At 36.6% G+C, this 72,089-nt stretch overlaps 1 protein-coding gene across 1 annotated transcript; it reads left to right on the top strand.

Annotated features, from left to right (window-relative positions):
* Nucleotides 1–39,230: 39,230 nt before the first annotated feature.
* On the top strand, nucleotides 39,231–52,139 carry LOC142343138 (GMP synthase [glutamine-hydrolyzing]-like). Its single transcript, XM_075394830.1, has 4 exons — nucleotides 39,231–39,942; nucleotides 44,751–45,023; nucleotides 45,415–45,655; nucleotides 50,065–52,139. Exons 1-4 carry the CDS (start codon nucleotides 39,313–39,315, stop codon nucleotides 51,060–51,062), a joined length of 2,142 nt encoding a protein of 713 aa, XP_075250945.1. The 5' UTR covers nucleotides 39,231–39,312; the 3' UTR covers nucleotides 51,063–52,139.
* Nucleotides 52,140–72,089: the final 19,950 nt, after the last annotated feature.

The following is a 72,089-nucleotide window of genomic DNA, read 5'->3' as shown; positions in this document are numbered from 1 at the left end:
TTGTGAAAAAACTATTCAACTGAATGTTGTCATCTTTGCTGAAGCACTATCTCATTCTTACATTTTTGTACTTTTGAAGAACTTGACTTCATTATCTCAGCGGTTAGAAATTCTCATTGGCGATATGGTTCGTTTAAAGAAATCAAACTGTCAGCCACTAATATAGCAGTGCGACGTTCCAAGTCTTTCAGCCCTTCAACTGCGCCTTGAGTTTTCGTTGCCGCCTCTGATTTCTGGTTCCTCACAATTATGTCTATCCAGGAGATGTAATTCGTCGGTTTGATGCTTGCATTCAGTACAATATTGTATGAACTATTGTTCTCTAAATGTTGGATAATAAATGGAATACTTATTTTTTCTCGACCGCAAAGCAAAATCTTTTTATTCAAATTCGGTATGCAATGTTGATCAGTAATGATGTCTAAACTCGTTAAAAGTCAAAAATAGTTTTCTGGACTAAAAACTCGTGGATGGGGTAATTTGGTTTCTTTTGAACTAAAAGCTTAATTTTACCTAAGATTTTATCTGTTGTATTATTAGCACCTAGAACTCTGTTTTTGTACGGACTATTCGTTTTGCATCTCCTAGTTTTCTAGAATTTTTTAACTGATAAGAAATACACTACTGCAAATATTGACTAGGCCCCCTTTCATTTCACCTTGTAGGACTATTTGTATTTCAAAGCATTTTGTTGTTCTGGATGAACAGACTGTGATAATATTTGCTATTTCGGTTGTCTGTTTGGGTTTTCTGTTAGAGCATTACCGCTTTACGTGCTGAGAACTTCCGCATGGAAAACAGATGCAACACTGTCTAATCATGTGCCTTTTTTCTCCGCATCCACTACATGTATCCTTGTTGTTTTGATTATTTTTTGTATTTTCTTGTGACATTTTCTATTTTTTGTGACATTTTTGTATGAAACAGGTCTGCCTTGACAATCGTTGAAGTTATTTTGTCCCTGATATCCGCATTGTGTGTAAACTTGGTAAACTTGGTTGAATGCCGCTTGGGTGTAGACTTGGTTGATGCCGCAACTTTCCCTGGAATTGCTATAGGAAGTTCCCGAAAATTTCTGAACCAAACCATTGATCGCCTCAACAAGGGACTTGTTTAAGTCATCACTTCTAATGAAAGCAATTTGAGGCAATGGTAACTCTTGTTTTTCTTGTGACGGCCTCCAGATGTAACGCTCTTTTTAGTGCTTTGTCCATAGTCATAACATTATATTTTAATAATTTTGTTAGATCTAACTTATCCTGACTTTGATTCATTTATCCAGAAAACGCGGATTAGTATTAAGTGGTCACAGATATCTTGTGACTCCTCTAGGGTTTCTTTGTTTACTAAATGTTTCAAATCCCTCCCAAACCCCTCCCAAACTATTTTGAAAATTGATCTCCTAGGAGTGAAATATGTTTGAAACAATCGCTTTCGAGTAAGGATTCCACGATATCCAACGCCACCTGTCGAAACGTATTACGCGGTTTCCTTACTTTTAGTGGTTGCCTAAGAGTTTGTTGAGATTTTTCTTCATCGAGCGCTTAACGGAGCTCTTTATCAAATTGTATTTATCACCTTTCATTCCAACCCAAGAAAAACGTTCTGTATTCTCGTGTCAGTATCAATTGGAAAATCTAAATTGGTTGCTTCCTGCAGTTTTAATTGGAGTTGTTCAACAGTTTTGCCACATTCTCTAGTTCAAACAATTTTTTCTGATATGTTCAACAAATGGTACAGTGGCTCTGCAATTTTACTAAAATCTGCTAATAATTGCCAATGAACCGGACTAGTCCACGAATTGCAAGAACTTCTGTAAAATTAGCGGAAGGCTTCTTTTTAATTACTCCGGATCAACTTCCACGCCATCCTTTGATATAATGTGGCTCAGAAAAAAGAATCCATTTTACAAAAAAACGGCATTTTGAGGCTTTGATTTCTAGACCGGCTTCTTTTGTACGACAACATACAAGCTCAAGTTGTATTAAATGTTCCTCGAAAAATTTGCCAGAATTGACAACCACGGCAAGATATATCAAAATTACCTTGTATGAATGACCCGTCAGTATTAGTTCAATCAAATTTTGGACCACTCCTGGCGCTGAGTCTAGACCCAATGGTAACGTCTTCCGTTTAAACAAAACCATAGGAGTGTTGAACGCTTTCAAGTTCTGTGATTCCTCCCTGAAGGCCATTTGAAAGAACCTGACGTTAAGCCGACATTTGGAAAGTAAACATTTCCCAACCACAATTCTACTACATCATCAATTCTTGGCAATGGCCATTTTGCGTTTTTCAGTTTGCTTATTTAATCCCATGTTTTTTTCTACTAGTTGAAACTCTTCAATCGTCTTTTCGGCTAAATGGAACGATACAAGCTAATTTCAATGAGTTGATTCAACCAGGTTGGCTTTCTCCAAGGGTTCCAAATTTTCTTTAATGTACACAACTTTTTTCTACCGTGTGACCAGCACTATAATGTGCTATCGTTATCAAATTAAGATATTTACTCCATGTTTCATGGTGTTCTCCTACTTACTTTGCTAAACTCTCCTCATTCCTTCAATTTGTTCGTTCAATCAATGCACTTCCTCTGGATTAGTTACTCTGGATCAACTTCCACGCCATCCATTGATATTATGTGGCTAAGAAAAAGAATCCATTTTTAGAAAAAAGCAGCATTTTGAGGCTTTTATTTTCAGACCGGATTCATTTGTACGACAAAACACAAGCTCAAGTCGTAATTTTCTTCAGAATCTCTCCCAAAAATGACTGCGTCGTCAGGATATATCAAAGCTAACGCGTATTAATGACTCGTCAATATTAGTTCCACCAAATTTTGGATAATTTCTGACACTGTGGCTAAACTCATTGGAAACCTCTTCCGTTTAAACAACCCATAAGATTCTTGAACGCTTTCAAGTTCTCTGATTCCACCTTCAAGGTCATTTGGAAAAACCTGACGTTAAGCCAATATTTGAAAAGTATATATTTCCCTCCCACGAGTCGATTACATCATCAATTCTAGGCAACAACCAACTTGTTTTTCAATTTGCTGAATTAATCACACGTATTCTACAACTAGTCAAAATTCCTCATCCTTATTTTTGTCTGAATTGAACACTGCAGCCTAATACCAATGAGTTGATTCAACCATGTCGGCCTTCTCCACGGGCTCCACAATTTTCTTTACTGCTTTCCGTTTTTCAGAGATCATACTGCCATCGGACTGTCGAATGGTTTCGCAATTTGTTCTAGCGTTTTTTGTGCTTTATTTTGTCACGGAACCTCACACACTTTAAGCTTCTGAAAACATGAGAATAGCAACCAATTGATCCGGTCGATTTCTTGTCAAATTTGTCTCCTCCAGTGTTGCTTCAGACCTCATCTAGAAGGGTTCCGGATGTTTTGGTTTGTGCTTAATTGTGAAAAAACTAATCGACTGAATGCTGTCATCTTTGCTGAAGCACTATCCCATTCTTACATTTTTGTATTTTTGAAGAACTTGACTTCATTATCTCAACGGTTAGCAATTCCCAATTAGCTATATGGGTCGTTTAAAGAAATCAAACTGTCAGCCACTAATATAGCAGTGCGACGTTCCAAGTCTTTCAGCCCTTCAACTGCGCCTTGAGTTTTCGTTGCCGCTTGTGATTTCTGGTTCCTCACAATTATGTCTATCCAGGAGATGTAATTCGCTGGTTTGATGCTTGTATTCAGTACAATATAGTATGAACTATTGTTCTCTAAATGTTGGGTAATAAATGGAATACTTATTTTTTCTCGACCGCAAAGCAACATCTTTTATTCAAATTCGGTATGAACTTTTGATCAGTAATGATGTCTAAACTCATTAAAAGTCAAAAACAGTTTTCTTGACTAAAAACTTGCGGATGGGGTAATTTGGTTTCTTTTGAACTGAAAGTTTAATTTTACCTAAGATTTTATCTGATGTATTATTAGCACCTAGAACTGTTTTTGTACGGACTATTCGTTTTGCATCTCCTAGTTTTCTAGAATTTTTTAACTGATAAGAAATAAACTACTGCAAATATTGACTAGGCCCCCTTTCATTTCACCTTGTAGGATTATTTGTATTTCAACGCATATTGCTGTTCTGGATGAACAGACTGTGATAACATTTGCTATTGCGGTTGTCTATTTGTGTTTTCTGTTAGAGCATTACCGCTTTAAGTGATGAGATATTCCGCATGGAAAACAGTTGCAACACTGTCTAATCATGTGCCTTTTTTCTCCGCATCCACTACATGTATCGTTGTTGTTTTGCTTATTTTTTGTATTTTCTTGTGACATTTTCTATTTTTTGTGACATTTTCTATAAAACAGGTCTGCCTTGATAATCGTTGAAGTTATTTTGTCCCTGATATCCGCATCGTGTGTAAACTTGGTAAACTGGGTTGAATGCCGCTTGGGTGTGGACTTGGTTGATGCCGCAACTTTCCCTGGAATTGCTATAGGAAGTTCCCGATAATTTCTGAACCAAACCATTGATCGCCTCAACAAGGGACTTGTTTAAGTCATCACGGCTAATGAAAGCAATTTGAGGCGATGGTAACTCTTGTTTTTCTTGTGAGGGCCTCCAGATGTAACGCACTTTTTAGTGCTTTGTCCATAGTCATAACATTATATTTTAATAATTTTGTTAGATCTAACTTATCCTGACTTTGATTTATTTATCCAGAAAACGCGGATTAGTATTAAGTGGTCACAGATATCTTGTGACTCCTCTAGGGTTTCTTTGCTTACTAAATGCTTCAAATCCCCCAGAAAACCCATTAAGTTTTGACCTGGTCAAAGAACAAAAATGATTTTTTGCTGCAATGGTTTTGAAAAACTTTAACCGTATCATCGTAGCTATCTCTCACGTTCCGGGGGAATGTTCAATAAAACTCAAATCCTGACTTCTGTAAATGGAGTGCAAATTATTGCAACTGTTCATCTGTTTCCCGAATCGCTCTTCCAGAGATTAAAGGATCGTTTCGTATCCATTTTTAAATTATCCGCCATCAGCTCAAAATGTGTCAAGTATCTCTCAAAATTATTGGAAGCGGTGAAAACCTCCCGCAATTTATATTTGGAATCCGCTGCCATTTTGACTCAAATTACTTGTACAACTTCTCTACTTTAAATTCAAAATATTTTGAGTTTGATATTTTTTTTAGTATTTTTTCGATGCAGTTTCAAAAGTCAGAGAATTAATGCATCTATTGTCTTTATTGGAAAAAACTTTCAGTTTATGATTGAGGTAACAGAGCAAAACATTCTAGGAAAACATTCAAGTATATTGAATCATAAAACAGAGAACCTAATGGGCTCCTAAGTTAAATAAAACGGAAATTGTATTAGAGCTAGATACTTACCTTGTTTTGTTGAAAATTGAAGATGTTTACGCCCGTTTCCCGTTGTTACATAAAGTATACAGAAATAACACAAATAGCACCTTTGTTTTGAACTAACTACATACTTGTGATACTTCATTGCGTCGTAGCTCTCCTCACTTGAACTCTTCCCAAACAACTACCCTTAGAAAGATATTGCAAACCACAGAAGCAGCACACAATCTCAGATTGCTGAAACCAATCTTTGCACTGAACTCCGATTCCCGGCAACCTCCTATAATTCTTCTCTGTTGAATAAATTTTCACTCCCTGCAAAAATCTTTAACCCTCTCTGCTGAATTATACTTTGCTCCCAGCAACTCGCTATGGTTCTGCTCTCTGTTGGTTGAAATTAAGGCTTATTGTCTATAATTTGCAAAGGAAAGAGGAGCGTTGTGCGGGATTGAATGAGCTGCCTTCGAAAAGTTACGTTTTTGATTTAACCATGCGAGCGTGGTGTTCGGTTACGGCTAGGAACCTGCAAAAACACTATCAGTCTGTGCATGTGGAAAGAAAATTATGTAGCTTTTGCATTGTCCATTGATGCCAACTACCACGTCAGACATAAAGATATACACTGTAATTTGCCATTTTGCAGATGATGCAATGATTTTGAAGTTAAGGTGCGTCTTCAGAGTTTGCAAGGAGAATGCTGTACAAATAAAAGTACCAAATCTGTTGAAATCTCTCGACTAGATATCAAAGAAAATGGGCAGTTTAATTTTTGCTTCAGAAAATTGTTTTTATGAAGCTGTTTAAACCATTTGCAAAAATTTGCCCTACCGAATTCATTAAAGGATCACAAAACCATCGAAAAATTGAAGTACGAACATAGATTAATCCAAGTCTATAAGGCCACCTTCTGTCCCTTGATCCTCGGTACTGGGGGAGCTTGCCAGTCAGCGTTGACAGCCATACAGACGTTGGCATCAAGAATCAGCAACCTAAAAATGATTCTTTCAGACTTGATTATACATCAGAACAAAACTTATCTTCGCGCTCTTACTTAGCTCCAAACTCTGCCGCCATGGCGACCGATCAATGCACCGGTATTGAAGCTTCCATTAGAGCCGTAGTAGAACAGGCGCGGCTGTTGTCTGAAAACACCTTAAAAAATTTTTAAATCTAATTTAAAATTTGACCAATCATGTGAGAAGATGGGCTTTCTCTTGATTGGCGGTTTATTACCATGGCCAGCAATCAAATTTTATTTCTAAAGCGCTAGATTTACTGTTAATATAGTTGGTGTATATTTTGATTGCATTTGAGGTTGAAATTTTGTCTCCTATCGTACCATCTTGGTTTCTGATTTTTTGTTGGAGATAATGAATTTAAAACGTAGAATATATTTTCATCGAGATCAAATAGGTACGCACTCTAAAGAATAGATTTGTTCTGTATTTGGATGATATTCGATGTTAATTCTCTATTTGGTAATATCAATGCTTTATGGCTGCTTGGTGTTGCTGTATAGTTTAGTGGGACTTTGGGTGTAGAAGTTGATGTTAAATTTGTAGACGAAATAAGCAATTTGGAATCAGATTAATCGCGGTTCATAATTTTTATGCATTTGTTTGAGCCTACTATGTTGCTTAAACTATTGGGTTTTTTTAGGATGTTTGCAAGGTGTTGTAATTTCCAATTTGGATACCAGAGTTGACTTAACTCATTGCTAAGGTTTTGTGTTTTGTTTGTGTATTTCTGTCCCAACTCTGTTCGAATTTCGTCAATATGTCCTTTTTTATCTAGCCAGAAGTAATATGTTGTTTCTGATTCAGTTTTCATCAATTGCTTCTTTAAGTTGTTTTTAGTTCTTTATTCTGTTAATCCTGTGAGCCAATTTTCATAATTGGTGTTGTCTTTCTGCAGTTTATCGTTAACTGAATGTATTTGTTTTTGTTTATTTTCCAATAGAATCTTTGCGGTTTCTTGATATGTTGCGAGATGATGCAGGTATTGCGGGTAATTTAGTTTTGTTCTGACGCTTCCTGTTTGGTCAGTGAAATGTTTAGTAAAATTTCTAATTTTGTTTCCTTTTGAAATCTTTAGTACGTTTTACTAAATTCATTCACGTCGTTAAGGTTAATATATAATGTTTAATTTTGGTCTCTTTCTCACTGAAAATATCGCTGGTTTATAATTTGTAAGATGTTTTCGTTGAACAGAAATTGGTTGTTTTGTTCCTTTAAATAGATTTAGTATTAGATTAAATTTTATTTTATTTATTAATTCACTGTTCTCGTAGTGGCAATCAGATGCGATTCAAAATCGAACAAAAGATATATCGTTATTCGTGGTATATTGGTTTAGGTGGTATTTTTTGTATATTTGGTTAGGACAAGAGAACAACATAATTTATATTTTGGATTTATTCCGTTTGCAACCAACACTGGTCACATCAGATAGGACGTGCTCTGGAGGTTACCTCTTATCGTATACTCAAGAAAATCTTACAGGCGTCTCAAGAATTGTTAGTATCTTAGGGCTTACCTGAATAATTAAAATTCTATGCCTCTAGTCTGCTACTCCTCTATTGTGAGTGTTAGTAGACAGAGCATAGGCGACAAGGCTAAAGTCTGAGCCATACGTTACCCTGGCAAAATGCCCTGGTATATGCGAAGTATGGAGAAGAGTGATACAAAAAAGTTTTTAAATCGTGTAAAACAACATTTTTAGAAAACCCTATTGAAAAACAACATTATATTATGCTAGAGTGCTAGAGTCTGAGCTTTCTCTCAGTTTTATATAGTGAATGGAGTAGAGACAGAAAAACACATTTTATTTTTATATCAAGTCTGTTTCAAATAGATATTAACCTGTTTCAAAATATTTTACAGCGTGTAAAACAAAATTTTTAGAAAATTGAAGAAGATTACAGCTACATCTAGGACAAAAGCGTTGGGCTGAACTTGCAGTTCACGCACATTGTTAACGATTTTACGATGAAAGCACACAAACAATTTTAACTATCGATGCTCAGAACCTTTTATATTCGACAACGCTAAGATAGCTTTGCATTGAAGAACCTTGCAAATCCTTGTTCATCACTCTATTCAGCAGTTAAAAAAAGATAAATGGTTGACTCGATGGAAGGATAGACACGATGGAAACGGCAGTCTATGCGGTGGCGCTTATTCTACGCATAAAATTACTAGAAGATCACAATATCACACACAAACACATAAGAGTACACGATTTGACGTCTATGCTGCTGGTCGCTCACTCTTTTAGATTTGTACTGGAACGGCTCAATGAACATGGGAATGCCTTTTGAATAAAGCACATCGAAGTGGTGTCTAATTACAAAACTGATATACTTAGAGGATTCTTGTTAAAAAAATGTGTGGGTGCAGATGGTGATGCGATTGAAGGTCACAGTGCTTTAGGTTCCGTATTAGGCTGAAATGAATGCTGAAAACAGGTCACGAAATGACATTTAGAAACCTATTCGGTCCTTCTACAAAAAACCTGCTCAACACAGTAAGAGTGTCTATATGTCAAACAAAAGGATTGCCACAAAAACTAAATTTCCTTGCAAGAATGACACCACAATCCTCCAAACTACTTCAAAATGCAGAAAATATAGTGAAAAAAACTTGATCTTTTCAAACCGAAAACTCCCTCTTTAAACGATAAATAGAAGAATTTCTTCTTATCTACAGAAATTATAAAATTAGAGACATTCTAAAAACCTAATTACCTGACGATATAGCAATGATCATTTCGATTTTTTGATTACCTCAATGAATATAGTGCTGCGAATCCTATTTTTGTGCAGGAATAGATCCTGAGAAAATCTTAAAGGAAAAATAGCCAAAACATCGCAAGAAAAATTCATAAAGTAGAGATGTTCTTGATGAAATTGAGGCTTATTCTATAGAATTTGCCATGGAAAAAGGGGCGTCGTGGGGGTTGAATGAGGTGCTTTTGAAAAGTAAAATTTTTGAATTAACCAAGCTAGTGTGGCCTTCAGATACCGGTTGGGAACCTGCAAAAAACCATCAATCTGTGCATTTGAAAAAGAAATTAATGTGGCTTTGTCCAAACAATGATAACTGGCACGTCAGACGGAGAGATATACCCTGTCATTTGCCAATTTGCAGATGACACGATGAATTCGAAGTTGAGGTGTGTCTTCAAAGTTTGTAAGGAGAATGCTGTTCAAATAAAAGTACCACATATGTTGACGTCCTTCAATTAGATATCAAGGCAAATGGGCAGTTTCATTTGCACTTCAGGGAAACTTTTTTAAAAAACGGTTTGACAACATTTGCAAAGATTTGCCCTAAAAGCATACCGGATTCAAATAGTGATCACGAAACCATTATAAAATTGAAGTATGAACAAAGAGTAATGGAAGTATATAATGCCAATTTCTGTCCATTGGTCTTCGGTATTCGGGGAGCTTGCCAGTCAGCGTCGAAAGTTATACAAAGTTTGGCATCAAGAATCATTGACCTTAAGAAAGATTCATTCAGAAGTGATTTTACATCAGAAAAAAACTTGAGTTGGCGTTCTTGCTCAACTCAAACCTCTGTCTCTTTGATGCGCGATCAATGCTCCGGCGTCCTGTTATCGAAACTGCTTTTGAAGCCATAGTAAAAGAGGGGCCGTTGTTGTCTAAAAGCACCATAAAAATTTTTCAAGTCCAATTTAAAAGTTGAAACTTAGCCGCCTGTGAGAGGAGGGTTTTTTTAATTGGCGGTTTATTATCCTGGCCAGCAATCAAAGTTTTTAGTCTATAAATCTAGATTCCCTTTTACACTAGTTTGTTCTATTTTTCCGGTGTTTAATCAACCTGGTGTTTCACTTGGAGGTATCTTCACGTATTTATAGCCACAATTAGGGGCTATAATTTCATGGGAAAGGAGGAGGGATCTATAGCGAGGGAGATTCACAAGGTAAAGTACCTGAAAAAAATCCAATTTTTTTTGTTGAACATCATAGTTGCTATTATCACTGCATATAACCGTTTAATGATTAACCATTTATCGTTAATAGGTAAAAATTTTAGTCTGTTTCGCTTATGTCTGGGAAGGAAAATGTATAAGAAACTTTCTAAATTTGTTTTGTTTTAGAATTATAGAACATTTTACTATTTCCATTCACTGCGGTTAAGGTGAATATATAATGTTTGATATTTTGGTTTCTCCTCCTAAAAGTGTCGCTGCTTTATAATGTGCAAGATGGTTTGTTGAAAAAAAATTGGTTGTAATTATTCGTTTTTTAAATAGGTTTAGTTTCAGATTAATTATGATTTCATATATTAATCCACTTTTCTCGAAGTGGCAATCAGGTGCAATTTGAAATGGTACTAGAGATATATTTTTATTCATGATATATTGTTTATGTGGTTTGTTCAGTCTATTTGGTTGGGATAAGAGAATTACATTAAATTTCCGTTGCAACCAACACTGGTCGCATCAGATAGGACGTGCTCTTGAGGTGACCTCTCATAGTATACTCAGGAAAGTCTTAAAGGCGTCTCACGAATAGTTAGTATCTGAGGGCTTACCTGACTAATTAAAGTTTCATGCCTCTCGTGTGCTACTCTTCTCTTATGAGTATTAGTAGACAGTGCATGGGCCCGAGCGCTAGAGTCTGAGTTTTATCTCAGTTTTATATCAGGAACGGAGTAGAGACAGAAAGATACATTTTACTTTTATATCGAGTCTGACTCAAATAGATTTTAACTGGCTAAAAGATTGATAGGGATAAAGACATTTATTGAAAAGCAAAGCGTTTGATCTATTTCAACCAATCGGATTTGAGTATTTTAGACATTCAATAAATTAAATAAATTGTCTTAAAATTTTGGATTTCAAACAATGTTGTCTCCAGTTGCATCTATTTGTGTGCCCAAAATTAAAGATAAAGTCAATATTGGATGGTTTTTGACAAACAAGAATTTTACTTACCCTGGCAAAATGCCCTGGTATATGCGACGTATTGAGAAGAGTGATACGCAAAATATATTAAATCGTGTAAAACAACATTTTTAGAAAATTGAAGAAGATTACAGCTACGTCTAGGACAAAACCGTTGGGCTGAACTTGCAGTTCACGAACACTGTCAACAATTTTACGAAGAAAGCACACAAATAATTTTATTTATCGATGCCAGTAGCCTATTATATTTGACAACGTTAAGATAGCTTTGCATTGAAGAACCTTGCAAATCTTTGTTCATCACTCTATTTAGCAGTTAAAATTGTCAATGGTTGACTCGATGAAAAGATATATTGGATGGAAACGGCAGTCTATGCAGTGCCCTTCGCGTTTGTTAAGTGCGCAAGCAACTCAAAAACGGCGGTTATTAATCTCCAGACTTTCGATTTTGGCAGAGATCAGTAAGGATGACTCCGCTAGGGGGAGTTTTAGGAACCGCAATATGGTAGCCCTCCATACGGGTTGCAGGAACTTTGGTCCAAAGGGCCTCTAGTCCCTGTTTCACCAATAGGACAATTCTTGGTGTACGAATTTCTGTGTTTGGTCCAACAGTGGTTCTGAAAACTTTTTATGAGTTTTTATGTCCTAGGACATAGCGGGCAAAGAAATTGTTTACTACTGAGGGTGTGCCTTTTTCATGTGGTCAAACCACCATCTGATCTTTTTTATGTCATTTTACAGCCTGTAGCTGGACATACCATTGGCACACTTGTGGGTTTACTTGCTTGGAAAGGAGTCATATACAATCCTTTGTCACTTTGATAGTGATCATTTCTCAGATGCCTGAGCGTCTTTTTTCTTGTTGCAAACTGCCTCGCACAATTTTTTTTCTCGCATGCAACAGTTTGGTCTCTAGTGCCCAATGATTTCACTTAAGTATTTACTTTCAATGAATACTCTATTTTTGATGAATTTATTATCCATTCTTCAATGTCACTTACACACAGTCGCTCTAAGTCCAGTTTGAGTGCACGCATCCAGTCTTTGGATGCGTGCACTCCTTCGCGTTATGAAGTCTTCAACATGCAGTTTCCTCAGACTCAGCCAAATTTCGCTCTTCTTACTGCGAGTCCTATCTTGATATCTCCTAGTGGGAGTTTCAGTGCAAGGGTTTCAGATTTGTAAGTTTTATTGCTGCATGTCTTAAGAACCATGCGACTTGCTTTGTTAAGAACAGCGCACATGTTCTCGATGTCCTTCTCTCGCGTTATGATTTCCAGCCGACACAGCAGTACTGGCAGGACACGTTTCGGTTAGCCCACATTTGATTCTCATTGTGTGAGTAGAGCACTTAAAGTTAGTGACTTCTATCAGTCTTTTGCCCTGGAGTGTGACATTACATGCATTTTACATGTTCAATGTCATTATTTCTGTCTTGACAAAATGAAATTTCTATACCGGCATTCTTTATCTTCCGGCTGAGTTTATTCAGTTTGCTCTGCGATTGCTGTTCACTTTTTCCAGTATTACAAAGTCATCTGCATAGGTAGGATGATCATGTGGGGCTAGACTCTTTTTCCATACATTATTTCATATTAAGCTAAATTACTGCAGACCGATGATGCATCCTTGTCTGACCCCTCTTTCTAGAGTGAACTTGTTATTTGGGTGTAGTTACCCGTGAACATTCTCATGTTTTTGCCATATCAGGCTTCTGAGGTGATTTTTATTTGCAAAAATTTTTAGAGATCCTATCGTGCTTTCTCCATCAACCCAGTTAAAAGATTTGACAAGATCAACGAAAACCATCATTAGCTCTTCTCTAGAACCTCTAGAGTCCTGAATGATCTCTTGCAGACTCCAGATTGCTTGCAGAGTGCTGCGTTTTTTTCTGATGCCAAACTGGAAGTTTTGTCCAATTTGGGATCTGTTCTTGATTCAACGCTCTATATAATTTAGCATAAGAGATTTCTTTCGGCTTCAAGTTCAAGCATGAATAAGGACCGACAGTTGTTCGGGTCTGTCTTCAGTCCTTTCTTGAACAACGACTTGGGCGTCCGCATACTCAGGAGGCACTTTCGTTCTTTCTGTTCAGATGCTTTGCTGCACTTTTGTGAGAAGAGGATTTAACTCCTTCTCAAGTGATTTCAGAGTTTCTGGAACAATGCCACTCTTTCCTGGTGCTTTTGGGAGATTTCAGGGTTTTTAACGTTGTTCTAACCTCGACCTCATCATGCTCTACACAGAAGTCCTCAGAACTATTCGGTTCCTTTGAGAGGGCTTCTAACGTTGTTGCATTTTGAGTCAGTCATTGCTTGAACAACTTTTGATAAGTTTCTTGCAACTGACTTTTGCTGGGGCCGCTCATTTTGTTGTTACGCTCGAACCAAGTTACCCCGTAAGTTCGTAACGTTTCTTTCAAGACTTTGTCTTGCCATTCTAGTTTCATCATCATCAAGCTGTTTTTTAAACTGTCTTAGGCTTGTCTCGACTGCTCTTGCTTTACATTCAGAAGTGACTCTTTTCACATCCCTGCTCAATTTGTCTTGTTCGTCCTTTCTGCTCTCAGATCTGGAAGGGTACAGCTTACGCGCTACCTTTTTTTCGAAGTGTTTCCATTTCGCTCGGCGTTAGCTCAGGAGCCCGGCAGTCAGTTTTTTCATCAACATAGTCTCTTCTGCGAGCTCATGATTGTTGATTACATCAGCTGGCACATCAGTCACGTTGTTAACTCTTCTAAGATTAAAAATCTTAGCTCTGAGAGCTTTTTTCAGCTTTTCAGGTTCTGGAGTTGATCGAAAAGTAGAGTAGCATATGCTACGCACATCTTTTGCAGCTTTTGCGCATGCGCAGGCTACCTTGGATTCTTTTTCAGCCATTTCTCAATGCATAATATCAGCATTGCATGATCAGAGACCAGACTTTTTTGGACAAGATATTCTCATGTCTCTTACTTTGAGATGTCTTGCTGCCTTCAATTTTGTCACAGCATAATTTTTCAAAGACAGCGCCTTGGTTCTCGGATGTCGCCATGTAAGCTTCCGCACATCAGTTTTCAAGAGAAAAGTATTATCGACTGCAAACTTGTGATCAGTGACAAATTCAGCAAGGAGCAAACCGTTCCAGCTTTTCTCATCATTTGCTGCTGCCTTCCGAAACTGAAATGAACTCAATCATCTTCAACAGTTTTGTGTCGTAGATCACTCCGAAACCAGCTGACGTTTTCTTTGCATCATAAAGAACCCCACTGTTGTTCAATATGTAATCGCCCGCCACATGTGCTTTCATCCCAACCCCAAAGGTGTGTTTCATTTAGCGCAAATAGTCTTATTCGTCGCTTTTGCATGGTTTCAGTAAGCACGGATACGACTCGCTCATTGCAAAGTGACTTGCAATTTCACAGACCTACTTTCATAATGTCAAGTGGTGAAGGCCCTGCTATCCTCTTCCGATAGTCTCCGTGGCCTTGAGAACTGGTTAAGGTTCTCGAGTCGCTCCCTTTCGCAGTCTGATTTACTTCTAGCTTACTTTTAATGTCTCACCGAGGTCGCTTGCTAGACCAATCCAGGGCAGTCCTCCTCATTTATCCGGGTTTGGGACCAGCTATTGGCTTTTAGAGAAGTGACCTCTTGCATTGTTACCCCCTCGGATTGAAGGTGCCCTAAGCACGGTTACCCTTCATCACCAATAGGCGAGGTTTCGTAGACAAAAAACTATCAATGGTTAACTCGATTGAACGATCGATCCAATGGAAACGGCAGTCTATTTGGTAGTGCTTCCTCCACCCATATATTTAGTCAAAGAACACAATATCACAAGCAAACATAAAAGTACGCCGATATGACGGTGATGCTGCTGATATTGCTCTCTCTTTTCAAATTGTACTGGAACGACTCAATTTAAAAGGGAATGCCTTTGAATACAACATATCGAAGTGGTGTCTAATTACAAAACTGATATACAAAAAGTCTCCTCGTTAAGAAAATGTGTGGGTGTAGATGTTTGTGCGGTCGAGGTTCACAGTGCTTCAGGTTCCGTAGTAGGCTGAAATAAATGCTGCGAACAGGTCCTGCAATGGTTTTTGGAAACCTATTTGGCCATTCTCCAAAAAACCTGGTCAGCACAATTAGGGGTCTCCTCAAAGTGTCTATATGTCACACAAAAGGATTTCAACAAAAACTAAATTCCACTGCAAAAACGACAACACACTCCGCCAATGCCATTTCAAGACGAATAAAATATAGTGAAAAAGCCTTGATCCATGCAATACCGAGACGTCTCCTTCAACCATTACTACAGAATATTCTCAGCTAGAGAATATGTCCTGAACTTCTTATTACCTGAAGGTAGGGCAAATGAGTATTAAAGATCTCTTTGATTTTGAATGTTCACCTCTATTGATATAGTGCTGCGAATCACAATTTCGTGCGAGAATAGATCCTGAGAAAATCCGAAATGAGGAATAGTTAAAAGCTCACGAGAAAATTTCATAGATTAGAGATATCATTGATAAAATTGAGGCTTTTAACTTAACGTTTTTGATTTAATCAAGCGAATGTGGCCTTCAGAAACGGCTGGGAATCTGCAAAAATACCATGAACCTGTGCATATGGGACAAAATTAATGTAGCTCATGCTTTGCTATGTCCAAACAACGCCAATGCCCACGTCAAACTCAACTATATAGACAGTCATTTTCTAATTTGCAGATGATGCGATGATTTCGAAATTGAGGTGTGTCTTTGTTAGAGTTTGCAAGGAATATGCTGCTCAATTAAAAGTACCACATCCGATGACGCCCCTCGATTAGATATCAAAACAGTTCGATTTGCGCTTCAGTAAAATTTTTTAAATATAATGGTTGAAACTGTTTGCAAAGACTTGCCCTAAAAGCATACCGGATAACTTTAGAGATCACAAAACTATCAAAAAAATTCAAGTATGAACAAAGTCGAAGTTGTCCACTAGAAACCAAAGTTCAGCAGACACAATAAGTGCAAAAGCAGCACCGCTTTCGCCGAATGGCCTGATGAAACTCTGCCACCACTAGCCGACAACACGTCTCACAGCAGTTGCGCAATGACAGAAGCCATGGTCTTGCATTGACTCTGTAAATGAAACCGTTGTTCGAAGACTTCGGCAAAGGCAATGGACTTAGGGCAAACTAGACGAACTCCTTGCTGAAGCAAAAAGACTCCAAGTTCGGAAGAGCAGTGGATCAGAATGCCAGTTGCAAACCCTCAAGAGCTTACCGATTTCATGAAAGACGGAGAAATTGGCAATAACATCGAAACACTCGACAGTAATGCAAGGGGCAAACTTCTGTCACTAAAAGTCAAAATCGAGGACAAAATTGATGCAGAAATTCTAGCCGAGAAACAATTGGAAGGCCTGTCGATAAACCCTTCATGAATTGTCGTAACCCATTGCCCCTTTTCACAACTCAGTCCATGAAAAAAATGATGATAACGCAATTGAAAGAGCAGCTCAAGAGACAAAAAAAGGATCAGATTGACCCTCTGGTCTGGACGTTTGTCAATGGAGAAGACTTCCGACATCAATCGACAATCTCTCAATCAGCCTCCGCAAAACAGTGGCAAAACTAGCCTACAGAATAGCAATTGAAATATGCCCGGTGCTTTGGTACAACAACAGCAGACTGATCCCGCCTGACTAACGTTTAGGCGTACAACCGATTGGGATAGGAGAAGCTCTGCGCCGAATTTTTGGGCAATGCATCTCAAGCTGTTTAGGCTCAGAGGCCCAGAGAATTGGAGGCAACATTCAGCTCTGCCTGGGCAGACCAGAGAAATCAAACATGCAATCCACGCTCTGTGCAGAGAATTCGTCAAAGAGAACTGCGAAACTTTTTTTATCCATAGATGCCACTAATGTTTTCAGTTTGCTAAGCAGAACAACCGCCCCTGAAAATATTCACAGAAAGTGCCCTTCTCTCCACATACCTCTTAAAAACTCCTACCAAACAACAAGCCAACTTTTTGTTGACAAAAAACCATCTTTTCTTGCAAAAGTTGCACTCACGGAGACCCAATAATCGTGCCAAGGTAAGGGATTGCAAAAAATCTATAATCCTGAAATTTTAGACGCAAACAACCGTGCAAAGTTGGCACGCCGACGATGGCAATGCAGCCGGGTCACTCCAACAACTGCACGAACTCTTCGAAAATCTTTCCAATCAGGGGCCTAGCTTTGTAAATCAGGGGTTATCAGGTAGATGCGCCAAAATGCCAGCTAATTCTCAAACAATCGAACAAACAAAAGGCCAAAGATCTTTTTGCAAATACCAGTGTCCAAATTCTCAACGGTGCGAAAGTTTTCGGATCAGTTGTTGGCAGTGACGAGGAATTGCAGGAGTTTTTGAAACACAAAACCATCGACTGCACGAAAAAAACGAAAAAAATTTGAAAACTTTGTAATCTCGACAAGTCATCGCTTCATGCAGTCTACCACTGCTATATCAAAGGATTTCAGTATAAAATGACGTTTCTGTCCAGAAACACTCCTAAAATAACAGACTTTCTTCGCCAAGCCCGAAGAAATCATCAGCACCCAGCTCATCCCAGCCTTCACGAACAGAGATAGTCAGACAAGAAAACGAGACGGGTATTCCTCCTTCCCGTCAGAAACGGTGGGTTGGCAATCAACCAACCGAATGATTACAGCAGAAACTAATCAGATTCCAAGAATCGTTCAAAATTACTCGACGACCCATCGTCTGACCTCATAAATCTGGAACAAGACCGAATGAAGAAAGAGATACACAAAGACCGCCTGAAGACAGCAACACAGAAGCAAAACCAAATTATTGACACGACAAATTCCTACCTCTCATACGCCCTGAAACCTGCAATGGATAATGGAGCCTCCTCCTGGTTAAACACTTTGCCAATCAAAAAGCACAAACTCAGGCTGACAAAATTGGCATTCCGCGACGCCCTCTATCCGCTACGGATGGGATTTCAAAAATGTGCCATCAACATGTGCCTGTGGATCACCTTTCGTACTGTCCCACGCCCTGCACTGCCCCAAAGGAAGATACCCGATTATCAAGCAATATGAATTACGTAATCTCTTTGCTTATTAGATGAAGAAATTAGGCCACGACGTCGAAGTCGAACCACATATGCAGCTTTTCGACATCGCGACTTTTATAAACTCAACCTGCACCAAAGATGAAGCAAGGCTCGACATCTCCGCTAAAGGATGGATGGGGCAGTCGTTTTGAGCGCTTCTTTTATGATGTAAAAGTTTTCAACCCCTATGGCCCCACAAACGGTATTAAAGACACCAACGACGCATATTTATTACGGGAAAATTTAAAACGCCTGAAATATCAAGACAGAATTGTAGACATTGAAAATTGTTCATTTTCACCGCTGATTTTGCCACAACAAGTGGAGTCAACCCCATCACACACAAACTCATCAGACGAATTGCTTACCTCATAGCCTAAAAATCAATTGAACGATACGCAGAAGTCATTAATTTTATCCGTAACCGTTTCAGCTTTAGTCTTTGAAAGAGCACTATTTTATGCATTTGTGGATGTAGAAGCCAAAAGTCGAAAACGCCAGATGGCATGAGCATAGAACCTTTCCACATAGAAGTCAGATCATAACTATCTCAAACTTTCAATTAATTCCAACCATATCACCTCTAATGACAGACACAGTCTTCGCATGCAATGCAAGAAATTTGATAGCAATTACATTTATAATTCAAGTCTTTTCCCCAGTATGAACAACGAGTAATCAAAGTCTATAAAGTCACTTTCTGTTCATTGGTCTTCGGGACTGGAGGAGCTTGCCAGTCATCAACGGAAGCCATACATAGGTTGGCATCAAGAATCAGCGACATAAAAAAAGATTCATTCAGACGTGATTTTACATAAGAACGAAACTTATCTTCGCGCTCCTGCTTATCTCCAACCTTTGCCGCCATTGCGACCAATCAATGCGCCGTTGCCCGTTACCGAAGCGTCCATTGTAGCCATAGCAGAAGAGGGGCGGTTGTTGTCTCAAAGCACCTTAGAAAATTTTCAAATCCAATTTAAAATTTGACCATTGGCCTGTGAGAGGAGGGGCTTTTTCTTAATTGGCGGTTTTTTTACCCCGGCCACGTATTGAATTTTATGTCTAACACTCTAGATTTCCATTTACACTAGTTTGTTCAATTTTTGCCGTGTTTAATCTAACCGGTATTTCACTTGGAGGCATCTTTCCCCGTATTTGATCTGCCTGAAAAGATGAGCTCCTCTTCATTATTGAGCCCAGCTTAGTTACCATCATGGTAAATAGTAGAGGTAGTATTAGTATTTTACCCATTTTGGATGCGGGAGGGGAGATGATAGTCATAACAAATTATCTTATATAGAAACTCATTTTTTTCGACGCATCTCCAAAAGAGTTATAAAGGCTTGTCTTTAAAATTATATACAATGCAGTGATGTTTATGTTTACATTTCTCATGACGCAGCACTCAAAATGCTAAAGTGCCTTGTCTTTAAGATTATATACGATGCAGTGATGTCTCATAGTGGGGGATCACTAGTCATCCATTGGATTGTCCTACACGGCTTAAGAGCAAACCCCATTATTTTTTCTCATTTTGGGGCTATAATTTCAGGGAAAAGGAGGACGGAGCTGTAACGAGAGAGACCCAATTGATCGAGTTCCTGAAACAAATTCAAACACTTTTGTTTAACACCATAATTTCAATTATCACTGCGAATAACCGCTTACCGATTAACCATTTACAGTTAAAAAGTAAAACTGAATGGCATATTTTCATGGGGGGCACAATTTTCAGGCATAATGAATTACGTGATCTCTTCGCGGATCTGATGAAGAAAGTAGGCCTCGACGTCGATATCGAACCACATATGCAGCCTCTCGACAACGCGACTATTATAAACTCAACCTGCACCGAAGATGATGCAAGACTCGACATCTTCGCCAAAAAAATCTTGAGCAGTTGTTTTGAGCGCTTCTTTTATGATGTAAAGATTTTCGACCTCTAGTCCAACACAAAAATAATTAAAGACTCCAAATTTGCATTGTTTTTACATGAAAATTTAAAACGCCGAAATATCAAGGCAGAATTGTAGACATTGAACATGGTTCCCTTCACCATTGATTTTTCCACCACAAATGGAGTCAGCCCCATTACACACAAACTCATGACACGCATTGCTTCCATCATAGCCTAAAAGTCAAACGAACGACACGCAGAAGACAATAATTTTATCCGTACCCGTGTCAACTTTAGTCTTCTAAAGAGCACTATTTTATGCATTCGTGGATGTAGAGGTCAGAAGTCAAAAACGGCAGAAGGCATTTGCATAGAACCTTTCAAAAAGAAGTCAGATCCTAATTATCTTAAATTTTCAATTTATTGCAACCTTATGACCTCTAACGACAGATACAGTCTTCGCATTCAATGCGAGAAATTTGTTAGCAATTACGTTTATAATTCAAGTCTTTTCCCCAGTATGAAAAAAGAATAATCGAAGAGTATATGGTCACTTTCTGTCCATTGATCTTTGGGACTGGGGGAGCTTGCCAGTCAGCGACGGAAGCCATACAGAGGTTGGCATCAAGAATCCGCGACATAAAAAAGGATTTATTCAGACGTGATTAGATATCAGAATTAAAATTATCTTCGCACTCTTGCTTAACTTCAACCTCTGCCGCCAAGGCGACCGATCAACGCGCCAGCGCCCGTTAGCTAAGCTTCCGTTGGAACCACAGTAGAAGAGTGGCGGTTGTTGTCTGAAAACTAATATAAATTTTTCAAATCCAATTTAAAAAGTTGACCTTTGGTCTGTGACAGGGCTTTTTCTTAATTGGCGGTTTATTAAACTGGCCATGTATTTAATTTTATGCCTAAAACTCTATATACAATACAATTGCTGTACAACCAGAGGTGAAATAAGTTATATACACAGTAAGAAGAGTTTGAGTTTATAAATAATTGAGTTTGAGAAGTTCTTGTTAAAAACTGAATGCTCTATCTAACTGTAGTAAAAGACTTCCTCTGCCACCGATGCATTCAGTAATTTAAAGTACCGTGGAAGACTTTTGCTGGGTGAAATTGACGCTTAAAAATTAAAATGTATCGTTTCCTTGGCTAGCCTTGTGGGAATTGTGTTAAAGGCTTGTGACAATTTCTTCAGCTAAGTAGGATAAAATAAAAAAAAAACAAAATCGAATTGGAAAATATTTAAAGTTCAATGAGGGAATCGTGGGTGGGCATCGAACCCAATCGTGTTGAAGTCGTGTTTCCTCTTGGTGCTAGTTCACTGCACTAAGTTGATTTATATAGTTGTAAGTTTTTCGTTTTAAAGCTTTGTTCTTTCAATGTTCAAGTCGTCGCAAATATAAAATGGAGATAGTCAAATTGATTTGAACAGTTTCGAACCGAAACGCCCAGTTTTGATATTGTATTAGCGGACCGCACTAATTGGCATGTTCAAGGCTACAAAAATTCAGCGTTTCTTTCAAACTTATTAACTCTCCGCTTGATGCAATTATAGCTGGGGCATAGATCGCTGGCTATGTTTTCGGATGGTTCTGTTTAAAAGTTGTAAAAGATTAAGCAGATGACAGAAACGGTTTTGATTGATAAAGAGAGGGAGAAATACATAAGAAAAGCGTTGTTTTTGACTTGAAAAGCCATAAAATAGAACTGACAAAACCAAGAAATTGCTGTATAGAAGTGCTACGCTAACATAAACCATAAAACCACTGAAACCAAACCACGCACACCACAATACTGAGTGTTTTTGTTTGTTTTTGAACTGACAGATGTTTTCTTTTTTAATCAGCGGAGTGTTGAGGACAATAGTAAAATAATAAGAAAGTTGAATTGAAAGGCATCAAAAGAAGGCGCAACAGTTGGTCGTTAATTACGCATAAATACAATAATGACAGCTGTGACCTGTTCAGCCCCGAATTGACTAGGCAAGCAGCTGGCCGAACAGATAAAAAGAAAAAAAGGGATGGACAGAAATTGAAAAATATTGAGTTGTATTTGGCCCCGAATTGATTAGGCGAGCGGCTGGCCGAATACTCTTAACACGTCTCATTGTTCTGTTGCTTTTTATACTGTTAATATAACGGAAAACAAATAAATAAAATAAGGAAAGCTGGAGGCAACTGAGCTGGACTCGAACCCGGTCGGATAAAACAACTATTTGTTTTTTCGTTAAGAATTACGCTTTGTTGACCCCTGCGCCACTTTCCTCTTCTTTAATACGTTAGAAATTAGATGCAATTGTTTGGATGGGAGAAACACCTCAAGAAAAAAATAACATTTTGCTGGAGTTTGACTCAAACCGTAGTTGTGTGTACTTTATTAAACCGTTCTTGTGTTCTTCTCAAATGTGCCATTCGACAAACACTTTTGGTTATCCGACTGCCAGTGATTCATTTGCACTATGTCTCTTTGTTTTTCAGTTTGTAGTTGTTCTTGTTTTTTTCAGTTTCCTTAGTTTTCTTTTTTGTGCTCTCAGTCCCTGCTTTTTTTCAGACATTGAGCTCATTTCTGTTTTTTGAAAGACTATGATCTTTGATATTGAATTTCTGGGATTAAACCGGGATTGATCCTCCTCTTGTTTAATTGGTGAATATTTTGAGCAGTCATTTTAGCCACTAGTCTATGGTGTGTGCGGCTAGTGGATTAAGCATTAAATTTGGTCAAAAGTGCTCATGCAAGAGTTGAGCGGGCGCTTTCGTGTCTTATTTAACAGCTCTATTACATATAGTATGTTGTGTTCTATTGCCCTTTGAACATATCCGCTGGCCAGTTTAATTTGCATTTCCCTGAATGACTTCACGTTTGCCTCTTCGTCCAGTTTTTGAACCTGGTACCATCTTGGTTTTCGAAGACAAATTTGTAGAGCTTGGTTTCGCACATTTTGTATTTTATTGAGAAGGTTATGTGAATGATCCAGCCAGCAAGCATTTGAGTACACAAATACGTGTTGAATCCATATTTGTAAACCAAAATAAGACTTTCTTCGTTAATGTTTAGATTGTTAAGCTTCCAGAGTTGAAATAGCCTACTTTTCGATCTTCGTACTAAATCTTTGCAATGTTCTTTTGAGGTGTGAAGTAAAAAGGATGCCTAAAACCTTTATCGATTGTGTCTTCTGAATTGGTACTCTTTTATGTTGAGTTCAATCGAGGATTCTTTCTGTGAGGGATTTTTAAACAACCGGTAGTGATTTTTGTTTGGGATTATTTTAATGTTCAGTGAGATGCACCGATTAATTAGACTGTTCAGTGATGATTGGGGATGTTTTTGAATTAATTTGGTGGATTGTGACCTATAGCAAAGTGCAAAATCGTCAGCGAACTGTGAGATCTGTGCTTTTTTTTGTGACAAACGACTGATATATATGAGAAAAAGGATAGAAGCAATTACACTCCCTTGAGATATTCCAGCTCTCGAGCTGAAACTCTCACTGATATTGGAGTTTATCTTCACAAAAAACGTTCCCTTGCGACAAAAATGAATTTTTCCACCTTATGACTGAATCTTTTAACCCAATCGAATTTAATTTGTGAACAAGTCCTGGGCGCCATACAGCATTCAACGCTTTTGCGACATCCAGGCATACGAAAGGAACCATTTCAGACCACTGGAAGGCTTCACTGACGTGCTGAGTGAGTTTAATGAGGTTGTCTGTGGTGCAGCGGTGTTTCTTTTAAGCGCTTTGAATCTCGCCGATGTATTTGACTTTCACAATGTGCCATAACAATGTTTTTACAACAGTTTCACGTATTTTGGCTATACAATTTGTAAAATTATTGGATCTGTAGTTTTGCGGCTTTCGATCGGTCCTTGCCTTGCTTTGGTATCATTTTAATCTGGGATTCTTTCCAGTTAACTGGAACATACGAGTTATTAATGGAACTAGTTATGGATACCCTTGCCTGTATCCTCATAACAAGCTCCATTAATAACTCGTATGTTCCAGTTAACTGGAAAGAATCCCAGATTTAAATGATACCAAAGCAAGAAGAAGACGCTTTAGCATTCGTAGGCAACACTTTGAGGAGTCTGTAGCAAATTTTATCCGGCCCAGGGCATGTTTTTCTCGACTATTTTAAGATTTCATCAGATTCCTTTGTTGTAACCACAAAAACAAGTTGTTCGGAATCTACATTTGTATTGATTATTGCCTTTTTTTCATTTTCAACATTGTCGCAGAATTCAGAATTTATTGATGATTCTGTTTCGTGATTTTTCATTGTGTCTTTTACCAGTTGTTTGAAAATTTCACTTTTCTCTTTCTCTGTGACCGCCATGCCAATTTTGTAGAATAGGTTTGGGTGTTCTGCTGTTTTTTGTTTGGGCTCTTTTTTAATTGTTAGTTCTTTTATTGCTTTCCAGAAACCTTTGCTACCCTTATCACAAGCACTTTTCAAGACTTTTGCTCTTTTTTTCTTCTGACCGCTTCATGGAACGTTTAATTTTTTTCTGTAGGTAATTTATCTCCGTTCTCAAAAATAAATTTATCGCCAACTGCAGTTTTGTGCTCTCTTCGCTTTCTTCTCCTCAGTTTATCAGTTTTTTTTGTCTCAACACTGTAGGGGAACTCTTACTTGTTGATTCAAGAGTCTTCGAGAGATTTGTGTATTATTTCAACTAAAATGCTGCTGAAATGATTTAATTCATCTTTTTTTGGATACTTTACGGACCAGAGATTTGATGATCTGTATAAATTTCTTGCGTTTTCTCTAAACTTTCTGTAGTTGATTTTTGATATTCAGCTGAACAAGTTTGCCTTTTCTTAGATTAATTGTGGTGATTGTAATTTTGTGATCACTGCCTAGATCTTCTGATATTTGAAAATCGTTAAAATGCGTAAGCAGTGAATAATCCTAAAAGTGCAGGTCTAACATACTTTTGCATTTTACATTAAATGACTGATATGTGTGATAACCGTTCTTCAGCAACATTTAAAAGCTTTTCTCCGTTTTCAGAATCATAGGAGCACTTTAGATCGTGGTGGGGAGCATTGAAATCGCCGCATACGAAGACATTTTTCAATTTTCCTGAGAATATTTTCTCGGTCGACAGCGTCTTGCCAGGGGAATTGTAAACAGTTATTACCCAAAGTCATCAAAAAGGTGCAACTTAAGACAAAGCTTTAGTGTTTCAAGTGTTAGAACCTTGCTATCGGTTTTGTTTCTACTGGTTCTGTTCGCTTGATAACAATGCTTTTCTTCAATAAGATGGCACGGCCATGATGACAGTTTTTGCAGGTTTCCGTCGCAACGATAGTTGTTGAGAGGTGTTGATTTCTTCCGGTTTTTAACTTCATTCAAGCAAATTACATCTATGTTTTCTTCTGCTGAAAATATAATTAGATAGCTTATTTTGTTGTTTAGGCCGAGACAGTTCCATTGTAAAATTTCGAGCCTATCCATTTTGCGGAAATTTTTGGCTGTCTGATAGATTGTTTGACTGTATAGTAATAACTGGAGTTTTATTCGCGCCTTTAATGCTGTCATGTGTTCTTTGGCTATCTATTTTTTCATTGAAGAGCGTGAGGCGCTCTTAGAGAAAAAATTTTTTATATCACTGTAAGACATAGTGTTAAGATCTGTTTGTATTTTGCTCAATACTTCAGCTACTACAACAGAAATTTTTCCGTTGATGGCCTTAGCTCAGTGTTTGCTTGAGGTTTCAATTTGTTGGCCATGGGCTGAGAATTTATTCTCATTTACCTTTTACGAGGCCTCTGCTAACTTGTGCTGACATGCTGGGCACCCTCGATAAACTGTCGCATGAGCGCCACCACAATTTGAGCATTTGGCATTTTCTTTCGCAACAAGTCATTCTTTAACACTATGATCTTGCGAGCAGCGAAGACATCGAATTGCATTAGTGCATTCCTTTGCTGATTGGCCAAATTTTTGACATTTGAAACATTGCATTACATGTGGTGGTTCTCGGCTTGCTTCGCATTGGTGTAGCTGCCAGCCTATTTTGACGCCATGTTTTTGTTCTGCGTTGACTTGATTGTTTGATTCGGTTACCACACGTAATAATTTTGTTGGTTGGCCAGTTGCTCGACTAGTTATTCTTGACACTTTGGCGACATTCTTTCCGTTGTTGTTTAGGAGTTCTTCTTTTACCTCATCTTCAGTAATGCTGTGGTGAACTTTTACAATGACAAAGCTTGGTTTAGATTTGGGTTGAAGAAGTGTGTTCCTGGCATTCAGTTTGAAATTTAGAAAAGCTTGATTTAGGTTTAGTGAAAACATTGGGCATTCTCTTGAAGCAAGGTCCTCTGGTTGAATAAAGAAATCGGTATTGTTCTTCAGGTCTCTAACTTGCTTGATCTTAACGGATGGAAAAATTGACTTGGTTGCTTTTACACACTGAATTTGTGGTGGTTTTGGATCAATTGAAACAATCATAGGTCTTACGTTAATGGTTGGGGTGGGCACTTGTTTTCTGAATTGTTTTCTTTTATTCCGCACTTCAGTAAAATCGCTTTTATCTTGCGCTGATTCTTCTGCTGTCATTTTGGCCTCAGATAAAAGTCTTTGAATTTGGCTCATGTTGAGAATCACCCTCAATGCGGCTCTGAATTTTCAAATGGTTTCTATAGAAGCTAGATGGGGACAATTTCTTCCAATAGAAAATTTTTTGTAGCTAACCTTAATAAGAGCTCTAAGTGCTCTACAGTAAAGGAGAGAGCAACTTAAAAAGCTAAATAAAAATCTTAAGCTAAGAGAGAAGTGGATTTACGATGCAGTGATGTCTCATAATGGAGGATCACTAGTCATCTATTAGTAGTAGTAGTAGTAGTAGTAGTAGTAGTAGTAGTAGTAGTAGTAGTAGTAGTAGTAGTAGTAGTAGTAGTAGTAGTAGTAGTAGTAGTAGTAGTAGTAGTAGTAGTAGTAGTAGTAGTAGTAGTAGTAGTAGTAGTAGTAGTAGTAGTAGTAGTAGTAGTAGTAGTAGTAGTAGTAGTAGTAGTAGTAGTAGTAGTAGTAGTAGTAGTAGTAGTAGTAGTAGTAGTAGTAGTAGTAGTAGTAGTAGTAGTAGTAGTAGTAGTAGTAGTAGTAGTAGTAGTAGTAGTAGTAGTAGTAGTAGTAGTAGTAGTAGTAGTAGTAGTAGTAGTAGTAGTAGTAGTAGTAGTAGTAGTAGTAGTAGTAGTAGTAGTAGTAGTAGTAGTAGTAGTAGTAGTAGTAGTAGTAGTAGTAGTAGTAGTAGTAGTAGTAGTAGTAGTAGTAGTAGTAGTAGTAGTAGTAGTAGTAGTAGTAGTAGTAGTACCAACCATGGCCCCGAGTCCCGGGTAAGGGGTGCTAAGATTCTCCCGAGGAACCAACTCAGAATTGCAACTTTAAACGTCAGAACACTGACCCAAGCCGGATCTTTAGAGGCTTTGAAAATGGATCTGGCGCAATACAAGTTGGATATTCTGGGAGTGCAGGAAACATCATTAGAAACAGCTATGATGGATTCAAATGTCGAGTCAAAGCCGAAGGTGAGAAAGGACGCTTATTTGATGTCAGAACGGGCGTTAGGCAGGGTGATGTGTGGTCCCCAATCCTATTCGGCCTTGTCATCAACTACATTTTGGCTAACTCGGTGCTTGGAGGATTAGACATTGGGAGATTGGTGGCTGACTTAGGTTTTGCTGATGATGTTGCTCTCGTGGGGGTCTCAGACAGTGAGGTGCAAGAAAACCTACACCGAATCGAGGCCCTTGCGGAAGCCGCTGGTCTGAAGATTAATGTGGCCAAAACAAAGAATATGGGCGTAAAATGCGACAGCCCAAATGTTGTTGCAGTGCCTAATATCCAACATAACGTGGAGATACTCACTGGAACACATAAAGGCAAACTAGAACTCCTGGCAGAGACATCTAGTCAGTCACGACTAACCATCAGCACGGAGGTGCTGCTGGGAACGAAAAAGAAAGCGGGCTGGTTCGAAACACAAGATGGCCGGAAGCTAAGATTGAAAAGCTTAGCGGTGGCTAAGCCAGCGTTGGTAGCTTCACAACAATCTGCGGTAGCAGATTCAGAGTCGCTAGAAAATGAGAGTCGGTCAGTGGTGGCTGACCAAGAGTCTTTAAGATGTCAGAATTGTCAGCGGCAATTCAGTACAGTTACCGGACGCAAAGTGCACCAAACAAGATTCTGCAAAGCCGGTCTGTCAAAGAATGTCGTCGACAAGTCAAAGTTCGAGCAACTAGAGGCGAGCCTTACCTGTGACAAGTGTGAAAGAAAGTTCAAAACAGTCAATGGCCGAAAAGTTCACCAATCGAGATACTGTGGCAAACCTAAAGCAGTTGCCACACGCGTGTTTTCCTGCAAAGTATAAGATGTTCTCGGAAACGAGTTTGAAAACATAGAAGCGTTCAAGTATCTCGGATCATATGTCAGCCTCATGGAGAAGGAAGTCAATTGCAAACTTGCAGAAGGTAGACAACGGTTTGCTAACTTCCAAAATCTCTGGAAGAGCAAGCAGCTCAGCGTGCACCTCAAGTGCAATTTGTACAAAGCACTCGTTTTATCAGCCGTGCTGTACAGCTCAGAGACTTGGACTCTTTCGAAATTAATGGAGAGAAAACTTGAGAGTTTCCACTGTGGTTGTCTTCGGAGAATTCTACGTGTGTCATATATGGAGAAAGCAACGAACGAAGAAATTATGTCAAGATCACGAATGCCCCAACTATCCACGATGATCATGCTCAAACGGATAAAATGGTACGGACACATCCAGAGAATGGAACCAGGAAGATTAGCCCGCAGTGCCTTCCATTGGGACCCGCCCGATCAATACGTCCATGCTAGACGCGCTCCTGGGGGGCAACGGAAAACATGGATGAGTCAAATTGAAGGAGACTGTGTACGAAACAAAGTATCGTTCACCAGATTGCAGGAGAAAGCAGCAACCGGGTCAAAGAATGCCTTCAACAATTTCGTCGTACAGCACTTCACAGAATAACCAAGCAAATAACTCTTCTTGTTTTGTTTGTATTTGTTGCCAACCGTGCCTTTATTTCATATTTGGAATTAAAGTGTTGAAACAGTAGTAGTAGTAGTAGTAGTAGTAGTAGTAGTAGTAGTAGTAGTAGTAGTAGTAGTAGTAGTAGTAGTAGTAGTAGTAGTAGTAGTAGTAGTAGTAGTAGTAGTAGTAGTAGTAGTAGTAGTAGTAGTAGTAGTAGTAGTAGTAGTTGAGCAGCTTGGTAATATGCCTTGCCGAGGCCCCTTTGGAATGGGCTAGGAGAATGATAACTCAGAAAAATTGTTGTCCTTTTCTGTCTCTCATGACCTGTTGATTGGTGGAACCTGGTTTCGACACCGGTTAGTGCACCGGTATACATTTAACCCATCTGACCAACAGATGCGAAAGAAGATGTTAGATCATATCTTATTCGGTTCGAGGCACAGGAGTTGTTTGCACAACGTTAGGACAAGGAGGGGAAAGATCACTCTCGCCGATCACGAAATGGTCATTGCCGAAGTGCGATTCAAAGTAGTGGCACATAAGCCAAGCAGTCAACCGAAAGTCTGCTCTACCAAGTTGCGCGATGAAGTCACGCGTGAAGCTTTCTGCGCAGAAGTGAAACGCTATCTTGATGAGAGCGATATTGTTGAAGGCGTAGAACAATCTTGGGCAAATTTTCGAACGGCTCTTAATGCAGCGGCAACAAAATTACTCATCCCCGAAAAGCGTGTGCACAAACCCTGGATTACAGTTCAAACGCTGGCTTTGATTAGGAAACGGGCCGGGTTACAGTTGAGGAAGCATAGTAGCGTGGAGGCGCTGCTAGTGTTCTCTAACTGCTGCAAAGAAGTACGAAAAGCGTTAAGATCAGACAAAAGACAGTGGCTGAAAGACAAAGGTGAAATAATACAAGATCACTCAGACAAAGGTGACCTGAAAGAAGTGTTTGGGGAGTCAAAACAGTTATGCCGGAAGTGGAGTCCTCATATAAGTAAACTAGTTTCAACCACAGGCGAGCCTCTGAAAACAAAAGAAGAAAGGTTGGAACGTTGGACCGAGCACTTTAAGCATCTGTTAAATCCAATCACGACAAGCGGCAATTCTGTATTGAGCATAATGGAAGCATCCGAGAGTCTTGAAATAGACCTAGGTCCAATTCGGTTTGATGAAGTTCTAAATGCCGTGCGTAAACTGAAAAACGGTAAAGCAAGTGCACCAGACGATATTTCTGCCGAAAAGCTAAAGTCGCATATTGGAATCGCTGAATGGCTTTGGGACATTGTCAACAAGTGCTGGACTGAAGAAAATCTTCCACAAGACTGGAAGTTAGCAGAAGTTGTCCCGCTATACAACAGCAAAGGAAAAAGATCTGAGTGTGGGAACTATCGCGGAATTTCACTGCTCTCGGTACCTGGAAAAGTTTTTGCGTCAATCATCCTGAATAGATGCAAAGATGCACTTGATCAAGTGCTCAGAGAAGAACAATGCGGATTCCGAAAAAGAACGGGCTGCACTGACCAATTGTTTGCGTTGAGGCAAATACTAGAGAAATGCATGGCCTTCCAGTTGGACGTCAGTTTTTGTTTCATTGACTTCCGCGCTGCATTCGATTCGGTGGACCGCGAGATGATGTACAAGATAATGAAACATTACGGGCTCCCACAAAAAAATGTGAATGTCATCCGCAACAGTTACGAAGGCTTCAAGTGATGCGTCAAGACAGAGGGCGAGAAGGGCCAGATGTTCGACGTAAAAACTGGTGTTCGCCAGGGTGATGTATGGTCGGCTATTCTCTTTGGCCTTGTGATAAACTATGTGTTGGCTAATTCAGTTCAAGGAGGAATCAACATTGGACGCTGTGTTGCTGATCTTGACTTCGCCAATGATGTTGCCCTATTGGGCGTCTCTGATTCCGAAGTTCAAGCAAATCTACATAGAATTGAATCTTTAGCCGAGGCTGTTGGCCTAATGATCAATATTGGGAAGACAAAGAATATGGGTGTTAAATGCGAAAAACCCGGAGCTAGTGTACCCATTGCTCAAAGGAACGTGGAAGTTCTTACAGGATACCGCAAAGGCCGTTTTGGGACTCTCATTGAGGCCGAAAACCAATCCCGACTACTCATTGGCAGAGAGGTGCTGGTGGGCAAGAAGAAGAATGCGGGCTGGTTCGAGACACTAGCTGGTGAGAAACTGAGACTGAAAAGTTCAGCGGAGGCTGAGCTTGTGACAGTTAGCAGCGACGAGAGGTCAGTGGTTGCTGATCTAGTGTCTACGGCGAATAACAGATCATTTACGGTCTCTGATGACGATAAGTGTGTATGTTCAGGTTGTAAACGTCGCTTCGACACTGCAAGAGGCTGCAAAGTGCATGAAGCCAGATTCTGCAAGTCTAAGAATTCGAAGAGGGTCGATGACAGCGCGTCAAAGTTTGTTGGGCTAGAGAAAAGCCTCACTTGTCAGAAGTGCACTAGGAAATTCGCAACTGTGAAAGGCAGACGATTTCACGATTCACGATACTGCGGCAGAGAAAAGGCTGGAAGAACTCGCATTTTCTCCTGCAATGTCTACGATCGAGATGGAGTGGAGTTCGAAAATGTAGAAGCTTTCAAGTATCTCGGCTCTTTCGTGAGCTTGCAACATGGTGACCTAAAGGAAATCAGTGTCAAGCTGGCTGAAGGGAGACAGCGATTTGCGAGTTTTCAGAAGCCTTGGAAGAGCAAACAACATAGTATTCCCCTCAAATGCAAGTTATACAGAGCGCTCGTGTTATCAGTGGTCTTATATAGCTCTGAAACGTGGACCATGAGTAAATCAACGCAACAGAAACTTGAGAGCTTTCACATCAGTTGTCTGCGAAGGATACTATGTTTTTCATATCTGGAGAGGGTGACAAATGAAGAAGTACTGCCTAGATCACGTATGTCGACACTTTCTGCAATGATGATCATGATTAAACGGTTGAAATGGTTTGGCCATATCCTAAGGATGAATGACGATCGTCTAGTGCTCCGAGCCTTCACCTGGGAATCGACAGAAAAATATCGATATGCTAAACAAGCTCCAGGGGGTCAACGCAAGACGTGGATTGATCAACTTGAAGAAGATTGCTCAAGGAACAACATGAACTACATCACCTTACGACAGAAAGCGAAAAGAGAGTCTAAATCCCCCTTCAACAGTTTTGTCGAACAGCATTTCCTGGATTAAATAAACCCAGATAAGCTCAAACTTATATGCATTTTATTAACTTGTTTGCACTTATTGTCATTGTTCCTTTATTTCTTTATGGAATTTAAGTGTTAGTAGTAGTAGTAGTAGTAGTAGTAGTAGTAGTAGTAGTAGTAGTAGTAGTAGTAGTAGTAGTAGTAGTAGTAGTAGTAGTAGTAGTAGTAGTAGTAGTAGTAGTAGTAGTAGTAGTAGTAGTAGTAGTAGTAGTAGTAGTAGTAGTAGTAGTAGTAGTAGTATTAGTGATTTGTCCCTTCGGTGTCGTCGGGCGCAGGGACTGTGTCCCTTTTTTTGTATATGGTTGCTATTAAATTTTCCACGTATCGCTGACTAGTTCGATGTAACTTTTGTTTCAAAGTGATGCCACAGAAATTTGAGTAGTCGACTTTTCAAACCCGCTGCATTTCAATTTGTATACTCTGTGGAAGTCTACTCACAAGAGCACAAGTTCTATAGAATAAGCTTTGTTGGCAGATTTCATGACGTGGTTTTGAATGATCGATTTTCAGATCGTTGTCACTCCGTAATGATGTGTGGTGTTCCTCATGCAGACAAACTGGTCAATGCCAAAGTTGACATGACTTTTTAAAAGAAAAAGTATATCCTGTAATTGTAGATATAAAGAAAACGGTAAGATACGACTGTAATAAAGTAGTTCTTTATAATTGTTATTGCTCGTTTTGTTGATCCATTTCAAACTATTTTTATGCACACTTTCGAGTACTTCTGTCTTGTTACATTAGCAAACCAACAAACGTTTCCGTATAACAAAATGGGAAAAATATTTGTACAAGTTTATTTTAGCTGACGGAGTTAGGTGTGGTGAGCTTCTTTTTAACATGAAAAGAACTCCGAGCGCTTTGTTCGCGCACTTTTTTATGTGGTTGTACCACTTAAGATCATTTGTTACATGAACTCCTAAATCCTTCTGTATGTGTATTTTTTCGATCAAGGTTTCGGAGAAACTGAAGTGATGCGTTGAATTAAACATTGAGATATGAGAGCATCATTTCGAATATAAGGGAAGTTTGTGATTTTGACTCCACTTCATCACTCTAGTAAGATCCATTTGACAGATAAGACTGGACTTGTTAACCGATATGATTTTAGCGTCGTCGGCACAGAGGAGAGGAACAACAACTCTGCAAGTTTCAAGTAAACCGTTGACGTCGATTACAAAGAAGAGAAATGCCAGAAGAGATCCCTGCGGAACTCCACTTGTAACGTTAACGCTTTCAGAAAAACGACAGTTGATTCTAACTATTTGTGTCCTTCCAATTAGGTTGGAGTGCAGTAATTTGATAATTTTCCCGCGGACACCACGATTGAACAGTTTTGTAAAAAGAATGCCGTGATCAACCATATCGAACGCTTTCTCGTGGTCGGTATAAATTAGTTCAAAAATTTCTATTGAGTCAATTGATTTATAGATAGATTCTAGGTAAAAAAAAAGTTGAACGACGCAAGAGCGACGTTTTTGAAAACCATTTTGAGCTTGATGGAATATTGGTTCTAAATGCCGGTAAAGACATATAAACAAGCAACGCTCAAAAATTTTAGATGCAATTTTAGAAGAGAAACCTGCCTAAATTCTCTACATCTGACTTACGACCTTTTTTGTAGGTGGGAACGACTACTGACTTTTTCCAGCTACCTGGAAAAACACTATTTTGTTTTATTTTGTAGAAAATTTGGCTTAGGGATTTACTGACTGCCCTTGAACATCTTTTGTATACAATTGCAAAAATTTCGTCCGGATCTTTTGCTTTGTGAACATCTGAATTCTTGCATATCGTTTTAATCGTTTGTTGGGAAATGTCAAAATCTGTAAATAAGAATAGCAACGGGGGCGAAATGTTCGGTACGAAGCTGGATGAAATTTTGAAAATTGGAGCAAAATATTTGGAGAAAAGAGAGCATTGACAAACAGGATCATTAGCTATTTCGTTCCTAAAGGAATCGGAGCTGGGAATTGCGGTCGACCTGAAGTTTCTGTAGTAATTGAAAAGTTTTTCAATGGATCGGGATGCTGCTAATTTTGATTCAAACTCTGCTTTATCTTCTTCAATCACAGTTTCAGCAATGTCCTCTAGCATTGCTATTTTCTTTATATTGTTTGCATGGTTCCTTCTAGCTGTTTCAGGGCGCTTAATTGCGTTCGATGTAAGCGGTTTAATCCACGGTGAAAATTGAGATCGATGCATTGTCTTTTTTGGAACGTCTTCAAATATTATGGGTCCAATCGTACCACTGTTCGAGCAGAACATTAATGTTACTCCAACAAAATCCATGAAAAAGTAGTTCAGTTATCTGTTTATTCATCACATCAAATCTAGCCTTACAGAAGTTGTAAAAAAAGTTTGTAAAAGTTGTAAAATCTTTTTTGTTTCCCTTAGATACGAGGAGCTTAGGATTCTGACTCTAACTTTAAGGGCAATTGCATCATGATTCGATAACAAACTAATGTCCAGATTAGTTTTCTTGCAGGATATAACTTCTGTTTTTGGGCTGACTAAGACGAGACCGAGGATACCTGATGCTGCAGTAGGAAAATCAATAATCTGCTGAAAGCTGTAAAAACTAATTAGATCAATAAAACTCTGTGTATCTGAGTTCTTAGCTGAGTAATCGTGCCAATCAAATTCCGGCGAATTGAAATAAACATACTTAATTGTTGAATAGAAGAACTTTGACTTGACAATGTAAAGATTTACTCAAAAACTAGATAAAGATCTTGAGGTGATATAGCATAAGGACGGGGACTAGATGAATTCGGTGGGACATAAAAACACACAAGTAAAACATCTCGAGAATTAAAACTGAGAGATTATGCTAGGACGCCTCGATCAGTGCTTGTATAAAGAGCAATTTGTCTGGAGACAAAAATGTTCTTGATAGCAATTAAAACACCTCCATGTTTTGATGTGTTGTTATCAGCTTTTCTTTCTGATCTAAATATTGCGTAATTGGAAAGAAAGTGTTCGTTTTCGTGAAATGAGCAATGAAGCCATGTCTCTGTAAGCAAGAAGAAGTCTAAATTTCTCAAATTTACTTAGTTAGCAAGTCTAGTGCGTTTATCTCGATTGATTATACTACGTATATTGAACACAAAGGACTCGAGATATTCCTCGGACTCCTGATTCACATTTAGTCACCATTGACAAACCTCAATTTCAGACCCATAGAAGAGTTTCTGGTTGAAGATTCGAAATTTGTTGCGAAGGTATCCTTCTTCGTTATTCAGTTTATATCGTTTGATTACAAATTCCTTCTCTTTGTTTCCTCTTCCTTGGTCAGAGACTTAATAACAAAGATCTTTGTTCCAATGTCTTGACTAAAGTAGTCAATTTCATGAGCGTTTGCAAGCAATTTTCTTACCGTCCAGGAATTGTTGAAACTCACTAACAGTGATTTTGGTTTAGACCTTGATTTGGTAAATCTACCTAATCGTCTGATATTCGAAATTGTGTTTTCATTTTCTCCAATAAAATCATTGATTCGCTGAGTCTCTTTAATCTCATTCTGGATAATGACCGAATACTTTCAATTTGGTTGCGAGGAAAATTCTGGTATACCCGAAATTTTTATTTCCAAACTAGTATCTATCTTTGCGGAGCTTTCATTGTTGACATTAAGCAGTTTTGGTTGGGAAGGAATTATAGAAGTAGTTGACTTAGCTTTCAGATCTGACAGTGTCGATTTGATTTCCTGTAGACTGTTGTTTTTGTCTTCCTTGAATTCAATCTCTGTGGTTGTCTTCAATCTCGCAAGCTTCTTCAAGGCTTTTTGTCGCACCCAGTAGAATTTGTAGTTTCATCAACTGTTGACGAGCAATGTGGACAGGTTAAGTCTGAACCACTACTGGTTGACTTTTTCCTTGTCATATTTCGCATACAATCTATTTAATAAGTAGAACGATGGAGCTTAATCTATTTTGGGCGAGAAAATCTGGTAAAGGAAGTTGTTCTTCGCCAGCACCTACAAGACAACAAAGTGTCTACTTCAGGTGCGGTGAAAAACAAACAAACTAAAAACTGTAAACTTGCCTCAGACACCTACGAGACAACAAAGTATCTACCTTAGGCGCTTTAGAAGAAAACAGTTTATATCAGAATTGCTGATCACGTGTCAGAGAATAATGTCTCGCTTAAAACCAATTGATCTTCGTTTTGCACCAATATAGAATACCATATCAGTATGGCTCTAAAAATCGTTCGAGAGGACGGACACCCAAGATACCCGGATTTTCATAATAAGCTGTTTAATAAGTTTATCACAACAATTAGGCTAATTGGATTGTCCTACGCGGCTTAAGAGCAAACCCCTTTATTTTTTCTCATTTTGGGGGCTATAATTTCATGGGAAAGGAGGAGGGAGCTGTAACGAGAAAGACCCAAAAGATCAAGTACCTGAAAAAAGTTCAAATACTTTCGTTAAATATAATTTTTTTTATCACTGCCAATAACCGCTTACCGATTAACCATTTACCGTTAATAAGTAAAAATGGATGGTATATTTTCGTGGGGGGGGGCATAGGACAGGCACATTTTCATCACACAAAAGATGTGAACAAATAATTTAAACATAAGGTGTCATCGAACGAATGAGTCGAGCTATTTGTGCTAAGCTTTATTTAGATAAACATAAAACATAAGATATGTTACTCATTAAACAAAGTAATGCCACTCTCCCGAAGTTGGCTAATTTCATTTAAAGTTTATTTTTAGTCGCCTGAATTGCCATTTTAACTTTTGTTGCCTCCAAAAGCGTAGCGGTGTAAAGGTCACCTATCACATCACCTTCTAATTTAATTAGGTAAGTACACTTAAATTGTAATTGGGGTGCATAGAGGAAAAGGTCTTAAGTTTTGTTAATAGCCGCGAAGCGATAGCGGCTATTATTGGGGATATCGTGGTTTTTTTTTACAATTCAATTAATTTGAACTGTATTGGGGGCTGTCTTTTTTAAAGATATATTCGCACATTTTCATGATTTTTGAAATCAAATTGGAGGACTTGTCTTCCTATGTTTTGAAGTCACCAGCCTCTCATTCATTCTCTGTTTAAAAAATCCTAAAAAAGGGCCGGGTCACCAGCCTCACCCATGCCCTCCATTGCGCCAAAGGCGGTTATACGCACCTACGACACAAAGAAACTAGAGATGTGTTTGCAAACCTGATGGATGACGTTTGCCACGATGTACAGATAGAGCCAAAACTTCAGTCGCTCGATGGAGAAATTTTCTCGAGTAATTCCACCACCACTGATGATGACGCTCGACTGGACATCAAGGCAAACGGTCTGTGGGGCTCCCGCTTTAATCGCACTTTCTTCGATGTGAAGATTTTCAACCCTCATGCGAAGAGCTGCCCTAAGACCATAAAAGATGCATACAAATATCACGAGAGCATCAAGCGTAATAAGTACGAAGAGCGAATCCGCGAAACCGAACTCAGCAGCTTCAGTGCACTGGTTTTTGCTTGTTCGGGTGGTCCAGGTCCATCAGCATCGCGCGTTATGAAACAACTCGCAACCAAGATCAGCGAAAAACGCGGAGAGCCGTACGCCGACACTATAAGCTACATCCGAACGAAAATCAGCTTCGCACTTCTGAGGAGCTGTGTTCTCTGCTTGAGGGGATGTCGTGCCCTCAAGCCTCGTGTTCTCAGTGAGACTTCGATTAGCGCCGTCGTGGAGGAGGGAAGGCTGCACTGAGTGTTTGGCTGCTTATCTTTATTCATTTGCTTATTCCTTGATGATCCATTTTTTTTAATCCTTCCATTCTAGTTCCCTATGTGTGCTATATATATCAATGCCGGATGGTGTACACGGCCCTTTTTTAGGATTTTTTAAACAGAGAATGAATGAGAGGACTTGTCCTCCTATGTTTTTTAATTCGTCGTCTCTATCGATGATTCTTGCGACCATTGACTTTTTCAATTTCAGTGACTTCTACTGCTTTGCAGTTAAAATTTGTGTGCGTGACGTCATTTGTTCTGCTTTTAGGTCCTTTGCGTGACTTACCTCACTCAAAAATCACTTCTGAACGCACTTAATGAACTTAAGATTTTATAAACATTTACTAGTTAAAGATCAATAGTGTGCATCTAAGTAGTGCCAAAAGTAGATGCCCTAATTCTTGAGTATTAGAGTCTTGAGTTTTTGATTTCGAATATTAATTTTGAAAAAGCTCTATTAGGGCTTTTTCCTCATAGAGCGTATGTGTCTCATAAAATTGACAGTCTGAATCTAACCCAAAAAGTCCAGTGGTCTATTAAAGGACTGGTGGTCAATCTGTGTCTTATTTCTTTAGTTGTTTCAATTCCATGGAAGGCCACAACCGTCTATCGCGGCTATTTTCGGCAATCTGCCGGCTGTTAATTTATGGTTTTTGAGCATTCAAATTTCATAGTACTAAGCTTTTCTGAATTGATTGATTTTCATGAAACCTGCAAGGAACTTATAACCTCATTGCTGTTATTTTCTTATCTTTTATCGCAAATTTTCCTTCACCGTTTGTGATTCTATGTTAATAATAGACCCCGCACGCACTCGGCTTCCTGCTTAGTAGCTATTTATTAACCTAATTTAGATTACTTATGGTTACATCAGTTTCGTTATATATCCTTTCAAGTACAGTATTTTGTCTATTTGTTTTAACGTTCAATGTTGATGTCGAGTGTGCGTTTAATTTTTGACTTATTTTTTTTCAGCTCACATGTCGAAATGATGCAAATTGTGAATTGGGTCACCTGAAGGGCACTGCTTTGCACATATACTCTGTGATGCGGAAAAAGCGATGAATAATAATCACCATGCGAATAGCAAATGTATTGGTATTGTGGATGCTGGCTCACAATATGGAAAATTGATTGATCGGAAATTGCGAGAGCTTAACATTCGAACAGTAATTCTTGACTTCGCATTTGATGCCGACGAGTTAACGGCTCAAAATGTCCGTGGATTAGTTATCTCCGGTGGTCCCGGAACCGTTATTTTAGAAGATGAAGAATTTAATAAACTGAATGGTGATCGAATCATTAAGCTTGGCTTACCTGTTCTTGGAATTTGTTTTGGTATGCAGTTGTTGAATAGATTATTTGGTGGAGCCGTGGAAAGAACAGATTTACGTGAAGACGGCGAATGTGAAATTGAAATTGATACAAAATGTGCATTGTTTAATGGGTTAAGTAGCAAACAGTTAGTTCTACTTACTCACGGAGACACGTGTACCAAAGTAGGGGAAAAATTAAAAGTTGTAGGGAAACATGGCGATACAATTTCAGCAATCTCTCACGAATCGTCAAGTTTTTTTGGTGTACAATTTCACCCTGAAACCGATTTAACACCTAACGGGAAAACAATGTTTAAGAACTTCTGCAACATTTGTGGAGTCGAATCCAGCTATACGTTGAATTCTCGTCTGAAGGTAATTCTGTAATTGTAATTTGTGGTAGTAATCTTATGCAAATTTTGATACATTTCTTCCATTGTACGTTTCTTCTTCAACACACGCTTCTTCTAGATACTTTTCTTCGCATTTTTCATTCACTTAGACGATTTACCAATTTTTTGTTCTACAATTTTTTGTGTATGCTCAAAAATTTTAACCATGCTGTCAAAAAGAATAATTTTAAGTTCCCAAGCACTTTGTTTATAAACAAAACGGCGAGCGTGAGTCTGCGCGTCAAAGAAAATTCCAAAATTACGACAGTTTGAATAAAATGAACCCAAATGTAAAAATAGACCTCTTTTGCGTACAGAATCAAGTATTTTTACTGCCGCTTGTTGCTCCGACCCCACTTGCGGGAGGTAGGAACTATATGCTCAACTGTGTTTTTTTGGTCAATTTTGGCCGATCAATATATTTATCGTAGAGATGTGAGTGGTATCACTAGAAAGTGCGTCCAACGTAGAGTGTGAAATTAAAAAGAAAACTTTTAAATTACTTCACATTTTGGGACTTTTAAAAAAGTTAATTTTTGCACAATTTTTAAAATTTTCAATATTTACAGGTTTTAGTAACCCTGAAGCGATATTGTGGCTCTTTTTTGTCTGATCTTGGTTGTTTAAAATAAAAGTTTTGATCTGGATTATTTGGTTTTTGTTTTTACTTTTGCGGCCCTTTGACGTCTATTTTGGTTTTTTCTCGCAACTCACTCACAACCTAGCTTATGATTGCTCTCTAAGGGTAACCTCTATTTGGATTTACATTCTCGTTTTATGTTAATAGTGAGCGCGGAGATCTTTTTTTGAAATTCTGCACCCTCATACAAATAAACTCAGCTCGTAGAGTGTAATTGAAAATGATTAGAGGTCGAGAAGCTGATTAATTAAGTTTTTATTTGAGAGATTATACACTTCCGACTTTGTTTGAAAACGGGATAGATGATTTGTGGATCTCAATTTCTGTTGTTTGGTCAAATCAATGGTTTACTTGATAATATAGTCTTTTTGGAATTTGTAAAACTGCATCATATTTGATAAAACGTCGTTCCATTTGTTCTTGTGTTCGTTCTAGTGAATTGAGGAAAACTGATCACACTGTTATAAACAGCTGTTTTTGTACATGTTTTTTTAATGTTTAAAATACAAAATGTGGACTACTGAATCTATCAAATGCGGTGATTGTGTCATGGTGTATAACTGCTGTCGTCTGAATTGGACAATTAATGATTTTGTTGACTTTGACTCTGCGTGTTTTCATTAGAAATTATCTTTATTAAATTTTGTCATATTTTTTGTTACGTCACAAAACTGAGTAGTCTCTTTGATAATAACGTCTTATATTAAGAGAGACGTCTTATATTAAGAGAGACGTTATTATAATGTCTCTCTTTTATAGTTTCGAGTATTGCTGACTTTGAAACTATTTTTTTTTGGTAAAAAATTTTACTACTTTTTTAGTTTTGGCTTTAGATGTTCTCTTCTTTGGATTTGTTACAGTCTGAGTAATGAGAGATCTCATTGGCAGTGTAGGTATTTGGGAAGCTTATGAGTTGTTGGCCTTAATGGCAAATAGTTTTTTTGACTGAATTTCAATTAATATAACTGAGTTTTATGTTCTGATGGATTTTCTTGTTATTTTTTTTCTTGCTCTTCAATCTGATATACTAAAGTTTTACAAGTAAAAAAAGAGCATATATGAATCTAAATTTTCCTTGGTAACGTTCAGTTGGTACGGTATCGTGGATTTAATTTTGACGCCGTTTAATTTCGGAAAATTTTTGAGTCTTTATTTGATTTTTGTAAATTAAACTTGGTTCATTACAATTGGAGTTATCAATTACTTTGATTGCTGGCAGGTTCAGTTGGTTTTCTCTAGAGGAATATAGAAACTTCTCAGTGTTTATTCGCCAAGTAATGGTTTTTATTTTTGTTTCAATACGAATAACATTTCGGAAAAACATTTACGAATAACATTTCGATTTTGTGTTGGCGACTCTTATTAACAAAAAATCCCAGTTGCTCCATGCTCAGTCCTATATGCGTGTACTCCATGGTTTTATTTGTTTAAATCTGCTGTAGGGTTGTATTTGGTTAGCATCAAGATTGTTCAAAGAATCTCAGGATCTTTCCTGTTTGTTATTTCTGCATAAGTTTGTTGGATCTTTTCCGTTTGTGCCCCCCCCCCAGTACGTTATGCCCCCCCCCCCAGTGACAGAGCACGTGTCATTACATAGTAAATCATTATGTAAAAATATTGCACGTGCGTGTGGGGGTTGCAAATAATATGCACCCACTAAGCTGGGGGGGGGGCACAAACGGAAAAGATCCAGTTTGTTTATATGAATTGATAACCAATTTGCTAGAGCAACCGTTTGAGGAGTTCCAATGGCAACCACGAACTGTTTCAATCGTGACTTCCCTCTTGATTATATTGCTCGCGTTAGTCAGTAATGTGTTTATGGAGTAATGCTTTCAGAGTAATGCTCATCAGAGTAATGCTTTTTGCATAATTTATATACTATAAAAATAGGATAAATAAATTATATATATTACGCAAAACACATTACTCTGGGGGCACCCATACACACTTTACTTAAGTCCCTTGAGAAATAGCATTGGAGTTGAGTTCTTTTCTGTCGTCTCGTTTCGAGTTTTCATTCTAATGAAGTAAAAAGGATCTCACTGGTATGAACCCTTCTTGTATAGACTTCTGTCCAGCAGAATTATTAAAAAGAAATTTTAAGTATTTTTTTAGAAGCAGTCTATCTCTGCTTCAATTTGTAGACAATTGAGACTATTATGGATGAGCAGACTCTGAACATTATATGCCATCGCACATAAGCGAGCCTCCTTGTTTAGTCCAAATTGAAACTGTACTTACGTTAGAAAAAACACGATATCAAGTTCTTACTGATCTCAAACTATATGCGATATTATTCTGCCTTATCCGAGGAAACAAAAGAGTACAACTCTAAACTAACATTGATATCGTATTGGTCAACAAATGAACCGCTGACCAGAGCAAATAAATTAATATTGACGTATTTTGGTATTTCTCAAATGTGATTCCTCTTTTAGGTATTATTACTTGGCGTATAGGTATAAAACAGTGCTTTCAAATGTCTATGTGCTTGGGTGTTTGTGTGTTTCTAACATTAGAACCTATCTACAGGTGAGGGGTGATTTTGAAATGTTTGAATTTGATGCCTTTTGAACAAAGGTACGAACAACGGGTGAAGCTCGCTTTTTGATGCCAATTACTTTGTGGGATTTCGTTACCAGATCTAATGCTCATTGGTACTGGAATTTATCTCCGTTACGAAGCGGGACTACGCGTAACTGCTATTTTTAAAAAAAAAAACAGTGTATATATTTTCGTTTTCTTTTATCCTATTTAATTGCTCTCGAATTATGGTTTGAGGCAATTATTGTAAACGTGTGTTTTTAATTGCTCTTGAACGTAGTTCATAGCAATTATTGTAAACGTGTGTGTCTTTTTTTATGCAAAATTTTTGCTCGACAATTTTGACTTTTCGAATGACTTTTACGCCCTGACTTTTTGCATCTAAAATTCCCCCTCAATCAGAATTTCAAGCAGCTGAACTCAATTGGCGGCAATTTAATACTACAAGTCAAATGAAAAGTGCGCCGAAACTGGTGTCATTTTTTACTTTAAATCTTAATAGTGGTATATGTTAACCTCTAATGTGGTCATTTGAAGCCCACTATAGAACTTTGAGTCCCATTTAGGCTCCCACCCCCCCCCCCCCCCCGACTGAAGCAGGCTGCAATTGATTAGAGCTCCCACTAGTCGTTCAAGAGCAATTCTTCCGACGTTTAGTCGGTTATGTTTATGCATTTCCTTTTCTCTTGACCGTTTTTGCGCTTTTGTACTAAAAAATTCTGACATCTTGGGTGTTTTTTAACGCTTGTTCTTCATTTTTGAGTTATCCAAGTTGCTCTTTCTTTAATAAAGTTTGTTGCTAATATAAAAGCGATTGCGAGCCAAGAGTGGAAGTAGCGTGGTGGTGAAGAAGTTGGACGGGAATCACCGAGGTCCGTGGTACAAACCCTTATGGGTACGTTGGTCGTTTTGTTTTCAATTTCAATTGAGTTCATTGGAAACAATCACTGCTATTCTTCGGTAACCTGCCGGGTATGCGTAGTTTTTTTACGCTTTGTTGTTGAACGACAACAAAACGATTACTTCGTTAAAAACGATTATATCCGCGCAGACATAAGTAATTTTTTCAAGACCACTCAAAAGTTGTTCGTGTTTTGTGTATGCCAGAAATAAATTGAGTTAAAATTGGAGGCGCATTCTGTGCCGAAGTAAGCCTATCTTGTGTTTTGTTTCTTTTCATAATTCACATGACTGGACTTCAATTGTACTGGAAACTGTTAATAGTGAAACACAGGCCTAACCTGCTAACACTCATGCTACTCCAATAGCTGCTCATATTTCTCAGTTCTTTTTTTCTAAGTTTATCAACCAATCGAACATATTAATAAGCAATTGTCTTGCTGTAAACGATGTATTTTCGGCTATGAGTATGTAATTCAAAAATAAAATTCAATTAGTGTCTAAAACCGAGAAAATTTGCATTTGGCAGTGCGTGTGTGTGTGGTGAAACTATGGAGGTCCTCAGTTGGAGTTGGAACGTTAATCAGATTTGGCATTAATCCCAGCTCTGAGTACAAAGCTGCAACTTTAATTGAACTTCTCTTTGTGAAAAACAGTTGAATAATGAAAATCGAATGAAAAGTGGACGAAAAAGTGTTGTTTAGGCAAGTATAGAGGAATTGCGACAGTGCATAGACCAGCAGCAGAACAATGTAGTCTGTCTCGTGTCCGGAGGTGTGGACTCTGCCGTGTGTGCAGCCATGTTGCAGAAGGCAGTGGGAAAAGACAAGATCATCCCTGTGCACATCGACAACGGATTCATGCGACTCAATGAGAGCAAATTGGTTGAAAAGAGCTTATCAGACATCGGAATTAACTTAGATGTTTATAATGAGGCCAGGACATTCAGCATGGCCACTACTAAGATCTTGCAAATGGTAAGTAATTCTAAATAGCAAGTAGAACATCTCAGTCGATTAAGCTTGTCATTAACAGCAGTGACATGAAGAGCGCCTTTATTGGCCTTATTTTAGTTTTTTTTTTCAATTCAAATATAAGTAATGACGTTTTACTAATCTTTTCTGATTGGAGATAAAATTTGTTCGCAAACAATAACTTATTTGTTCTCAGATACTTTTTCCTTGCTTACTAATTAAGTTTGGGTGTCAGCTAGTTTATGCCTAACTGTATTTGTTGTCAACTGAACTATCTCTGAATTATATCTTTTGGGGGTAACAGTAGTGAAGTAATCGGACAGTTCTAAAAAATTAAATTAATGATATGGGAGACCTTTTTTTGTGAGAAGACAGAAAGGAGTTTTGATTGTAGGATGATACGTATCGCTCTTCTCTGCAACTGAACAAGACAGTGCACCCAGAAGACAAGAGACAGATCATTGGGGACTGTTTCATCTCAGTATACAACCGGATACTGGTGGACAGGGGACTGGATGTGGAGACCACTCTCCTAGCACAGGGCACACTCCGCCCAGACCTCATTGAGAGTGGCTCTATCTACGCCAGTGCCAAGAGTGACCGCATCAAGACACACCACAACGACACTGACCTTGGTAAACACCTAACCACGCATCACTATCATATCATGTGCATATCTAGTTTCGGATGTATTCTGTTTTGACCCCCCAGTCATTTTACCCCCCAGTCATTTCTACAGTTACAAATTATATGTTGTTATATAGCACATTACTATGTAAGAAAATAACACGTGCTCCTGGGGGGGGGGGCGTAAAAAATATAAGCTCACTAAGGTGGGGGGGGGGGGGGGGGCGAACTGAATAGATCCCTAGTTTCTTCTACTAATAACTGTTGCTAATAGCCCTGACAGTTGTTCCAATGGCTAGGAGTATTAGCCGACGTAGTCAGTTTAAATGGCTCGCAAACAAATTTGTACGAATTATTTTCATCTGGTTCGATGAATTTTTTGTCTTGAGAATTGTTGGTAATTCCGATTTCATTTTTCTTAGAACAAAACATGTTCAATCGATAAAGCTCGAGGGCAATAAGTGAAGGTGCATTTTTGGCTCCACTCATGAAGTGCTCCGTGCAACTCAATTTAAGAAGAAAAGGTAACTTTGAATGTGCTGCGCATTTCTACTACTTTTCCAATTAGATTTTTAAATTATGCTTATTTCTGAAGACCTTGAAAAATTAGTGTTGCTTTTGCCGTCTTAAAAGAAAAATTTCAAAAACTTAATTTTGAGTCTCGGCCTTTCCTCTCAAAGTTCTTGAGAAATGATTTGCCTTTTGTTATTAGTACTCGAAAATGAGTTGCCGTCTCCTTTACATTTTTAATTGCTCTCGAACGAAGTTCGTAGCAATTATTGTAAACGTATTGGTCTTTTCTATGAAAATTTTTTGCTTGAACGTTTTTGAGCTTTTCTTCTAGAACATTCTTTGACTTCTCACGAGACTTTTTCCTGCTTTCGTTCTTCATTTTATTGCTCGTTCTTCATTTCTATTGCTCTCACTCCGAAGTAAAGTTTGTTGCTAAGATAAAATCGATTGCAGCACAGCCCAGAAGAAGGCCCAGATAGCCAATTGTGTAGTGCTGCTGGTGAGGGAGCGGGAGGTCCATTGATCGAATCCCGGTGTGGGCAACTAATTTTGCACCCATAAGGAAACCTTTATCTAGGTAACAGTCCCTGAGTTAAATTGAATCGCCTCTCGTTCGAGAGCAATTCTTCCGACATTAGTCGGTTTATGTTTTAATTGCTCTCTAACGAAGTTTGCAGCAACTGTTGTAAATGTGTCTTTTTATGCATTTTTTGCTTGACCGTTTTTGTTGAACATTGTAGAGCCTTTGAAGTCGTTTTTAGTTTTTTATGCGCGCATAACATGTTTTAAAGCTGCGCGAACTATAAGTTAAATTGCCTGGCCTGTAGTTCGAGAGCAGCTCATCCATTTGTGATCAACTTTTTTCGAAATTGACTTTGCTTCAGGTCCGCGATAAGAAGCGTGGCCAAACCTTTATTAATAGCTGGAATGCGATAGCTGGGCCTATTGTTGTTGTTCTCCTTTTATACAGTTCAAAGAATTTTGCAAATTGAAACAATTGAATTGTAATGGTGCTCTGATTGTTTTTAAAGATCCGTTCACACTCTTTTTGACTTATTATTGTCAATGATAGAAGATGAGCCAAATTATAGTAGTGATTATAGCTGCAGTAGTGAAAGAAGCGAAAAGCGTGAAGTCTTGAGGCGTGAATTAATTTATAACTACATCTAAAATTCAGTGAGAGAACAGTGTTTCAACACAAATGTTTGGTTTTTGAGAGAGGCTGTTTTTCACTATCGGCAAATTGACATATGCTCTCACTGTTCTTTTAGCTTGAATTGGCACAACTTATTTTAAAAGTTGACCTTAGCTCTGAGTGTGCGTACTTTTTAATTTTTGAATTCGTGAAAAGGCAACTAACAAATCACTAAAAAACGGAGAAAACTAAAAAGAAATCTGATAATTTTTGAAATTAAGTAGTATCAAAGTCTTTGAAAACTATAAATTTAAATTGAAACCGTTAAATTTAATTTGTACAAAAATTAATAGTTTTTTGGGTTTTCTTTTTTTTACTGTTTTCGAATGAAAGCGGTTCTTTTTTGAGCTCTGACTGTGTTTTCAGAGCTATTTGGTTTATAGTCTCTTAATATGTTTGGCCAGATGTCATTTGCTTTCTTTTGGTACAAAGTAGAATCTATTTCTTGGCTGGAGTTTGTTGCTAGGGTCTTTTTTTTACTTGGGGACCATTGGTTTAAAAAAATCTTTTTGATTATTGCTCCGTTTGCTATTTTGCTACGCGATTACTTGTTTGTTTTGTAAAAAGTTTGTCAGTTTTGCACTAATTGATATTTAGTCATCTAAAGATTCAATGTTTTAAATACGTTTTCAGTTTCGACAGTATTCGATTCGTGTTTCGCCAATTTTTCTATATGTTGTCCTCTTGTATTGTTTTTTTCTGTTATACAAAGGTCGTGTGTACTGTTTAAATTCTATTGTTTAAATATCTTTGTTTCAAATACTGATATTGTTTTTATTGACTTTGAAAACGCTCGTATTCTTAAAATTATGGGAGTTTTCAATGTTGTTTTCATACGTGTATGTTTTAGTATATGCTGTAGTGGACTATCACGGGCTTCTTTTTCTTGAGTTTTATGTAGTATTGCTCTCTGAACTATGGGAGGCTGTTCTTTTATTGAGGCTGATGGTCAGATCTTTAGTTACTTTTGTTCTTTGGATTGTAATGCTGTACTTAACCTGCTACGGTTGTTTTTCGTCGTCAAGATTTTTGTTGCGACACTATGAGGTAATGATCACATCAAAGCTGCTTTTAGTTCATTCAGTTATGCATTTTTGTGCGTTGAATTGCGTGAGTGATGTCATGTTTCATTCATAGTTAAGCGAGTTGTTTCGTTCATTCCCGAGATTATTTTTTGGTCACACGTAATTTAAAAATGAGTTTCCTCACTATCAAAATGACTTCTGTTTACTTGATTGCAAGTCATTTGAAATTTTTAGAGCAGCTAATAGAAGCAGCAATAAGTTATAAAGCTTCTTAATGAATATTTGAGATCTCAGAGAAAAAGATCTTTTTTGGTTTGATTTTTATATTTCTGACCACTTGATGTTTTCTTCACGATATTTTGTTGGTTTAGTCGCCGAAGATTAATTAGATCAACTTTTTTTTAAAAGGAGCTAGATCGTTGCAATAACAGCTATTTCGAATTCAATGACCTCAAAGTTACACTTTGTTTCAAACTATCCAGAAAAACTTGCGAAAATAGGAATGCTACAGATAGCTTTTTCAAAATTGTTTCTGGGTTTGCAATTTTTTTGTTGAGCCATGAACTCGCTAATCATTTCTCAAATATCTCAAACTCAGCAACCGGGAGACAAAAAATTCAAAATACGCTCTTAGAGTAAAAAACGATCTGAGGAGTTTCACCGTATAGTTATAAAAAACAAATTGAAAAACTTGAAATTTTTACACCTGATGGTTGATATCCTCTTTCTGAAGTGCGCCAAATTACTGCTCAATATCAGACCCTGCCATAGCATTTTTAAAAAACAAAAATAAAGGTTCAATATTTTCCCTTTCAAAAACATCGAATTTAGATTTTAATAAAAATGAATTTGTTTTCACAGATGAAAGTGTTTTCACTAGATACTTTTCCGAATTCGTCTGCATAAGTATGGGATCTGATTTGATGTTGGTTCGCCGAAGCTGTTGGAACCCCGCCCCAACTTTTTTTGTAGTTTTCTGCGTGATTTAATTTTTTCAACTTTTTACAGAATTTTTTGAGAACTGTTTGTTGATGGGTCATGAGGTGGCAGACTTAGGAAGAACTGTTCAGGATAATAGGGCGTGTCTCCAGTTTTTCTTAAAATACGTCGTTATATATAACCATTTTAATGAATTTTTCTCTATAGGGCACGTGACTCTGCTTGGAGTCACTCTTGTTTTCTGGCGTTTACCGAGTGTAGCAGTTCGACGTGACTTTTACAGAGTCATGTAACTTTGCTTAAAACACGCAACTTGCAAGTATGATGATGCTTAAATTCTTGAAAACTGAAAACACGCACCTGTAGGTTTTAAAATGTCGAAGGTCTACAGTGCCAGATGTTAAAATGCCAGAAATTCCTATAGACATAGTCAGAAGTTTAACGTTACGTGCTTTTGGCTATGTTTATAGGAACTTCTGGCATTTTTATTTCCGGCACTGCAGATTTTAACATTTTAAATCTTTCACGTGTATTTTCGGAAAATATTTCCAGAATAAATAAATGGTAAGGACTATCTCGCAGCGGATTTGAACTAAAGCATAGCACCGCTATAGGGTTTTTTGTCGCTTTATACAGTCTGTTTTTTGTACGCTGACCAAAGCATCGGATTAAAATTTTCGACATTGGCGCAGTGTCATTTGACTATGTATTGAAGTGTGTGTGTGTATTGAAGTATGTGTTGTAGTGAGAGCTTTACGAGCACGTGGCAAAGTGATCGAGCCATTGAAAGACTTCCACAAAGATGAGGTGCGTCAGATTGGAGCAGAGTTGAAGTTGTCCCAGTCAATTTTACAGCGTCACCCTTTCCCTGGTCCAGGATTAGCTATCAGAATTTTGTGTGCCGAGGCTCCTAACATGGGTGCAGATTTCGTTGAGACGCAAGTTATTTTGAATAAAATAGTGACTTATAACGATTCTAAGAGGCGTCCTTTTCTGCTCTTCAACAAGATTGTCGAGGTACTCACAAAACCGGAGTTGGAGATGCTGGATAAGATCACTGGTGGGCCATACATGTACAAATCGACACTGTTGCCAATCAACTCAGTGGGTGTGCAAGGTGATGCTAGGACGTACAGCTACTGTGCGGCCTTTTCCTGCAGCAGTAAGTCCATTGGGACAGCATCCTCGTCGCCTTCTGACCAGCAACAGCTAAATACAACACCTGGCTCTTTTGTCAAGGGGGCAGCGAACAGTGCTAATAGCCAACCAGGCCCCAACTGGGATCACCTGTTTTTCCTGGCTAGAATAATTCCGAGGTGCTGTCACAATATTAACAGAGTAGCCTACGTGTTCGGCGGGGAGGTCTCACACGCTGTCAATGACATAACAGTCACTTATCTAGATGCACCGACAGTTGACTTGTTAAGGACTGCGGACGACATCGCCATGACGACACTCAAAATGGACAACTGTCTCAAAAGTGTCAGTCAAATGCCAGTTGTGATGATCCCGATTCATTTTGACAGAGACCCTGTCAAACGAGTGGCCTCGATCAAAAGGTCCATAGTTCTCAGAACCTTCAAGACCCAGGATTTCATGACTGGTGTTCCGGCGAGGCCAGGCAAAGACATCCCAGAATCGGTGCTGAACAAAATTAACCAGAATATCCTGAAGCTACCGGGAATCTCACGAGTGCTGTACGACTTGACATCCAAGCCACCTGCAACAACAGAATGGGAATAGGAGAGCAACTGAACACATGTACACCATTATAAAAGTTAAGTTGTAGACAGATATGAACAAGTGTAGTTCGCAGCTCCTGTACTCTATACAACTCCTGTACTAGTGCAGATAGCCATTTGTACAGTTGTCGTCGTCTGTTGCTATTGTCAATGGGTGGCAAGTGAGAAGTACGTTTTAACCCAATTAATCATCAGAATATCTTCCCAATTAATGATGACAACAGAACTTATACTAAGGACTTCTGGTTGTAAAAACCAGTCAGTATTGTGGGTGATTCATTCCCTAGCTCATACCACCACCACCACCACCCCCCAGTCAACTGCTGCTACCACTACTATTAAATTAAATTGTTCATTTGTCAACTGAATTTGAATTTAATGATTTTTTCACCGTATTAGATGATTCATCTTTCGTCCTACAACCCCCTCCCCCCCACATCCCCCTCCCAGCCCCACTCTGATCCATATTAATTACCCTAGCCTCTTCACTAAATTTATCTAGATACTGCACAGGCTGCAGTCAATAATTTTACAGTCAATCATAGCCGCGGAGTGATAGCCGAGCAGTTATTAAACTGTTCAACTGTACTTTATTTTGTGTTGAAACTAATGCGCATTTTCCAATTCGATAACGGTTCGATTGGCTTAATAAAGTCAATAGTCATTAAAAAAGTCAAATATAAAGCCAATTTAGGGGTGTGTAAATGTTTACTAGTTGGTTACATTTTCTCTTGGGGTTCAGTCTCATTTTTAATTAACTGTTCTCAAACTTTAATTTTAATGGAGTACTTGGCGGCTATTTTGACAATATATCAGCTAAGTTAATCAAAATAATGAGCTGTAGATTTGTGGTAAAAAGTGATTTCAGCAGTAGCCAGCATAATTGTCGTCAATTTAAGCATCCTGAACCCACCCCACCACCCTCCAACTTCCATTGACCTTCACAGAATTTCCTAGAGTGCCGATGCTGCAGATGTGAAGCGAATAAAGAATGTGTCTGCATTGGTCACTCTAGACTCCCGTATATTTTGCTTTTATTTGCCCGCCTACTCGTTTCAATAAAGTTTTCGTCAATTCACTTTTACCGTTTACCAAAAGGATTACGAGTGCAAAGGCAGCTAATAAAGTCTTCTGGAGTAAACTGATCTTTTCTGTTTTCGCCCTCTCCCCAGTCCTGTATAACCAGTCTGTTTGTATCCCCCAAATATGTACTTTTCAAAAACGGAAAAGGTCCGAGTAAAAGTTAGTTTTTTACCGTTGATTCCGTATACAGATTAGTAATTCAAACAAAAATTGTTTTGAGTTTCCGTTAGATTTCAATCAAAAATCAAAATCGTTGCTATGACTGAATAAGCATTTATCGGTGTTCAGAATCGAAATTTTAATTAGTAGTAAGAGAACTACTTTTGCCTTTTGCATGTACGAATTTGTGTGCTGGAATTGAGACGAGGCGAAGTTAAACAAAAATCACCAGCAGACTAATAAACACTAGACTTTGCCAAGTTATTTGAAGCAAGCGGTTTGATTTTTCAAATTTAAACAAGGAGGCTTGGTAGTGTTCGTTGGCACATAATGATCCGACCCCGCTCATCTACATTTTTCAGTTAATTGTCTACCAAATGAGGAAGAGATGAAAAAAAATTAACATCGTTCAACAAACTAATGAATGAATAAAACAATCTACCTTAGAGGGCCGATGCGACCTGTCATTAATATGACTACCAAAAAATGCAGCGGTAAAAATCAAATAATTGCAAACATTAATTACGACAAGAAGTCTTTGTTCATCTTTTAAAACCTTTAATAACCAAATCAAAATGGCATCAGATAAAACTTATACTTAAGAAGATTAACCTGTACTTCACTAGAATAAAATATGGGACTTTTCCTCAATGCGAATTTCCTCAATTCACTATGAATAATAGCAATTTTTGATTGCGTTTTTATCAAGTCGCCACAGGACCGCTCGTTATACTCTGAAAAGAAAACAAACCTACAAAATTATGCGAATATGCAAAAAATCACATATATTATTATGAAAATTCGTTGCGCCAAGAACAGACCTTTATAGAAAAAAAACGCTATAAAGAGCAAATTGTAGTTCAATAGATTAGGGATGTGACTTGTCTATAGAAATACTAAGCTACCAGTTAACATAAGATTGGCAAAGCTCGGAATTCCATTGTCTTTTTTTTAAAAACAATTATTTTCCACTTTCAATGCTAATATAAGCTTTCGACTAAAAGAGTAGACAGTTTATTGTGCAACTTCTTCGAAAATTATTTGCACCTGTTATGAGTCAGACTAAGTAATTACACTATAATATAGCATTAATTACAAGCAGAACAAAAAATTTCAAACAACTTTACAAAACCACAGTGTTGAAGCAATCCATATTAACCGCGAGAGATTTAAATCTCCACTTGCGTCTCCCTTGAACATCATAAAATCTGTAAAGCGACTATCTCAAAATACCAAAAAACCACAAAAATTGAAAAGAGTCCAGAACTCATAAAATTCTTATAAAAGAAATTGTCTAAGCCCTAAAGACATCAGGCAAAACATTTAACCAACAGAAAAATTATTATTTTTTCAACAAAAAAATTGATGAGATCTCTCAATAATGAGGCTAAGTTACAAAAATGATACAAAATTGTAAAATACGAAAAAAGACAACAACCAGAACGCAAAGGGATAAATTGAATACTTCTATTTTTTTCTAAAAAAACTTAATTGAAAGTCCAATAGTTTTATACGGATATCAGTTATTAAATTTCATTTCTATTTCTGTAGTTGGCCACTGAGACCTTTTATTACCCAATATATGGCATACGACAACAAAAATTAACAACAGAGGGCAAAAATAACAGAACTCAATAAAATTCTGCAAGAGAACGGTGTCGCAGCCCTTACAACCATAAGTTATAGAAACAAGAAATATTTTCAAATACGAATTCTATAAAGTTTTTTTTTCTGTAATGTGACAATTTACCAAAGAAACAAAAAGAAAAGCAAAAATGGGCGATTGTGCACAAAAATCACAAATTCCTATTGCTCGTAGTATCAAAACCAGGAAGCCGATATTTTAAAAAAATTGCCACAAAGTTTAGTTTGTATCTTCTTTGAAAGGAAGTTTGAACTGTATTTACTAAGAATAAGCTAAAAGCTTACAAAAATAAGGTAAAAAATGACAAGTTCAAAATAATCACTGACATTTTATCAAAAAAAATAAATTCAATGTCGTCGGAGACATTTAATAACAACCGAATGCAAGTTCACTTACATCTATTGAGGAAGCTATTTGCATTTTTGATTGGCTAGACTCAATAATCAGATTGCACAACGAATAACATTTGAAGGCAAATCAAGCATTTAAGTTAAATTTACTGAAACTCTTTCAAACCCATAAAAACCATTTGGTTCTCTGAAAAAATACTATATCTACATTTGGCCTAATTTTTATGTAAATGGGAGCAGTCATTAATGGACCAGTGAATTGAAAATTTTTGCAGTAATTGACATTTAAAATCAATAAAAGCAAAATGTTTTGAAAATGCCAGCACCAAAATAAATCAAAAATTTCTGTTTGTAAGAATCCAGGATGATATAAAGCCTATCCCTTAATTTGCCCCGCTTCCAACAAACCACGCCAGTGTTACAAGTGTTTGCGTATTAAACCAATTGTTAAGCGAAAGATTTCAACAATAAAAAACATTGATGTATTTTGTATAGTTATCGAGTTAAATTTGCAAAAAACGGCAGAATTTTGATTCCAAAAGACTTCATAGGGCGCCGAATTTCAACTAGCTTTTTTGGAATTTACGGAGATTTCGTCAGCGGTTTCTAGATCTGCACTTTCGGCAAACTTGAAAAGTGGACCAAAAAAGCATATTTTGTAAAATTTATGAAAAGCTGAATTTTGAAAAAGTTATCAAAAGTTTTAGCCAAAACACTCCTATCAAACAATTCGGCAAGGCTCTTCTATCTCTAACGATAATAATAACACTAATGTTAAAAATTTTTAAATGTTTTAATTTATAACAAAATTGAGCCACATTTTAGCAAAAATTACAGAAAACGTGAATAAAAACTGTCGGATATTCACACACCAAAAAAATTGTTTTAATTCAATATTCAGGATGTACGTGCTTTTCAATGATACCAGTCACAACTCTACGATGAGTATATCGATCGGCCAAAATTGTCTGAACAAAAAACCATTGGAGTATATAGTTCCACCCTCCCCACTAAAGTGGGGGTCGGAACAATTACAATTACCCGGAAAATTTGTCCAGTATATGTTATATCTTCGCACCTGACCACTGTCGGTGGCCCAAGAAGGTCTGATTATACTGGACCCAAGTCCCGGACCCCAGTCTTTGTTCCTGTTCCATCGTATTTTAAGGACCATGTAATAGAGACTCACTTAAGAGCAAAAACTACCATATGGTCAAAATAGGATAAAACTTTTTTCTGGGTGCTTGGACTATGTGTGAACTTTGATGTTCTCTGTGTTGTTGAGTGGTTTTATCTCGTCTCCGTAGAACCACTGTATGGTGGGTGTTGGGTTGACATGAGCTAGGCACTCTATTGTAGCTGACTGACTCATTAGTAGTGGATAAAACAAGGAAACCAACCACCAGTAAAATTTGACCCTTTCTCCTAACGCTAATCGCGCATGTCAAATCGGGCCAAATTTTACTGCTTGTTGGTTTCCTTGTTTTATCCACTACTACATATTCACTCTAAGTCTAACATTAAATTACGGAATGGCTTAATTCTAGAAAATAATAATAAGCTGGTTTGCAAATTCACCACTTTTTTTCGTTTTTTCACACTTTTATCTTAAATCTTTTAGCATATTCCTCGAATCTATCTTTGGTATGTGTATATCTATATCTATGTAAATAAATACATAATCTACACATAAAATTTTTAAATCTAAATCCGCTGATGTGTTGATTTTCACTATACATAATACAAGTTATATACAGACTAGGATCATTATAATGTATATTCATATGATATAATCTCTATTCTTAAAGTAACCCTTACAGATATAACTTTCAAATAAACTATCTAAACATTTATCACAACATTTTCTCCTTGATTTGTCTTTTCAACCACCACATTTTACTGATGTAGACATTTTTAATTTGTATGTTCTCAAAAATGAATTTTTTGTCTATAAAAATAAAGATGTCTAAATTAGAAAACGTAAACTTTTGTTAATTTTGTGATTTGGCCTTTGAAACAAGGAAACAATTTATCCAACACAATTTAAGTGATGAACACTTAAACAGGGCGAGAAAGGAGTATGAGTATGACGTGGAAGATGAAATCTTGGAGAGGGTGTATAATCCAGATGAAGATGACTGCGTTCTCAGACCTAAAGATCTACGAAGTAGCTTTGCTAGTAATACTAAGGATATTATTAAAACTAAAACTAAAACTAAAGCTAAAACTAAAACAGATACTGATGATAATATCTACACCAGAATTAAGTATGAGTGTAAAGAATGTCATGAAGAATTTAGGAATAACACAACGCTAACTACTCATTCATATAGTCATAATCGCAAGTATCTAGAAAACACAGAATACTTTGATATAAACTCTTGCCAGAACATGAGAGAATTTTATATTACTGATAAAGCTGGAAATTACATTGTAGACATAGACGAAGCCAATAATAACTCTTTAGAAGAAATGGAAAACTGTTACCACTATAGAAAAGTTAAGAGTTTTAAATATAAGATCACAGCTGAGTGTGAACATAAAAAGAAAACCAAAGAAGTTAAAACTACTAAATTATTTTTCAACACTGACTATATTATTAATAACGCAATATATGAAAATGGAGACTTCACACAATGGTTAAACTTTGAAAAGTAAATATATGAGGGTTATGGCTATGACTTTGAGTTTCTCGGATTAAGAAGTATTCAGATAAATATTGAACCAACTAAAGCATCTATTGGTAGTTATATAGATTTACCCCCGATCTCAAAAACTCTAAATCAATATTGAATACACGCAATTCCAAATATAACTGCTTGCAACTTGCTATTACTGCTTGGCTATATCCTGCCATGCACCACGCAACACGTGAAAGTAAATACCAGAATAAACTAATTGAACCAAGACAACAACATGAAGCTGACTTCGGATATATATTAAGAATACAGAAATTGTTTAATATCAATATTTGGGTATACACACCTCGTGGTGGGGGTAAAGTAGAATTGTTTAAACCAGTGGATGATTTTGATAAAGATAAAAAAGGTCGGAACAATTACAATTACCCGGAAAATTTATCCGGTATATGTTATATCTTCGCACCTGACCACTGTCGGTGGCCCAAGAAGGTCTGATTATACTGGACCCAAGTCCCGGACCCCAGTCTTTGTTCCTGTTCCATCGTATTTTAAGGACCATGTAATAGAGACTCACTTAAGAGCAAAAACTACCATATGGTCAAAATAGGATAAAACTTTTTTCTGGGTGCTTGGACTATGTGTGAACTTTGATGTTCTCTGTGTTGTTGAGTGGTTTTATCTCGTCTCCGTAGAACCACTGTATGGTGGGTGTTGGGTTGACATGAGCTAGGCACTCTATTGTAGCTGACTGACTCATTAGTAGTGGATAAAACAAGGAAACCAACCACCAGTAAAGATTGACCCTTTCTCCTAACGCTAATTGCGCATGTCAAATCGGGCCAAATTTTACTGCTTGTTGGTTTCCTTGTTTTATCCACTACTACATATTCACTCTAAGTCTAACATTAAATTACGAAATGGCTTAATTCTAGAAAATAATAATAAGCTGGTTTGCAAATTCACCACTTGTTTCGTTTTTTCACACTTTTATGTTAAATCTTTCAGCATATTCCTCGAATCTATCTTTGGTATGTTTATATCTATATCTATGTAAATAAATACATAATCTACACATAAAATTTTTAAATCTAAATCCGCTGATGTGTTGATTTTCATTACACATAATACAAGTTATATATAGACTAGGATCATTATAATGTATTTTCATATGATTAATATAATCTCTATTCTTAAAGTAACCCTTACAGATATAATATTCAAATGAACTATCTAAACATTTATCACAACATTTTCTCCTTGATTTATTTTTTCAACCACCACATTTTACTGATGTAGACATTTTCGATTTGTATATTTTCAAAAATGAATTTTTTGTCTATAAAAATAAAGATGTCTAAAGTAGAAAACGTAAACTTTTGTTAATTTTGTGATTTGGCTTTTGAAACAAAGAAACAATTTGTCCATCACAATTTAAGTGATGAACACTTAAACAGGGCGAGAAAGGAGTATGAGTATGAAGTGGAAGATGAAATCTTGGAGAGGGTGTATAATCCAGATGAAGATGACTGCGTTCTCAGACCTAAAGATCTACGAAGTAGCTTTGCTAGTAATACTAAGGAAATTATTAAAACTATAACTGAAACTGAAACTAAGGCTAAAACTAAAACAGATACTGATGATAATATCTACACCAGAATTAAGTATGAGTGTAAAGAATGTCATGAAGAATTTAGGAATAAAATAGCGCTAACTACTCATTCATATAGTCATAATCGCAAGTATCTAGAAAACACAGAATACTTTGATATAAACTCTAGCCGGAACATGAGAGAATTTTATATTACTGATAAAGCTGGAAATTACATTGTAGACATAGACGAAGCCAATAATAACTCTTTAGAAGTTATTGAAAACTGTTACCACTATAGAAAAGTTAAGAGTTTTAAATATAAGATCACAGCTGAGTGTGAATATAAAAAGAAAACCAAAGAAGAAGTTAAAACTACTAAATTTTTTTTCAACACTGACTATATTATTAATAACGCAATATATGAAAATGGAGACTTCACACAATGGTTAAACTTTGAAAAGGAAATATATGAGGGTTATGGCTATGACTTTGAGTTTCTCGGATTAAGAAGTATTCAGATAAATATTGAACCAACTAAATCATCTATTGGTAGTTATATAGATTTACCCCCTGATCTCAAAAACTCTAAATCAATATTGAATATACGCATTTCCAAATATAACTGCTTGCAACTGGCTATTACTGCTTGGCTATATCCTGCCATGCACCACGCAACACGTGAAAGTAAATACCAGAATAAACTAATTGAACCAAGACAACAACATGAAGCTGACTTCGGATATATATTAAGAATACAGAAATTGCACAATATCAATATTTGGGTATACACACCTTGTGGTGGGGGTAAAGTAGAATTGTTTAAACCAGTGGATGATTTTGATAAAGATAGAAAAGATGTCAGAATATTGGTTCGGGGAGATGGTACTACAGAACACTGTGCTCTAATTAAAAACATAGAAACCTTGTTAGAACGACCAAATAAAAATAACATTAAATATTATTATTGTGATGTACATATTGGTTTGATTCACAAATTAAATACGATAAACCTGAATGCAGCCACTCTTTCAAACCCGAGGTTGTTTGTCATAAGAAGGAGAAAATTACATTTATAAATGAACACAAACGTCAGAATATGAAAAAATATTATAACTGCTGATATAGAATGTTGTGTCACCAACGTCTCGACCTCAACTAGCAAATATGTAATAGCTGAACACATACCAATAAGTGTGGGTTACATCTGGCAGGGTAATTTCAAATACTACTTCGGTCTTGATTGTATCAAAAGATTTGCTAGTGACCTATTACAAATAGAAACTGAGAATAACTTCAAGCGCAACAAACAAATGATATTCAATGAAGATGATAAATTATATCATGAAACTAATAACATTTGTCATATCTGCAGTAAAACATATATTAATAAAGTCAGAGATCATTGTCATGAAACTGTTAAATATAGAGGACCAGCATGTAAGATATGTAATCTAAGGTATAAACAACAAAACTTCATTCCTGTAATATTCCACAATGGCTCTGGCTATGACTTCAACCTACTATACAGCGAACTCTTTAAACAGAATAATGATAAAAGAAAAGTAGATAACATACCACTAGCTGCTGGTAAGTTTAAGATGTTAAGCATCGGTGGTCTCAAATTCTTAGATAGTTATAACTTCTTAGCTATGCCTCTAGATCAAATGGCGAAGATATACGGATGTAAAACTAAAACATTATATCCATATGAATACTTTGGTTTGTACTCGTATGATGAAGTTATAGGTAATCTAAAAATAGAAGACTTCCAATCCTCTCTCTCGAATAAATTACCACCACAAGTCGATATCTTTAATAAAGACAACACTCATAAAATTGGTAAATATCTGACTATAGAGTATTTACAAAATGATGTGGAAATATTAGACTACTGCATGAATGAATATGTTTAACTAAGTATGAAAGAATTCAAGCTCAATCCCCTACACTATGTAAGTCTCCCAGGCTATAGTTTTGATTGTTGGTTAATGTCAAGCGGTGTTACTTTAGATACATTACAAGATAAACAAATGCTAGATAATTTCGTTGAGGCAAAGAGAGGGGGCATATGTGGTATAATGGGAGATAGGATAGTCAACAATGGTGAAACAGGGATGAAGTCCCATAACAGAAATATCTGGTACATTGATGCAAACAACTTGTACGGGTATGCAATGATGCAAAAGCTACCTTATAAGGACTTCCAGTTTACTACTACATCTCTAGATTATATATGAAATACTCCAGATGATAGTGATCACGGTTACTATAAAGTTTGCGATATTGATTATACTGATACATGTAAAGATAGAACAGAGCAACTAGCATTAATGCCCGATAAGAGAAAGATAAATGATAATGAATTGGGATACCGAGAAAGAGAGAAAGGCAAAACGAAAACAGAGAAATTAATCTTAGACCGAAACAACAAAACAGAAAACATGGTTCATTATAGGATGTTAAAGTTCTATGTTAAGATGGGTGTAAAAGTAACTAAAATACATAGAGTAATTAAATTTAAACAAGATTATATATGTAGAGATTATATACAAAACAATACTAATAAAACTAAAACTGAAGCAGAAAAGGATGTAAGGAAATTAATGAACAATTCACTATATGGAAGAATGTGCATGAATCCCCTGCAATTCCTTCAAAGTAAGTTCTTACATGATGAAAAGATAATGAAAAGTATAAATAAACCAACATTTAAGAATATAACTAGATATAAGGATTATAGCCAAATTAAATATATAAAGAAAAAAATAGAATATGATTCTGCAGTATTTTTAGGTGTTACTATCTTAGAATTAAGTAAATTACCCATGTATGATGTATTCTATAATATTCTTCAACCATCACTCAAAGATCTACAACTCCACTATATGGATACTGATTGTTTTGTGATGAGTTATACTGAAGGTAAAGGTATTGACGAGAACATGGATCTGTCCAATGTAGATTGCCCGATCAAAACTAATAATAAAGTCCCTGAAAAATTCAAACATGAAATGGGAAGTAATGTCATAGAAGAGTTTGTGGCACTAACACCAAAGACATATAGCTTCAAAGACTACCCAAATAAAACTAAAGAGAAAGGAATAAAGAATTGTAACAATGCTAAACATGAAGAATATTATAATGCACTAATGTATAACACAGAGAGAATTGTAGATGAATGTAGAATACAAAAAGTTGGTGATAACATGAAAACAACAAAAACAATTAAGATTAGTCTTAACACATTTGATGATAAAAGATTTTATGTAAATAACATTAAAAGCTATCCTCATGATGAGAATCTATATCTATCCAAAAAAGATTTAATAAATAAAATCTGCGAAACAGGTTGGGGAAGGGCAAGCCTTGTGACACCAACTAAGACCAAAACCCTTCCCTGATTAAGAATGCATCAGTGAAACTGCTTCGCAGATCATTAGATGGAGACAAAGAACTATTGGTTAATAATATTCTAGAACTAACCATTAATGATGATAGAACGTTAATTGAAGCTGCTATTACACTTTTCAATGATTTATTATAACCATAAAAAATGACTAAACTAGAAACACTTACAAAATTAAACAAGCTAGAAAAACAAAACAGGAAATAGATTAGAAGATAAATTAAAACAATAAGAATATTATGGTGATCCTTTAACTAAAACACTAAATGCAAACAATGAACACAATCTAGCATTAAGTGAACAAACATTAAGAGCAATAGATTGGCAAAATCAAGAGTTAGATAAACAAACTAAGATGATCAAGCAAGCTGGTTTCCAGATCGGTGAAACCGCTTCACGGATCGGTGAATACACTTCCAAGATTAACGAAACGTTAAAGGGGACCATAAAGGAAACTCAAGATATAGCACCAGTTTTTGTTGATACCAAAATTCTTCATAAAATGGGGGTCAAACTAATCCTCAATTAAAATTAAATCTTGTAGATTTGCCTACTAGAAGATATAAAATGAATGATGTTCATATAACCCTAGAGCAGAGTGAATTTTTAGTTAAGGGTAATATATATGAATTCTCAGAAGGATTTACTGACTTTCTTACTAAATCAAATGTATTATATGATGATATCGAGGAAGATGAAAACAAAATTGAAAGGTTTTTAAAGGATATTAGATATGATGTAGGAAAAGGGGATAAGAAAAGCGCTAGATATAGAACAATAAAACGTATAATGGGGTAAAAGATGATGTATTTGGCAGGGGTTTAAATAGCAACCCTAACCCAAATAATCAACGAAGTTGCCATTTAAATGGTTTAGTAGAAAGGCTAGAATTATTAATACTAGAAACAAAAGCTGGTCATGATAGATTATATGATGAAATACTAGATATATCTAAGCAACTATTATCTATGAATATTATTAATCAAGAGCAACTAGATAATTTTGTTTTTAACTATGGTAAATAAATAATGATGGAAAAACAACAACAACAACAACTATTAGCTAATGAAGTATTCAGTCCTCAAATAACAAAGTTTAGAAGAGAAAGAATAATACCATTATATAAAGATGAAACATGGTCAGCTGATTTAATTGACAAGTCATCTCAAAGTAAATACAATAATAATTATAAGATTATATTAACAGTTATAGATATATTCACAAAATATGCATGGGCTATTCCATTAAAGAATAAATCTGGTTTATCTATAACTAATGGTTTTAAAACAATCCTATCAGAAGGTACACAGGACGGCTCTGAAAGTCCACAAGGTGGCTTCGAAGTTCGAAAACCAGAAAAGTTATGGGTAGAAAGAGGTAGTGAGTTTTACAATAAAACATTTAAGTCTTTACTTAAAGAATATGAAACAAAACTATATTCTACTTATTGTGACTTAAAGGCTGTGTTTATAGAGAGATTCAATAGAACGTTATTTCATATAATTAATAAACCAATGTTCATCAATGGTGATGGTAATTGGGTAAATATATTAAATGATGCAGTCATAGCATATAACAATAACATTCATTCAACAATTAATGTGACACCTTTTGATGCTTCTAATAATCCTGATAAAGTTAAATACTATGTTAAGTCTACCAAAGCAACACCAAAACCTAAAGTTGGTGATTATGTTAGAAATGCAGATAAACGTAAAATCTTTTCTAAAGGTTACACTTCTAATTGGAATACAGAACTATTTAAAGCTAATGAAGTTTTGAACACACAACCACCAACAAATAAAATAACAGATATGAATGGAGAGATAATAGAAGGTAAATAGTACGAACAGGAATTATTAAAATCCAAGTTTGACTTTGAATCTAATAATAAAGTTTTAGAATCATTAAATATATTTCTTAATGTAAATAATGACAAGAAACAGATTCAATCAGGCTAAACACCAATGGCGAAGCATGAGCGGAGGTCCATCGGGGAAATTTAAAATTATACTTAGAATATTTAAAATTTAGATATATCTAGTATTTAATATTTAATATTTAAAATTATACTTATATTTAATATTTAAAATTATACTTAGATCCGCGAAGCGGTTACACCAATCAAAACCAAAACCAAGACCAAGATCTGCGAAGCAGTTCCACTGATCAAGCTAAAAATATTATCATAGTATGTAAAGATGATAGAGGTTGGATAGATCCAAAGACTGGTGAGTTTTATATTGGGTTTAATTCATGCGATATAAATATGATCACATTAAAAAACGTCTAAATTCAAAGATAGTGTAATAGTACTTGATGATATGGGTGATAAGTTAAATAAGGATATAGCTTATTATTTCATAGAAGGGAGACATTATAATATTCAAATGATTGTACTGTGTCATAAACCAGCTCAAATAATTAATACAGCAAGAATGAGTTGTGATACTATTTATTTAACAACTTATAATGGAGCTGATCCATTTAAAAATTTTAATGATTTGCATAAATGTGAACACAACTTCAATAAAATAATTAGTGAGTTAATTAGTAACTATTATAATTGTACAGATGGAATGTCAGATGAACTTGGTTATGGTATAATTAAATATAATAGGAAAGAGAATACTATTATTATTATTGATAATAATAGAACTGTGATATATGACTCGAGAGTTGATTTCCTTGATTTAAAAGCTCTTAGTTTAACAGATAAATTAGAAAGTGAAGATAAAAATAAACTTATAGCATATATGAAACCACTCATGATAAATGCTACAGATAGAAATACTATTAATCATGATAATTATCAGTTCTATTTTAATAAACTTCCTACATTAAAAGGTATTAAAATACAGAATGATGTTTTAACACAAGAAAAATTAAAGCAAATGGTTTTAGGAATTATAAGTCCGGGTTTTATGATATATAATAATATTTATCATGATATGACAGTAAAAAATGCTGGACTGGTAGCGATGGGTGCAAGTGGTATGTTAAATAGAGCAAGTACATTAGTTAATAATGGTTACAGAGAATATCTGCAAAGCATGTTGGAGAACCATAAGCAAAGCTCGTTGGAGAACACGAACAAAGTTCGTTTGGAGATGATCTACGAAGTGGCTTTGCTAATACAATAGAAAAGCTACAAGAAGAATATATAGATGAAGAGATGGGAACTTTAAATAGAAAGGGACAAAAAAATTTAAACAGACTATATGGAAATAATGAAGAAGTTAGAGAAGAAATTATAAATTTTGTTAGAGATAAAAAAGAATTAGACCTTAAAGAGATTTTAGATAGAAGATATAAAACTAATACACTCAATACGACAGGGAAGGAATATTTAGCTAGGTGTATTCTGTCTAAAGATAATACTAAAATTTTAAATGAGATATTGGCTAAATATGATGGGTATAATTGAAATTTGACCAATTATAAATGGTTATAAAATGTTTAGAGTGTAAATTTAAAAGTGGACTCCCTTTTAATTTAGCTTTTCCTTATTCAATATATCATAAAGATAAAATTAGTAAATGTGCATGTGGTGATAAAACATTAAGTGGTATTTGTATGAAAACTGATTGTTCTTTTAAAGATGAATCTGGATATAACTCTAGCTCTAGTATTAACTCTAACTCTAGCATTAACTCTAACTCTAGCATTAACTCTAACTCTAACTATAACTCTAACTCTAGCATTAACTCTAACTCTAGCATTAGCTCTAATTCTAACTCTAACTATAACTCTAACTCTAACTTTAACACCAAAGTCTTAACTAGAAGTTGTAATAAATGTAATTCTGTAAAACCACTAACTGATTTTGATGAGAGTAGGTATACTTGTAGAAATTGTGCTTCAGCTAAAGTTAATTGTCTATATTGTCCTTCTGTTGTGAGATATGATGGGATAAGAGCTCATGTAACGAAACAACATCCAGATGTAGAATTAACTAGAGGATTTGTAGAAATATAACTGAAAGATCAGCGGATCCCAGATCAAAAAAGTTGCCACTACGTGGATCAGTGGAACTGTTTCACAGATTTGTTATTGGCCAATCTGGGGAAATTTGTTTGTGAAAATATTGTAATTTTGTATCATTTCTTATTAATAATGGAATAAATATAGAAAAAATAGAAGAGAATATAAATTTATTGAAGAGTATAGATAATTTAAAATAAAAAATATAGAAAAGTAAAAAAAATAAAAATTTATTAAAAAATTTAGATAATTTTAAAAACTAATTAAAAAAGAGGGATTTCACTCTTTAAGCGCGCTAAATAGTGATTTTGTACTGGGGCATCACTCTGATAGGGGCGATTTTGCTCTTAAAGAGGGATTTCACTCTTATTTTGAAATTTTTTAAATTTTTTCTTTTTTGGAAAAAATTTATTTTTTTAAAATGAAAAAAATATGTAAAAATAGTTTTCTTTCATATTTAGCAACCAATAATAGTACAAGAAGTCAGACTATAACTCAAATGTGAGTTAGTTAGACTATAACTCAAATATGTTGCAAATTATGCACCAAAAATTAACTGTAAGAAATTTGTGAGAAATGCTTAAACTAGCTTTAGTTTTTCTCCACGAATCTGGTGAATATTCAAAGGCGGATATTCGAGTTTAACATTCCATCATTTATGTCAATGACCATAATGCTGGAGTCGTAGAACTTATATTTGAAGATTTATTTGGAAGAGAAGATAACATTCATTACTAAATTTTGTTGCAATCTGAAATTTAAATCTCATTATCTCGAAAAGTATCCGTCCGATTTAGTTCCTTCCTCTTGCATGTCTTATAATCTCGGCCTGCGGTAGTCAATGCCAAGTTTGCTCAATTTTGAACCAACAGTTATGGAGCTATTTACATTTGAAAAATTCCCCCACATATTAAGATTGGTTATAGAATTAAAAAGGGAGCCCCACTCCGCCTCCTTGGCGTACAGACCTCATTCTCATACAGATTGTGTATCCAACTAATAGTTATCCATTCACAAAGTTTGAATTTGTTACCTTTTTTAGTTCTCGAGATATTGCTAAAAAGTCGTATATTTTATGTCCAAGTTTTGCTATTTAGTTCGTATGCCTTAATTATGCTTGTTTAATAAATGTTATTGTTCAAAAGAGCTATATTTTGTGTGGCTAGGCGAAAGCCAAAGCCATGGTGAAAGGCCAAAAAGTGCCTTGGAGAATAAAGATCCCCACGTGGAGAATTATTCTAGAACATTCTTTGTGAAGTAACCTGTTACGCGTTACTGACTAGCCAATCAGAATGAAGATTAGTTACTGCAGTTACAAGCTAGTGGTTGTTTCAATGCCTTATTTTTGTTACGAGCTACTGGTTGTTACAAGCTACTGGTTGTTACCATGCTACAGGTTGTTACAAGCTACTGGTTGTTACAAGCTACTGGTTGTTACAAGCTACTGGCTGTTACAAGCATAGTTTACTCGATACTAAGTGAGACAGAAAATGATAGATTTTGAGTGAATATGTATCGGCGAATTTGCAAACAAGCTTATTATTATTTCCTAGAATTAAGCCTTTTCATAATTTAATGTTAGACTTAGAGTGAATATGTAGTAGTGGATAAAACAAGGAAACCAACAAGCAGTAAAACTTGGCCCGATTCGACATGCGCGATTAGCGTTAGGAGAAAGGGTCAAATTTTACTGGTGGTTGGTTTCCTTGTTTTATCCACTACTCTCATTGGGTACGCAGTGTGTCATTGGGTGCGCATTCTTTGTGTATTTGATCTCAGGTGGAACTAAACACAAAAATAATCCGATCTATTCTGTTTCGCAACCCCCCCCCCAGTGTTTTTTATGACCCCAGTTACAAATTATGTGTTGTTATAAAGCACGTTACTATGTAAAAAATAGCACGTGCGCCTGGGGGCGTAAAAAATATAAGCTCACTAAGCTGGGGGGGTTAAAACAGTATAGATCCGGATATTCTATACAAGAACGGAAACGATCTTGTCAAACAACTACTATTTGAACCGCTCTCTTAGACTTTCGATGCCGATTATGATCATCACAAAGCAAAAGCAATTCAAAAGTTGCAGAGTCTGCGCTCTCAACCGGGGGCGTAGCCCCGTGGTGTAGGCATTGGAACTCGAGAAGGGAATTGGTCTATACGAAGTAGGTTGGTGGTTCGAACCCCAGTTGAGGTCAACATGTCTTCACAGGATGATTGAGTCGAAAAATTATAGATAAGAAGTTGACTATGAGTGTGTGCAGATCGGCAGGAGAGAAAGCAAGCGGCCAATGACAGAATTCTTTTTTGCACTCCGATAAACATCATTGATATAACCAGTAGCACCATTATCATTAACAATTTGCAAAAAGTCGAAAATTTAATTTATTGAAAAAGTTGTCTTTGTTCCGATCCACTTCAGTGGGGGAGGAATTTTATACTCAAATGGGTTTTTTTGTTCAGTCAATTTTCGCTGATCGATATATTCATCGTAGAGAGTTGTGAGTGGTGTCATTATAAAGCTTGTCAGGCGTAGATTAGCAAAATGAAAACATTTTTTTCCGAGTTTTTTTTTGAGGAGTTAGGTTTTAAGTGTTGTGAACCGTTTGATAACTTCCGTTGTTTTGTTCACATTTTCGGTAATTTTTGCTGAAATTTTGAATAATTATGCTGAATTTGTATTAAATTTGTTACAATAAAACCATCTCAAGTGATATTTAAAAGAATTTTTTAAATACATTTAGGGTATGCTTGTTTTTGAAAAAGATAAATTCCAGTCAACTACACTGTGTGTTTTGTAGCAAAAATATACAAGAATTTGGAAGTTTGCTGCTTGCCAAGCTGATTGGTACTCCACATTAAAATTCCACGTTAAGATTTAATAGCCTCTGTAAATTTTGACACGAAATAGAACTGTAATTTCTGTAAATTCAGATTTAGAGAAAACTTAATGAAATGTTCTGTCATCAACGAATTACACAGATCAGCTTCTCATTGATTTCGATCAGACGCAGAATGTGGAAGCACAAGCCCTACTTACCTCAAATGTTAACAACTTAACTACTCATCAAAATATCGAAATTGACACAGTAACGAAATAACTATGAATAACTAACTATTAACTAACAATGAATTAGATGACTCTTGTACTCTTTTTAGAGGAGGGCAATGCCAATAGAGTCACTATAGGAGGGCAATGTCATTGGCTGTTTTGGTAGGGTACTGATCAACCTTGTATACAAGTGAACTCATCCATGCAATGACAGTATTGATTATTACAATTGGCGCGAACTTTTGTACTATTTACTGAACTTTTTGCGGAGTAATTCCACTTTTAATATTTCGATGAGGTTGAATGTGGCAGTTTTTACAATCAAGAGCAAAAGGTGTAAATTGACAATCAATTGTTGATTATGACTCAAACAGCAGATTCTGCTAGCAAAATTGAAAATTATATGTCCTTGAAAACAGGAAAATTAGTTTGTTAGTCAAGTATTACCCAACTCCAGTATATAGAGAACAGCAAAAGGGTATAATTGTTCACAGCGATCTCGATATTATTACTGCCCATGACATCGGGGATCCATATGAACCAATCTTAACCAATGAATTAACCAAAGGGTTGAAATATGAAATATTAAGATAGTGGCTTGCCTTTTAGCTGGTTAACTTTTGCTCAAACTGAGTTTGGAATTTGCACTAGTCCATGGCACGTAGATTAAAAAGTTTGTTTTGTTTGCCCCCCCCCCCCCCCGCTTTAACGTTCTAATCTTAGTGTTTGGGAGCTGGAAGTTTTTAAAGTTTATCACAAGGTCAACAGTCTATCAGAACAAAGATGTGTGACCTTTGTGCTGATTTTTATTACAACCAATTGGACTCCAATAGAGAATAACACATCTAAAATATAACTTTTAATAAACAAAAAATGAAGAATTTTACAATGTTTTAGCAAAAATTTCTAATTTATCTATATAATGTCTTGAAGCCAAACAACTTCAGATGCAGAAATCTAAATTAGGTTCCATTAGCAAATGCTAACACTGTTAATAAATGTTGAGCAGAAAGTTTCTTTGCTACAAGAAAGCGATCCTTAAAACGTTTTTTAAGAGATGTGGGAAGAAAGAACGCAAAATGGAACGTAATAATTTGATTCATGGGCGTGGTTAATTGACATGAATTGTTGTTCCATTTGAAATATTTTACTTGATTTTGAATTTCAGTTGTAACTTTGTTTTTTTTTTAAATTCCTCCAACTGTTTAGTCAAGCTTTCAACTCCTTTCTCATTGACTGATTCGAAGTTTTTAACTCTCATCTCATTGGCTGTTTGAAAAAATGCTTTTGATTTTTTTTCGTGGCGAAGGTTGGACTATATGTTTCCGATCCGTTTCAGTGTGTCATTGGGTGCGCATTCTTTGTGTATTTGATCTCAGGTGGAACTAAACACAAAAATAATCCGATCTATTCTGTTTCGCAACCCCCCCCCCCCCCAGTGTTTTTTATGACCCCAGTTACAAATTATGTGTTGTTATAAAGCACGTTACTATGTAAAAAATAACACGTGCGCCTGGGGGCGTAAAAAATATAAGCTCACTAAGCTGGGGGGGTTAAAACAGTATAGATCCGGATATTCTATACAAGAACGGAAACGATCTTGTCAAACAACTACTATTTGAACCGCTCTCTTAGACTTTCGATGCCGATTATGATCATCACAAAGCAAAAGCAATTCAAAAGTTGCAGAGTCTGCGCTCTCAACCGGGGGCGTAGCCCCGTGGTGTAGGCATTGGAACTCGAGAAGGGAATTGGTCTATACGAAGTAGGTTGGTGGTTCGAACCCCAGTTGAGGTCAACATGTCTTCACAGGATGATTGAGTCGAAAAATTATAGATAAGAAGTTGACTATGAGTGTGTGCAGATCGGCAGGAGAGAAAGCAAGCGGCCAATGACAGAATTCTTTTTTGCACTCCGATAAACATCATTGATATAACCAGTAGCACCATTATCATTAACAATTTGCAAAAAGTCGAAAATTTAATTTATTGAAAAAGTTGTCTTTGTTCCGATCCACTTCAGTGGGGGAGGAATTTTATACTCAAATGGGTTTTTTTGTTCAGTCAATTTTCGCTGATCGATATATTCATCGTAGAGAGTTGTGAGTGGTGTCATTATAAAGCTTGTCAGGCGTAGATTAGCAAAATGAAAACAGTTTTTTCCGAGTTTTTTTTTGAGGAGTTAGGTTTTAAGTGTTGTGAACCGTTTGATAACTTCCGTTGTTTTGTTCACATTTTCGGTAATTTTTGCTGAAATTTTGAATAATTATGCTGAATTTGTATTAAATTTGTTACAATAAAACCATCTCAAGTGATATTTAAAAGAATTTTTTAAATACATTTAGGGTATGCTTGTTTTTGAAAAAGATAAATTCCAGTCAACTACACTGTGTGTTTTGTAGCAAAAATATACAAGAATTTGGAAGTTTGCTGCTTGCCAAGCTGATTGGTACTCCACATTAAAATTCCACGTTAAGATTTAATAGCCTCTGTAAATTTTGACACGAAATAGAACTGTAATTTCTGTAAATTCAGATTTAGAGAAAACTTAATGAAATGTTCTGTCATCAACGAATTACACAGATCAGCTTCTCATTGATTTCGATCAGACGCAGAATGTGGAAGCACAAGCCCTACTTACCTCAAATGTTAACAACTTAACTACTCATCAAAATATCGAAATTGACACAGTAACGAAATAACTATGAATAACTAACTATTAACTAACAATGAATTAGATGACTCTTGTACTCTTTTTAGAGGAGGGCAATGCCAATAGAGTCACTATAGGAGGGCAATGTCATTGGCTGTTTTGGTAGGGTACTGATCAACCTTGTATACAAGTGAACTCATCCATGCAATGACAGTATTGATTATTACAATTGGCGCGAACTTTTGTACTATTTACTGAACTTTTTGCGGAGTAATTCCACTTTTAATATTTCGATGAGGTTGAATGTGGCAGTTTTTACAATCAAGAGCAAAAGGTGTAAATTGACAATCAATTGTTGATTATGACTCAAACAGCAGATTCTGCTAGCAAAATTGAAAATTATATGTCCTTGAAAACAGGAAAATTAGTTTGTTAGTCAAGTATTACCCAACTCCAGTATATAGAGAA

The sequence above is a fragment of the Convolutriloba macropyga genome, chromosome 7 (assembly GCF_964194025.1).
Source record: "Convolutriloba macropyga chromosome 7, txConMacr16.3, whole genome shotgun sequence".
NCBI lineage: Eukaryota > Metazoa > Xenacoelomorpha > Acoela > Convolutidae > Convolutriloba > Convolutriloba macropyga.
This window is presented reverse-complemented; position numbering and strand designations above follow the sequence as displayed.

Bases quoted from the DNA above. Each gene is read 5' to 3' on its own strand.
- LOC142343138 (XM_075394830.1), top strand. From the start codon at position 39,313: ATGAATAATAATCACCATGCGAATAGCAAATGTATTGGTATTGTGGAT. The intron at 45,024-45,414 runs GTAAGTAATTCT...TTTTGATTGTAG, and splicing joins CTACTAAGATCTTGCAAATG to GATGATACGTATCGCTCTTC. The intron at 45,656-50,064 runs GTAAACACCTAA...TATGTGTTGTAG, and splicing joins CCACAACGACACTGACCTTG to TGAGAGCTTTACGAGCACGT.